Genomic DNA, 71318 nt, shown 5'->3' on the forward strand with positions numbered 1-71318 from the left:
TCCCAATGTCCCCCACCTCTCAGTATTTACCCATTTGTATAACCTCCACCCTTACATATGGGCAGGACCAGGAACTTGCTTCTAATCAATAGAATACAGTAAAGAGGACTCAGCACGGTGACTCATGCCTGTAATCCCAGCACTTTGGGAGGCTGAGGCAGGCAGATCACTTGAGGTCAGGAGTTTGAGACCAGCCTGGCCAGCATGGTGAACCCTGCCTCTACAAAAATACAAAAAAATTAGCCCGGTGTGGTGATATGTGCCTGTAATCCCAGTTACTCAGGAGGCTGAGGCAGGAGAATCTCTCGAACCAGGGAGGTGGAGGTTGCAGCGAGCCATGATTGTACCAGTGCACTCCAGCCTGGGTGGCACAGCGAGACTCCAGCTCAAAAAAAAAAAAAGAGAAAAGAATACAATAAAGGGGACAGGAGGCCACTCTCATGCTCTCATGACTACATCATATAAGACTGTAATTAATGCCCATCTTGCTAGGAGACTCTCCTTGCTGACTTTAATGCAGCAAGCAGCCACACTGGGGTGGGCCATGTGGCAGTAGCCACTGGCCAACAACCAACTAGGCAGTGAGGGCTGCTTCCATCTTACAGCCAGAAAGAAACTGAGGCCCTCAGTCTTACAGCCCATGAGGAACTGAATTCTGCCAACAACCCCATGAGTTTGGAAGTGGATCCTTCCCCAGTTGAGTTTCAAGTGAGACTGCGGCCCCAGCCAACACTTTGACTATAGGTTTCAGATGAGATTCTGAAGCAGAGGACACAGCCTAGGTTCTTGGCCCCCAGACACTATAAGATAATAAATACATGCTGCTTTAAATTTATGGCCATTTGTTATGTGGTGTTGGTGCATGGGTCCCTGTTCAAATGTCACCTCCTTAGAGAAGCCTTTTGTGAGTTCCCTTTCTAAAACAGAATTTGTCTGACACAGAAAGATAAATACTGCATGATCTCACCTATATTTGGAATCTAAAAGAGTCAAAGCATAGAGACATAGACTAAAATATTGTTGCCAGGGGTTGGAGGGACAGGGAAATGAGATGTTGGTCAAAGGGTACAAAGTTTCAATTAAACAAGATGGATGTGTTCTGGAGATCTAATGTATGGCAAAATGACTACAGTTAATAATATTTTATATTTGAAATTTGCTAAGAGGGTAGGTTTCACCACACACACACACAAAAAAGACAATTATGTGAGGCAATGAACGTGTCAAATAGCTTGACTATAAGGATCATTTTACACCATATATGTATATTACATCATCAAGTTGCACCCCTTAAACATTACCCAATTATATTTGGGTATTGGTCAATCTATTTGTCAATTATGTCCAAATAAAATAGAATCTGTTCCACCATTACTTTCTACAGTTACCCTGACTTCTTCTCCATATCCCTTACTGCGACCTGACTCATTATATATTTATTTACAAATATATAATCTTGAGAGCAAGGACCTAGTCTGTCTGGTCATCTCTGCATCTCCAGTGCCTCTCATGGAACTTGGCACATAGCAGACATTCAATAAATAAGGAATGACTGAACAATCAGCCATCTTTATATAGGCTTCACTATGGGCACTTGCCTTAGTTGTCCTCACCATGACCCAACAAACTGGTATTTTTATTCCCATTTTATGAATGTAAAAAGTGAGGCTCAATGGTAAAGAATGACACACCCAAGCTCTTATAGCTGGTAAATGGCAGAACCAACAATTAAATCCAGGTAGCCTCACCCAAAGGTCCATGTTCTTAATTGCCATGCAGGCAACCTCAGATGGTCAGCAGCACCTTTGTTCCCATTTTCTTCCTTCTATGAAGGGGGTACTTTTATCCATCCTGGGTCAGTGGCAGGAGGGACTCTCCCCATCCCTTTCTCCCGGCCCTGCTGTCTGTGGACAGGAGCAGGTAAAGATCTTCAGAAGCCTTAAGCTTAGAAAAGATGAGGGAGCCCCCTCTGCAATCCCCTATGTAAACTGAAATTAAAACAATGCAAAACCGTAAAACACGAAATATGTGTGCATGCTGATATTAAAGGAACTCTTTTCTAGATTTCCTGATACTGGTTGTTGAAATGCAACCGTTTTCATGCCTTTCATGACCTGACTTTCCTGGGGCTCTAAGCCCATCCTTAGCTGGCCTCCTGGATGACCTAGGTCTACATATGGAATTTTGAGTAAAGAAGGGAATGAAGGAAAGATAAAATACTCCCGGCAAAAAGAACAGCATGGATGTGCACAGGCCCTGGGGTAAAATAATTATGGCAGAGACAAGGGACTGGAAGAAGAGTCTTAGACATCTGCAAAGTGTAGACACACTATAGACTAGAAACTGCGCTTTTACTTAGCCGTTCCACCTAATCTTCACCAGACCCCCATAAAGTAACTACAACTATCAACGCACTTCTACAGATGAGCAAACTAACACAGAGAAAGGCAACACGCCTTGCTCTTTTGGTCATCTTAGGCTACATCATGCAGTGCTAACAGATGCCTTCAAAGGTCTCCGTGGCTTAGATAGCAACCATTCGTTCCTCTGGAATGTGACAAACCCTTGTAGCTCTGTTTCTGCTCTGCCCCCTCCTCCCTTCATTCCAGGATGAAGGTTAAAGAAGCAACCCCCTTATGGAAATCTGATGGTCTCGAGGCCAAGGTAAAAAGGGAAGGTGAGGCACAACACTTGGGAAATAGTAAAAATTACCCATAGCCTCACAAAAAGGGAAGGGAAAAGGTGACCACACAAGGGTTCTTACAGTGTCTGCCAAAAAGTGGCACATATATCGTCTCCACTGACTTTCATCCCATTGGCTGAAAGTCACCTGGCCAACATGAAACCAGTTGGGTAGGGATATGAAATCTCCTGTAGAGATGACTATATCGGGAAGGGTCCCCATAAGGTCATATATTTCAGAAATAGCCAGACAAGAATTCAAAGCAAGGTGGATTTTTTCCACACATACATACATCCCCTGCTCCATTCCAGTCCCTGGGCTATGCACCTTAGAGAACTCTGTGTCCTCAATAACAGTAAAACTCTGTCCTTCCAAATCATGCCCTGGAAAGAGGAAGCTCCAGCAAAGGAGAGGCAGCTGGGCTAAAAAGATATGCTGCCTTCCCAAAATGCACCATGCCCTTGGGATCTTATGTATCCTTCAAAACGCAGCTCAAAAGGATGCTGCATTTCCAGGCTCCCCCAACTGAGCAGAAATCTCCCTCCCACATGCCCACCGATGAGCACTGTACGTTCCTCTCTCAAAGCTCCTGTTCCCCTCCACTGCACGATAATTGGTATACAGGTCTGTTTCTCTTATCAGACTGTGAATAACATGAGGACATAAGAATGGCATCTTGGCCAGGCGTGGTGGCTCACACCTGTAATCTCAGCACTTTGGGAGGCTGAGGCGAGCAAACTACCTGATGTCAGGAGTTCAAGGCCAGCTGGCCAACATAATGAAGCCTCATCTCTACTAAAAATATAAAAATTAGCCAGGTATGGTGGTGGGCACCAGTAATCCCAGCTACTCGGGAGGCTAAGGCAGGAGAATAGTTTGAACTCGGGAGGCAGAGATTGCAGTGAGCCGAGATCATGCCACTTCACTCCAGCCAGCCTGGGAAACAGAGGGAGAATCTGGAATCTGTCTCAAAAAAAGAAAAAAAGAAAAGAAAAGAATGGAATCTCATTCTGCTCTGAACACAGTGCCTAGATGAAGACACACAGTAAAAGTCTGATGAATGAATAGATTGGCCAGTGGATATATATGGGTGGATGGAGGTGGAGAGTGTGGAAGTCAAGTTTTGGAATTGAATTAGATCCCAGCTTTGCCACTTGCTAGCTGTGTGAGTCTGGTTTATTTACTTAACCTCTCTGAACCTTTACAAAATAAAAACATAAGTGTGTCTCTCACTGGATTGTTAGATTGTCAGGAAATAGAAGGGTGTATGGTATGATCTGACTTTAAAGAGACTTGAATTTGAATCTGAACTCTGACACTACAAGGTGTGTGACTCTAAGTTACTTGTGCAGCATATCATCTACTTACCCCTCCTGATCCACTCTCCATCCTCCTCCAACCTGCCCACTCCCTAAGAAGTTGGTCTCTATTGACTGCATAAATAGGCTGTGTCCCTTCCTCCAGCCTCTTGTTAAGATCGGCCAATGGAGAGCAACCACAGAAGATGAAAGGGAGGAAGGAAACTGAGGTCAATCTATTTATTCCTCTATCTCCCTCTTTGCCAAGTCACCAGGGACTAGCTGTGTCCTTCAACCAAAGGTCCCAGCTTCTACTAGGCAGCCCTCTCCTTCTGTGTCTCCCAGCTCCTCATCTATTCAGAACCAGGGGTGGTAATCAAGTCCCACCATTGCTATCCCCAGGGAACTGCACTATTCCTGGTGGCTTCCCACATCCTGTCTTTGGAGGGCAGAAAACTCAACTGGTCACCAAGATTCTAGCTCCCTGGTGAACACACCCTGAACAGTCCCCTCCCCTTGAGTGTGGCCTGAACTTGCAAATATGACGGCGTTTCATACTGTCTTAGGTTGACTTCAAGTTAATCAAAGGGAAGATTATCTTGGGTGGGCCTGGTCTAATCAGGTGACCCTGAGAAGTCAGAGAGATTTCAAGTGAGAGACAACCATTTGCTGGCCTTGAAGGAGCAGACATCCATGCTGTGATTTGCCTGTGGACTGAGGGTGGTCTCTAGGAGGTAAAAGCAATCCCTGGACAACAACCAGCAAGGAAACGGGGTCTTCAGTCCTGCAACCGCAAGAAACTGAGTTCTGCCAACAACCTGAGAGAGTTTGAAAGAGAACCTTGAGCCTCAGATGGCAGCCCAGCCCCAGAAACACCTGGATTTCAATCTTGTGAGACTCTGAGCAGAAAACCACGCTGTGCCTGAACTACTGACCCACAGGACTATGACCTAATAGAAGGGTGTTGTTTAAAGCCACTAAGTTGGTGGTTATTTTTTTATGGAGCAATAGAAAACTAATACACTGTCAGCACCTCTTTGAATGCTACCTTTATTAAACTCTTCTTGAACCAGACTGATTTCTGTCTGGTTCTATCTATTTGCTGATTTCTCTCTGTGCCATCTATTCGCTGCTGGGCTCTGATGAGTGCATCATTTAACCTCTGTGCACCTCGGTTTCCTCAGCTGTAATAGGAGATGATGGTAACAAAGCCATTGTGAGGATGCAATGACATGGTGCATTTAAAGTGCCTTGCACTTGCTAAGAGTCCACCACGTGGAGAAAGAGAGGGATGGACTGAAGCAACTTACTCTGACCAGACCCTCTTTCCGCAATACCCAGAAGAATCCTCCGGGTCTTTTGGCCTTGTCATTGCGGCTGGAAAGTCAAAGCCCCGAATGTGGGTGGTCCCACCCCTTCCTAACTCCCAGATGCCCAGTGCCTTTGGGATGAATACACCACCCTTCATGCTCTAATTGTTTTGACTGAAGATTAGTGGGATCTTAGTGCTCCTGGGGTGTAAAGAGCCATTGTGAATGGTTATGCATGCTGAATTTAACCCAATTTCCAACACAAGGGCTCGTTCGTTCTGCGGAGAAGCCCATTTAAATGGCCTCAGCACTGCTCCCTTCAATCCCCTGGTGGCTGAAAGGAGGAGAAGCAGAGAAATAGGAAACTCCTCTTCTTAACCAAATGTCTCAGGAGGGCTTGTACCTGGGGACCAAGTTTGTTAAGAGGCAGATCTCAGAGAAGTGGAGAAACAGCTCAGAGGAGAAGCAGCTGGACTGCTGGCACTCAACATCCACAACTGTCAACCAAAGGTGGCTCTGCAGGTTTTCCTACTATGACCAGCTGCTTTAAATCTCTCTCCTACCCTGTTATCAATGTCCCTATTGGTGGGCAGAGGACCACGTCCCCTGTTCAAAGACGATTTTAAGAGACTCACTCATTTACTCAGACTCTATGTGGGGGATGTTGCAAATAACACAGATACTATTCTTGTCTTCAGGGAGAATAGCCCAATGCTATAAAATGGTCGGAAGGGCATGAAAAAAATTACTAGATTCGTGATACTAGTGTATAATTATCAAGGGAAAAAGTTGGTAAGCTCTCTGGGCAGTAGACCTTGTAAAAACAGGTATTATACCAAAAAATAGAGAAAGAGGGACCTGTGTTTGTTTAACTTTGATAAACTGGTTCAATGAAATGTCATGGGTGTCTTTGTTGCAGGACCTTTTAGTACCTTTAATGTGATAATGTGCCTTGTGAATCTCTAATCTGGCTGGTTGTCAGGATTCTGTCTGAAGTTTCTCAAAAGGACTAACATGCCACAGGAATCAGAATCCCCAGAAGTCAGGCTCAGGAAGCCGCAGTGTTAAAAGACCTCCCGGCCGGGCACAGTGGCTCACGCCTCTAATCCTAGCACTTTGGGAGGCTGAGGCCGGCGGATCACAAGGTCAGGAGATCCAGACCATCCTGGCTAACACGGTGAAACCCCGTCTCTACTAAAAATACAAAAAATTAGCCGGGCGTGGTGGCGGGCGCCTGTAGTCCCAGCTACTTGGGAGGCTGAGGCAGGAGAATGGTGTGAACCCGGGAGGTGGAGCTTGCAGTGAGCTGAGATCGCGCCACTGTACTCCAGCCTGGGCGACAGAGCAAGACTCCCTCTCAAAAAAAAAAAGACCTCCCAGGCTGATTTTTGATGGTCAGCTAACTTGACCTAGAGATTAGAATTTGGGACTAGAGGAATTTCCCAAGGTTTCCTGACTCCTGAATATATCTGTTGGTATCTGCTGAAACTCTTCAGCATGCATATAAATAAGTATATTTATTTCCCTGTTGCAATCCACTCCTCACTGGAAAATCTGCTGGGGGAATCTCAGTTCAATCCAGACATGTACATTAAGGGGAGCCTGGTGCACCTTTCCCCACTACTAGCCCAGTGTGAGAAGACAAATATCCCTGAGCGCTTCAAAGCAGATCATGCACCTTGGTCCACTGGGATTTCTCCATTGCAGAGCCTCTGTTGGAAGACCTGGTTTTGCCCTAGGTTTTCCTAAGGATGGAATGGCTACAGAGAATCCACTAATGAGATGTCTCCAGAAGCTGGAGCTGGGGCTGTCTAGGTGGGTCCTGGGAGTCCTGAAGCAATCCAAAAGCAATGAGTGGGTTCTAGAAGGAGATGGTCTTTAAAGGTGGGGGAGACTTGGTCAAGACTCAACTCTTGGTTCTGTCTGTTCTCTACAGGACTTCAAGAGGCTGACCACCAATCTGATGGTTGTCTTCTTCCCACGGTCCCCACTGGCTACCTCATTATCTTTCAACAGCCTCATGCTGATATCTATAGCAAAGCAGCACACTTCTTTTTAAGAGACAACATGGGGTGCTCACCAATCACGGAATTTGCCAAAATAATTAAACACAATCCCCAATTCTTCTCTGGACAAGTTATCCAACCTATCTGAGCCTCGGTTTCCTCATCTGTAAACTAATAAAATAAAATCTACTTCCCAGCCTGATAAACATTAAATACATGACATTGCAAAGCACCTAACACACAGTAGGCCTTCAATAAATGTGAGTTATTTTTTTTTCCTTGTTTCTTTCTTCCCCCAAAAGGTTTTGCATCTGAGAGTCAGCAGAAAGAGGATAGTTTTTCATTGGCCTGCAGTGTGACATTAGACATCTCTTGGGTTCTAAATTCATTGGTATGTTTTTGGTTGAAAGTAACAGACTCATTCAGATTAACCCAAGCATGGGAGGTGGGGGGAAGAAAAATTATTATAAAAATGCAGAGATAACTCAGAGAGTCAAGGAGCTAGAATGCAGTCAGGTTTCAGGAGGGACCTGGAAACAGGAACTGAGATGCACCAGGAAATCTAAGATGTACTTTCCCTGTCCCTCATCCTTTCTCCTCTCTCAGCACCACTTTCATTCATAACTAGTTCCCTGTTTACAGTACAAACAATGGCCATCAAGTCCCCTAAATACTCAAGCTGGCCAGTAGGATCCTTTCCCTTAAACCTAATTCCATATTCCTAAGGAAGATCTATATTGGCCCAGCATGGGTTGGGCCCTACTCCTAGTCCAATCAACAACATCTGGAGTAGAGCCAAGAGGCTATCATTGGCTTGGCTTAAGATGAGCTCTACCCCTTGTCCAATGAACAGTGTCCACAAGTGGGGCCGTGAGGCTTTCATTGGCCCAGTTTGGGTTGGGCCCTTCTCCGAATCCAATCAACCACATCCAGAGGTGGAGCCATAAGGTTTTCATTGGTGTGGCTTAAGATTGGCTCTACCCCTTGTCCAATCAACAGTGTCCACAAGTGGTGCCATGATGCTTTCATTGCCCCAGCTTGGGCTGGGCCTTACCCCCGTCAAATCAACAACATCCAAGAACGGAGCCGTTGGCTTGGCTTAAGATGGGCTCTACCGCTAGTTTAATCAACCGCAGCCAGGAATGGGGCCATGTTACACAAATATGCTGGCTTCTACTGTAGCCATGTGGATGGAGAAAGTAAAGGACAGTCTTCAGAAACGGGGAGCTGGATGTGCCAAATAATAAGTGACTTGCTGAAAGCAATGAGAAATAATACCTGCCCTCAAGGAACTCGTAGTTCCAAGAGAGTTTCAGACTCAGAGACAGATAAACACCATTCCTACTCAGAAAAGGCCGTTACATGGGTATGACCCAGAGACATCCACATAACCAGGGTTTGATGGGAGAAGTTCGCAGAAGCTGCACCAACTGCCACCCCAAAGCCATCCTAGGACCTGATGAGCTAATTAATCACAATTATTATTGATGGCAGTGCCAATCCACCTGCTCGTGTCACAAGACATTAGTTATTGCCAGGAATGATGAATCCCAGGATGTAGAACATGCTAAAAATATTAATCTACCAGTGAAAATGATTTTAATTGGATTTCGCCCTTGGGGTCGTGTCAGGGGCCCGCTTTCAATCAGACTTCTCCAGTCAGCAAAGCAGACCCCAGCCTTTCAAATTGAAACTGTGATTGGCTGGCAGAGGTTAATAGAAATGTTGGGAAATAAATAGGTTATTGATTGATCATAACAATCAGCTGGCTCCCAGCTTACCTCGCTGACCTCGCCCACCCAATTTTACGGCAAACTCGGTTAGCATCTAATTATAGATCACTTTTACAATACTGTGTATTAATGAGAAGATTATACAGTGGGGCATAGGGGAATTCTTACCAGAGAAGTTTCCCAGTGGCAGAAAAATGTGGTGAGACCTCATCTCCAACATGGGGACCATCAGCGAGTGTGGGGGATTCTAGGAGGAATAAAGCCACTCTCCCCACATCCCTGCCTAAAACCTCATTCATTCAAGCAACACACATTTATTGAGTGTAAGATTTGCACAGGGGACCATGGTATATGGTGCTGTATCCGATGCAATCCCTCTGCTTAGGAACTCACTCTGGAATGCAGTGGTTCTGAAATATCTGTGAGTCCAAGAATCACTTGCCAGATGAAACACAGATTCAGCCAGACATCATGGTCATGCCTGTAATCCCAGCACTTTGCGAGGCCAAGGCAGGAGGATGGCTTGAGAACAGGAGCTTAAGACCAGCCTGGGCAACATAGTAAGATCCCATCTCTACAAAAAATAAAAATAGCCAGAAATGCTGGCCTGTGCTTATAGTACCTGCTATTCAGAGGCTGAGGCAGGAAGATCCCTTGTGCCCAGGAGTTCAAGGTTACAGTGAGCTATGATTGTGCCACTGCACTCCAGTCTGGATGACAGAGTGAGATCCTGTCTCAAAAACAAACAAAGACACAGATTCCTGGACCCACACTGAGATTCTGATTCAGAGGAGTCTGTAGTTTTAACCTGTTCCACCTTGAAAACTGTGATGTGGTTGGAGGGGCCTCATTTCGAGACACATTGGCCTGATCGGGAAGAAAGATCCACACAAAGAAAATTACAAATCAGTGTCTTGGGTGTTTGGATTGAAGCTTATCCAGAGTCCAGCCAGACACAAGGACAGTGAGGTCAGCTGAACCTGGAAGTCTTCATAAAGCAGGTGAGGTTCAAGCTGAGCAGGAATATCCAAGGTGAACTGGAAGAACAGTTTGCCCTCATAAAAGGATACTTTTAATGAGCACTAATGGTGTGCACAGCAGTGTTCTCTGCCCCACCAGGGATAGAAGGGGTGCCTGTCTCTCTCTTTCAAGGTACTAGCAACCTGGCTGCTTTCTCAATTCCAAGTGGCACTTCACCACGCACAAACCCTTTACTGGTTATTTTTTTTTAAAGAGACAGGGTCTCACTCACTCACCCGGGTTGGAATCAGTAGCATGATCATAGCTCACTGCAGCCTCGAACTCCTGGGCTCAAGCGATCTTCCTGCCTCAGCCTCCTGAGTAGCTGGGACCACAGGTGTGCATCACTATGCCTAGCTAATTTTTTTATTTTGTAGAGACAGGGTCTCACTGTGTTGCCCAGGCCGGTCTTGAACTCCTGTCCTCAAGCGATCCTCCCACCTCAACCTCCCAAAGTGCTGAGATTACAGGTGAGAGCCATCATTTGTTGAACCAATATGGAGAGGTGGTGAAGGTGGCAGAGATGGGAAAACCGGGTAAAATGACTTGCCATAGGTCATTCAGCCCTGGTACATCTAGGGAAGAACACAAGTCCAATGTCAACACACTACGGTGTTGCTGCCACCTTATTTGTGGGGACAGCCCTTCTGAAAAGGATGGAGTTGTTGGGGAGCTAGGGCACAGTTAGGATTGGAGGGTCTGAACCAATGGTTCAATCCCAGTTTTTAACACAGTGCTGGGAAGGCCTCACTCAGGCAGTCAGGCTGGGCTTCTGAAAGACTTTCAGGATGCTGAAGTGAGTCTGTGAAGGTAGATCCTCACTTCAGAATTAAGGAAGGACTGCCTTTTAACGAATAACAGAAGTGTCCGGAAGTCATGGGCACAGGGTAGCAGGGCCACAGTGGAGACAGAGGAGCCTCAGCCCCACACCACCTGTGTGGATGGTGTCTTTGATAAATGCATTTCTCACCTGGACTCCTCCACAGCCTCTGCCCCAGGCTTCCTGCTCCCCCGTCCCCCTCCAATCTATTCTGCACCCAGCAGCTGGAAGCCAGTGTTTACAGCATAAATCAGAGGTGTCACTCTGCAGTACAAAACCCTCCGATGGCTTCCAAATATGCTTAGAGTCAAAACAGATTCCTTATTGCGGCTCGGGATTATCCAACCCCGGCTTGCCCCTTCAACATTACATCCCCCCAGCCTCTTGTGCTCTGGCCTCACCTCTGTCCCTTCAGCATGGCAAGCTCATCCCCACCTCAGTGCCTTTGCCCCTGCTGTTCCCCCTGCTGACACTTTCTCCTAATGTCACATGGCTGACTCCATCTTAACAGTTCAAATGCCACCTCCTCTGAGAGGCCCTCCTTGACCACCACCTGATCTTGCCCATCCTCCACTCCACCCGGGCCACCCTGTCCCACTGTCCCGCCGTACTTCTTTTCATAGCAATAAACAGTGGCAGAAAGGATTTAACGTTCTTGTTTCCATGTTGAATGTCTGTCTCCCCCACTGGACTGAGAATTCCATGAGAAGAGATATTTAGTTTCTTCTCACTATTCTAGGTGCCTAGCACAGTGCCTGGCACATGGACAGTGGCCTATGCATATCTGATCTACTACTGAATCCAAATCTAAAGTCTAGATGGGGGAAAATAATTAACAAACAGGACCACTTGCCCAGAGACCAAAGCAGTGAGCAAACTCACTCAGGCTTAGTCAAGGAGGGTGTTATGCATAGACAGGATGTAGTGACCACAGGGGTCTTCTCCTGGCCTCATGTGGGGAAAACAGGGAACAGTCCAGGGAAGGACAAATGAAGGGCTCAGAGACACAGCACTGGAGGTGGATGAAACTGAACCCCGATGATGTATCTTATTCTGTACATCATTCGTATATCAAGATTCCCATTCTCCCTATGAAACTGCGAGGCTAGTGAGAAAGTTGCCACAGCTGTCCAGAAGAGAAGGCTGGTGGTTTGGACTAGGGCAACGTCAGGGGGATAGAATAAAGTGAGAAGAGATATTTAGGGCCAGACGTGGTGGCTCATGCCTGTAATCTCAGCACTTTAGGAGGCTGAGGCAGGCAGATCACTTGAGGTCAGGAGTTCGAGACAAGCCCGGCCAACATGGTGAAACACTGTCTCTACTAAAAACACAAAAATTAGCCAGGCACGGTGGTGGGAGGCAGGAGAATCGGTTGAACCTGGGGGGCGGAGATTGCAGTGAGCCGAGATGGCGCCACCACACTCCAGCGGTGAGTGTCTGGGCGACAGAGTGAAACTCCCGTCTCAAAAGTAAAAAAAGAAAGAAAGAGAGAGAGATTTAGGAGGTAAGATGACAGGACTTGGACAATGGCTGTGACACAGATTGAGGAAGGAAAGAAAGATGACGGTCAGGTTTCTTTTTCAAGCAACCAGAGAGAGTGGGGCTCTTTCCTGAGATGGAAAATGCTGGAAGGGACTAGGATTTGGGGAAAAAAGATCTTGAGTTCAGCTGAGACAGAAGCAAAGTTGTTTCTTCAAAGGAACTGTATCCTGGTTTATTGCTGCATAATGAACCTCTCCAAGACCTAGAGGCTTAAAACTGCCATCATTTTGCTCAGGAACCTGCAAATGGAGCATGGCTTGGTATGGACAGTTTGTCTCTGCTCCATGCAGTATCCACTGCAGTGACTCAACTAGAGCTGGATGACCCACCTTCAAAATGATTCCCCCATAGGATTGCCAGGAGCTCAGCCAAGGCCATGGGTGAGAGTCTTGGTTCCTCTCCATGTGAGCCTCTTCAAGCTGCTTGGGTTTCCTCACACCATGGCGGATGGGTTCCAAGAGTGAGTACTCTCCTCCCTCATTTTATGAGCTAGCTTTGGAAGTCACTTAGTCACTTTGGAAGTCACTTAGCATCGCTTCCACCAAAGTCACAAACCCACCCAGATTCAAGGGGAGAACAGTCAAAGTCACATTATAAGAGGCGTGTGTGGGATGGGAGATATCGTTAGCCATTTTTGTAACAATAATAATTTCTGTTTATGGCACTGGGAACATGGGGATCTTTCACCCTTGTGAAAGGGGTGATACAGAGGCTCAGACAACTGACGTGACTAGTCCAAGGTGACACAGTATGGGAGTCCAGACTTGACACTGGATCTGTACCACCTCCAGTTGGCTCAAACAAGAGCCAGCTTCATTTTTCTCTGTACTTCAGTGCCCGGCACAGGGTCTGGTCCTGGATCCAAGGGTACAGGTGCTGGGCGAGAGGCTGAAATCAAAGACCGTGAGAGTCCACGGGGCCTCCCTCACTCCAGCCTGAGAACCTGGGAATGCGTCAAGGCGGTTGAGGCCTGACCCCAGTGCCAGAAGGTGATGTCTGGTATGAGCTCCCAGGTGGCCTGGCGTCCCTGAGATGGCTGGGAAAATGCCCCCTCAGCCCTGTGCCTCCAAGACGTTCTCTTTCCTGGGGCCTGGGCTGGAGGCTCTGGCACATTCCTTACATTCCAGAGCTTTCCTCTGAGAGCAAGCCTCCTTCACACAGGAGAGGCCTCTTGAGTAAAGATTAGGAAACCGCTAGTGTTTCAGGCAGAACAGCACCAGCTCCCCACAGGGGTCTCCGTCCCCCTGGCTACATGGCTCTGCCCCTGTTGTGGGTGCTTTGCAGGGGAGGATCTGTGTATAGGCCATGGGCCAGGCAAGAGATAACTGTAGGGACTGGGCCACTATGACTGTGGCTTCTTGGGTGCTCACCCCAGGCAGGCTCAGAGTATAAAGAGGCCAGAGCTGCTGGCCAGCTTGTTCCATGACTTGGTCCGGTTGCTCCCCCGTCTAACCCTCAGGCCACTCTGCCTTCCCCCGACCCTGTTGGTGGTCATACCCGCCCAAGGCCAAGAGAAACCTTCAACACATGAAATAGCAATTGAGAGCCCATTACATGTGGACACTTTGCATATGCTCTCTTGTCAAATCCTGGTAGCTTCATTGAAAGGGACACAGTTGGGCCAGGCGTGGTGGCCACACCTGTAATCCCAGCACTTTGGGAGGACGAGGTGGGGGGATCACCTGAGATTGGGAGTTCAAGACCAGCCTGACCAACATGGAGAAACCCTATCTCTACTAAAAATACAAAATTAGCTGGGCGTGGTGGCACACGCCTGTAATCCCAGCTACTCGGGAAGCTGAGGCAGGAGATTTGCTTGAAACCAGGAGACGGAGGTTGTGGTAGGCCAAGATCATGCCATTGCACTCCAGCCTGGACAACAGAGTGAAACTCCACCTCAAAAAAGAAAAAAAGAAAAAGAAGGGGACACAGTTATTCCCATTTTACAGATGGAGAAACTGAGGCTCAAACAGGGGAAGTCATCAGCCCTAAGTCACATAACCAGTGAGGAGTGGATCTGGCTACTCTCTAATTTGCCTGGACACCACCCACTAGAAAAGCCCAACTGGCTCTTGTTTCATTCATTCAATAAAATGTTGTAGACTCCCGACTTCGTGCTAAGTGCAGTACTGGGTACCCAGGGTACAGCTGTGAAGCAGGCTGGCATCGCCCCTGCCCTTGTGGTGCTCACAGTCAGGGGAGCAATAAATGAGCAAATAAATACGAAATCACAAACTGTGCTCCGATCCCCGAGGGCAATGAACACCCTGTAGGGAGAAGGAGTGACAGGAGAGAGAAACCAGCACAGAAAGAGAGTAACTGGGTTTGATCCGACAAGATGGAGTCAGCATTTTGGGGTGATGCAGCCCCATGGGTGTGGGGACCACCTCGAATCCAGGTTTGTCCATCCTCCAACAGTGTGTCTTTGGGTGAGTTTCTTCACCCCTCTTAGCTTCAGTGTCTCCTCCTATAAAGCGAGGGTGGTAATGAAACTCGCAAACTATTTCTGAGCACTTCACGCATCAATGTGTCCAAACCATTCAGCACAGAGCCTGCATGAAGCAAGCACGCAGAAAACAGTACCAGCCACATTAAGTCAATCCCGGTGAATGAAGGTGTGTTTGGAGGTGGAAAAAGAAGGAACGGTTTTGCCTGCAGCAAGAGCTCACAGCATCAGCGAGTTCTTGGAATACTCTAGGCCTCAGGGGGAGATGGCTGGGGGATCCTGCATTGCTGAAAATGCCAATGTTATCAAAATAGTGACCCTTGCCGAGAGTGGCAGGGTGGAATGGAAGCCAAAGTCGTAATTTGCCCATTTTGTGGAGGAGTAAGCTGAGGCTTAGAGAGGGGAAGTCACTTGGTTTGGCCTCTGTTAAGAAAATGAGCCCTCGGTCGGGCATGGTGGCTCACTCCCAGCACTTTGGGAGGCCTAGGTGGGTGGATCACAAGGTCAGGAGTTCAAGACCATCCTGACCAAGATGGTGAAACCCCGTCTCTACTAAAAATATATAGCCAGGTGCGGTGGCAGGTGCCTGTAACCCCTGCTACTCAGGAGGCTGAGGCAAGAGAATCACTTGAACCCAGGAGGCAGAAGCTGCAGTAAGCCAAGATCGCACCACTGCACTCTAGCCTGGCGACAGAGTGAGACTCCGAGAAAAAAAAAAAAAAGGAAAGAAAAGAAAAGCAGGAAAGGAGGAGGGAGAGAGGGAAAGAAAAGAAGAAAAGGAGCCCTCGGCAAAAATGAAGGGTGCTTTTCCAGAGTTTCTGTCCTTAGTTGCATTCTCTCCAGTCCCTATCCTTGTCCCACCCATGCCAAGTCCTACTCAATTCCCTAAAACTCTGTGATTTCCAGAGTATCCCGTAGAGCATCCAGCCCCAAATGCCCTGAGAGGAACTGAGTTTCGAAGAATAAGCAGCGGGGGTTTGGTGCAACACCGCCATCTCCTGGTCACTCTTATGAACTACAGCTTGGGCCACAGAGCACCTATAAAGCCGACTGGACTCCCTTCCTGGAGCTACACGACATTGATATGCAACAGACTGAATGCAGAAGCAGATATCAGAATGCAACACAATCTGTCTTCTATTAAGCCAGACATTAAAGAGATTTACCCAAAGAAAGTAAAATAATGCTGTCTTCTCACTAAATTTATTTTGTTTTGGAAAATACGGTTATTCGTAATAAAGCATGTGTTATTTTTGTTAATATGCAATGGGTTTATTATTGTTATTGTGATTTTTCCATGAATTAATAAACAAGTCTTTTTAAAACGTCTCTGTTTTAATTTACAACATGGCAGAGTCTCCCTACAATAGTTTCCTTCTCCTGTTCCTGTCCCCCATCCAAATCTAGTTTTCACTCACTGCCTCTCCTGGGCTGTGCACTCTGCAGGGGTGATGCCTGTCTGCTGTGCCCTGGGCACCCAGCATTGTATTTGGCACACAGTAGGACTCAACATTTTGAGGCCGGGCGCAGTGGCTCACGCCTGTAATCCCAGCACTTTGGGAGGCCGAGGCGGGTGGATCACGAGGTCAGGAGATCGAGACCATCCTGGCTAACACGGTGAAACCCCGTCTCTACTAAAAATACAAAAAATTAGCCAGTAGTGGTGGCGGGCGCCTGTAGTCCCAGCTACTCAGGAGCCTGAGGCAGGAGAATGGCGTGAACCCGGGAGGCGGAGCTTGCAGTGAGCTGAGATGGCGCCACTGCACTCCAGCCTGGGCGACAGAGTCAGACTCCATCTCAAAAAAACAAACAAACAAAAAATGTGCTGAATGAATGAAACAAGGGCCAGTTGAGGCTTGCGAGTGGTCAGTATCCACAATGCCTTTTTAAAAAACACCTGCAACTGGCCCTGGCTGCCCAGAACACTTCTCTGAGAAAAAGGCTGAAAATGCACCCACGTTCCCAAAGATAGGTAGGCGATCAGCTAGCACTGTGTGTCATATGGCAAGAATGTAAAGGAGCCTGAAGTCAAAATGTTGAGAACTGCAGTGATACAGTGCTGTGGACAGGGTGGTCAGGGGAGGCCTCTATGCACAAATGATGTTCAGCTGAGAGCCACCAAAAAGTCCGCCATGTGAAAAGCAGAGGGACATACATTCCAGGTGACGGGAACAGCCAGTGCAAAGGTAGGTACCCAGGAGAGAACAAATAGGTGCAATGGTAAGAGAAAGGCCAGCAACCAGGCATCCCAGAGGCTAGGGCAGTGCCCACTGTACAAGAAGGACTCAGTAAACAGCTGCTGGGTGAATAGAGGGAGGGAGAGGAGGAAGAGAAAGGAGGACTGGGAGGAAGCTCTCTTCTTGTTAGGGGTCTTGTAGTCTTTTGAGGGCAGGGGGGCTCACAAGTTCTGCCAACCATGGGAGATTCCCAACGCTTCTTACCATGCCTTGAACACTGCTGCACAGACCAGCCTCTACTTCTTAGCTCAGTCTGTAACCTCCTCTGGAGTGTCCACCCTGCCCCGCCCCAATATCCTATCAATATCCTCATCTCCTACCGAACCAGTCCAGTGAACCTTGGAGGAGCCACTCCAAAATGCCCTGCACCACCATCGCTATTTTCTCCTACTTGATTGACTATTCCCTATCCTTCAAGGCTCTCCTCAAGTTTCGATTCTTCCAGAAAGCCATCCCTTACTGCCCCCACCCTCACCTCACCTCCCCCTGACCTCCTTTCCAACAGTGCACCTCTGGCCCCCAATGCCATCATCTGGTGATAACACAGAATGAGGTTTCAGGGAACACTTGCAGGGGATCAAGCCCTGTCTCAGCTCTGCAAGAACCCTTGGGAACCTTCACAATGGCCCTATGAGGTGGAAGTGGTCTCCCCATTCTACAGAGCAGATGGAGGCTCAGGGGAGGAGAATCATCCCCAAGATCTCACAACAGGTGTGTGGCAAAGCTGGGATCCAAACCGATGTTTATCAGTAGTCTCAATCCTAAGACTGACTCCAAAGTTCTTTTAAAACCTGGCTGCCCAGAACACTATTCTGAGAAAGAGCCTGAAAATGCACCCAAGTTCCCAAAGAGAGATAGGCAATCAACTTGCAATGTCTGTCAAGGATACTGAAGGGAAGAGCGGCAATGTGCGTGGCTTATATTTGCCAGTCCTTCTTGACCACACACTAAACTCTATCTTTTTCTCTGTCACCAAGGAACTCTTTGCCTCCCCAGTGAAATATAAGATCCCTAGCAATGAAAACCTGGATTTCTCAGAGCACTGCCCTAGGCACAAAGAAGGGTTATTTTTTAAAAATGCCACCAGGCACGGTGGTGCAAGCCTGCAGTCCCAGCTACTCAAGTGGCTGAAGCAAGAAGATTGCTTGAGACCAGGAGATCAAAGCCAGCCTGAGCAACATAATAAGACCTCATCTCTAAACAAAAGAAAAGAAAAATAAGTACCAATGGTGATAACAGTTGTACAACAATGTGAATGTACTTAATACCACTAAGATGTTCACTTAAAAATTATTATGGTGGTTAAGTTTTATGTTGTGATTATTTCACCAAAATTAAAAAATAAAATACCCCATTATATTGACTTCCAGGGTCACTCTTGAGGAAAGGCTGACTCCCTGAGAGGGCCCACCCCTGCTCCTTGAAAACACGACTGACTGCCCCTCTCCCCTAAACAGCACGTCCCTTCTGCTTCATACGCTACAGTCATGTTTCCAGTGTGAATTGAGTTTTAATAACAAAATGGTATTTTATGGTATTTTACACAGAAGCAGCTACATTCATGGGTGAAAACAAAAATCCAGGTGACACTCCTTTGCTGAATCCAAGTAAAAATCTGATTTTTAATCTACAGAGAAACTTCTGCCCACACATTCAGCATCCCCTGGAAGTAATGACATGGAAAACAAACATCTTTTCTGGTCTGTTAAAGTAAAACAATGGGTCCCTGGATAGACTCTCAAGAGAGCCTTTGTTGGGATGGAAGCAGTCCCCCACCCTGAGAGCATCCCCCAGCTCAATATGTCACCATGTACGCCAGCATAGCCCTCACATTGGGTCCACAGCACAACCTATTAAGAAAGGATTACGACACCTGTTCAGATTTGGAGGCCAATTCCTCAGCTCTAAGATCCTGCTCATAGCAAGCTTGATGTTCAGTAGACTCAAGAGCAGACTGAATGAGGGAGGGGTTGAAGAGAATGTGCCTGCTTGGGCTCAGCCTCCTCTAATATTGTCAAGATGCACACACACATGCACGCACGCGCACACACCCTCCTCGAATCTCACAACCATCGCCAATCTCTATGTTGGCCTAGTCCCAATCTTTCTGCCTCTGGGAACAAAAGGTTCATTACCCACCAAAGCATATTTTTCCCTCTCTGGGACCAGGATCAGCCTCTTGCAAGCTTACTCCACACTTGTATCTCCCCCCTTGCAGTCATGCATGACAAATGGGCTCCCTCCCCAGCGGAATTCTCTTGTGGACTTGCAGCCTATGACTGTGTTTCCCCTGGTCTTTTCTCCAGGGGCTTCCCACCACCATGGGATGACATGTTTTCAAGATTGCTCCCCTTCCGAGCCTTTACTGTCGCCTTGGTCCCCTTTACTTTCCAGTCAGTGCAGAGCTACCTCCAACGGGGTAGGCATGTATGGATTCTGTTCATCAAAAGGTGGACCAAAGGGTCTTCCTAGTTTCAAAAAGTCCTGCTCAGTTGTGGCCAGTTCTGCTAAAATGTGGCCAGACCCCATTGCAAACTCTTCTGAGTTCTACCTGGGCTGGAAAAGCCAAATGGCCAGCCTAAAACTCAAATCCACTATCTCCCTTTCTCAGATCATATCCATGGCTCTCCAAGGCCTAAGGTTAAAATCTAAACTCCTTGGCAACCAGACCCGGAACCATGCACATTTCCCCTATCTCTTGCTACATTCCACATGAACCTTCCAGAACCTCTTTGGATCCTCTCTGATCCCCAGAAACTGGTGTCCACCACTCTCACTGCCTGGAACTCAACCCCACCCACACTCTACCCAGCCAGAGCTCAGCTTAGAGGCCTCTCCAGAAAGCCACCCCAGGGTGGATTAGGTGTCTCTCTGTCCCCATTCCACCCCCCTGTACCCACCCAACACACTAGAATTAAAGCTCCTAAAGACCAAATGGTGTTTGACTACCACTACATCCCTAATGCCTGGCACATGACTGCCATAGAGTAGGTGCACATCAATGTTGTCTGTCTCCTGCGTGTTCCCAAGTTCCCTGACCCATCATAACACCATCTCACTGAATCACTATCTACTTCACCAACTCTCCCACTAGGATCTAAAAGCACAATGATGAAAAAGCCCAGGTGCAGGTCCCAGCGCCCAGAGCACTGCCTGACACATAGTAGGTCCTTAGCAGCATCAAATCTTTGCAGTTAAACAAAGAGGAGTTTCAGGAATAGGAGGTGTTTCTGAGCTTCCTGCTTTGAGTGAAATGGGGTAAGGCAGCCACTAGAGGGTGGCAGGCAGGCACTTCCCGGGTGTAGACTCTACCCCATCCAAGGTCCCTGCCAGCAGCCAAGGCATCTTCTCAGAGCTCTTCCTAAGACATCTTTTCTCTCTTGTGCCCTCTGCAGCTCAAGCCTCTGGATCACCCTTCGGCCCTTACTGCCAACTACAATCGGTTAGCTCTGAGTCCACAGTTACCAGAGAAAAGGGCCCTCAGCACGGGACTAGGATTCAATGACCCAAGCAACCTGCCTGTAAGGCCTCCAAGCCAGCCTTTGACCTATCCCTAAATTGATCCAATCCTCCAGGCCCTGCCTTGTGCTGTCTTCTCCCACAGACTCCGACTTCCAGACTGAGCCAGCAAAACCTTGACCTAGTGCCACCTCTTACCTGCACCTGGAATCCCTGGCTTATGCTCCCTGCCCTTCTACTCCCAAAGGACGTTCCCTCAGTCTAAAGAGATCAAAAGTCCCTTCCAGAAAAACTCCCGTTTCCTCGGTGCAGCTAAATTGCACAGAAGAGTTTATGCTAGAAGAGCTAAAAGTTAGAAGAGGAAGCTCAGACAGTTTATACTACTAACATGTAAATGACTGATGGAATTATAACCCTTCTGAATACTCTGATCTAACGCTTTATGTCCTAGAGCTTCCAAAACACAACGTCCCCAAACAAAGACTCTAGGCCGTGGCCTGGGGACGGGTGACTCTATACAAAATGGCATATGCTCTGTAGACACCAGACAGGTATTTTAAGGTTTATAAGAGCTGCATCTACTTGTGCAAACTATTGGAGCTATAAGGCTATATTGTTTAAAAAACTGAAACCAAATGCAGATCACGAGGAGTAAAGACACGTCCAATGGCCAAAACCTTGCAAGACTGGCTATACTTCTGACCCCAACTTGGTGGGTACCATTTGCTCCATCAGGCCTGGTCCACACTTGAGCCCTGGCACCTCCCTTAGAAAACTACCATCTTTACCGACTTCTGATTGCTCTGACTCAGAGCAACCACCACGTTTAAAATTATCTACACTTTTCCCTGTGCTAGTCAAGTTCAAACCGGTGTTAGCCCCTTTCCAGCCATGCCGACATCCAAGCTGTTAATTAACAGTAACAAGGAATGTTAGACCTGTTGTTAGTCAGAAAGAAATCCACAAGCCATTAGTTTCTGCTGAAAGGAACAGACCAGGAAGGCAGGAGTTAGTAAAGGTGAAGGAAAGGTTAATTAAGAGCCGGTCAGGGCCAGGCCAGGAGCCTGGAGCCCCCAGACACACCAGGTTGGTTGTTAGTGGTCAGCCCCCGGGGCAGTCAGGGTGAGGCAGGGATTAGCTGGGTGACAGCAAGAGTTAGTGCAAGGGAGCCAGAGATTAACCCAAAGAAACCAAGGTGCCTACTGGAGGTGAGGCATGAAATCACCCCCAGGTGTGGCCCTGGCTTAGCGGCTGGCGGGCTCTGGGGGAGGCTGGCTGAGGCAGGGACGTGGGTGGGAACAGAAAGCCAAGGATGCATTCCTGGCAGGCCTGAGCAGCTGCGGGAACCCTGTGAGCCCCAGAAGTTCATTTCTTGCTCCCCACTTCTCTCTCCTGCAAACTCCGAGCCCGGGGTAAAGTTGCTTCCCCTTCCCAACCCTCCTTTTCAACAGAACAACTAACGCCCTCTACCTTCCGTGCGTGGAATGGATCTTTCCCAATGACTTCCGGTCACGGCCCCACGTCTACTTCCGGTGGGGGAAACCCACCTCTCTCAGCTCCAGAGATGGAAGAGGCCTCGCTAGCTGACTTCCTGTGTGGGAAAGAGTCCTCTCACTGACTTCCGGTGTCAGAAACGTCCCTCTTCTCGGCTTTCAAACATGGGAAGTGTTCCTCTGACCTACTTCCTGTGTACTAAATACTCCACTCAGTGGTTTCTAGCGTGGGAAAGACCCGCTTCATTGACTTCAGGTGTAAGAAAGGCTCCGCTTTCTGAATTCCGGTGTGGGACACGCCCCTCTGCTAATTTCCGGTGACGGGCACGCCCCCTCCTGCCTTCCTCGTGGGACACGCCCCCCTCTTCCTGTGCAGGACAGCTTCTATCCCTATCACTTAACAATGGAGAAGATTCTTCCCGAGCTTCCTTCCAGAGAAGGACACAAAAGCTCAAAGCTCCACAGTCTAGTGTCTAGACCCACAGGCCTCCACACTCACGTCCCAGAGGTTTCCCTGGTCCCACCTACTCCCAGTGGCAACCAGACTTCTGCACAGAGGAGAGATGTCATACTCAGAGTGCAGCCTCCCCCATCCACAGGACCACCTCCTCCTCCTCTGAGTCTTGTTAATAGGGCCATCCCCTGCCTTAGACCTGGCCCAGTGGACTCTGATCTTACAAACAGCCAATATGGGGCAGCAAAGTGGGACATCTGTATACAGGGCCAGTAGTCCCAAGTCATCTGCTTGCCAAAAGGAGGGGGACCAGCCCCCGGGGGGAGCCCAGAGCTCGGCAGGGCTGGGGTTAGTAAGAAGAGAAAACAGGGTTAGTAGGGGCTGGGTTAGTAAGTCAGAGCACAGCACCAGCGGACAGGGCACCTCAGCAGACACACACAGGAGTCGCTAGGAGAAAAGGAAGAACGCACGCAGGTCCGTTAGTTTGTTAAGGGATGATCGGGGTGCAGTTGAGGTACCCCGGGGTTAGACGGGTTAGTAATCGAACAAAAGAGTTGCCTACAGAAAAGAAAGCTGAGACGGAGGAAGAATGTGGGGAAGTGACAGTCAGGGATTCAAAGCAAGTCTCTTGCCCCAGGCAGAAGGATCTGTGTGCAGAACACCCAGAGAGGCCAGGGCCTAGGCAGCAGACGTGTTCAACCAGGTTTGGGGGCCTTCCTCCACCCTCATACATTTTTTTAAAAAAGTATCTGCCATGTGCCAAGATCCTTATATTCACGGGAATCCTCACTGCAACCTGTGAGGTATCAGAACTCGCATTCTACCACTGAGGAAACTGAGGTTGAGAGAAGTGAGGTGACTTACTCAAAGTCACCCAACAGGAAGTGGCAAAGTTGGTGAGTCTTATTTGCATTCCCTGTCCTGGAACGTGGGTCTGCACAAAGATCCCAGTCCATAGGCAGAGCCTTCTGGAGCCTTGGCTGCCCCCATATCCCAGCCCCTTGAAAGGCCCATGAGCTGCATGGTTAGTAGGATCTGGCTGCGGGGGGGTGGTTAGTAGGGCATGCTCGGGCCTGGTTAGTGGGTTAGTTGGTTGGCAGAAGGCCAGGCACCTCGCCACACGCCACAGCGTCCCGGCTGAGCCCTGGGTTAGTAGGTTAATCACACCATGCAACATTGCCCCGGCCCCTCCAGCTGCAGCTCCAGAGGCCTCCCGCCCCCACCAGCCAGGGAGTGGGGCCTGACCAGGGCAGGGGGTCTACCTCTAAGCCTCTCAGCCCCATCAAAATCAACCCTAACCACATGGACCCTGCTCAAAAGCATGTCGCTTCCCTATTTATTGGCTGTGGGTCTCAGAGTACCCCTGCAAATATTTCAGCTCCCTTGAAAATGGACCCGACTTGTCCTGGCTAGAAACCCCCTGCCTAGTTCTGGTCAGCCCCTCCCCAGAGGGCTGGATCCTGTTACACTCTGGCATAGACACACGCACACCAGCATCTCTCCGCAAAAGATCTGACACCCGTGCTCAGTAGGCATCTCTTCCATCACCGACTGTCAGGTCTCTAGTTGCTCCAACTATTGGCCTGCCCTCCCCCTCTAAAAAAAAAAAACAATAACAAAAAACAAAAAAAAACTGCATCAAGCTGGCCTGGCTCCTGGAACCAAATTGAGACTCCCCACACCCTCCCAGTCGGCTTCCTTTTCAGCCCATGCCACAAAGCACCTAACTGTACCCTAATTATGCCATCTTCTATCACTGCTGTACTTTTCCCATAGAAACCCCGGCCTAGCATCTCCCACAGTTCTAAACGATGTTCCATGAGAAATGGATTCTACGGCCATAAAAGTCAAGGAACACTTCATCCTATGCCCTGTCCCTGAGTGTTTGAAATTTTGCAGCAGAATTTGAATTTGAACCTGCCTTTTTTTTTTTTTTTTTTTTTTTTAAAGGAGCAATGATGACATTTCCTAGAACTTACTTTGGGAATTTAGAGGGTCGGGTCTCATCTCAGGCAGATCTTTCTCATCCTTCAAGGCTCTGGTTGGTACAGCTTGCTAGGAAGCTGTTCCAGACTGCAGCAGCCCTCTGTGGGGTCTGTCTCGCACTTCCCAAGCACTCAGAACTTGTGCCTTAATAGACAGTTTCATGGCACTGTCCCAGTCTCTGATTCTCCATGTGAGCTGGTTTTATCCCATCCAGCATGGCTGTGAAATCCTAAAGGTTCAAACCCTGGCACTCTTCACCTATGTTTCCCCCAAATGGCTAGCACGGGAAAGGGCCCAAAGTAGGTGCTCAGTGCTGATGAGAGAGGAGAATTCAGATACTCCAGGAAGCATTCTGAGTTACTATGGAGGCCATGAAATGCTGCCACCTCCCCAAGCTGATTAAAGAGTGATATTAGGAAAATAGGTAGGGAAAGGCTAATCAGAAATGCCTCTGGATCAGAAGATGCTGAGTTTTGAAGTCCAGAGGGCCAAAAAAAAAAATAGATAAACCCTAAGTCTATACTCCCAGATGGATAGGAGCATTTACTGAATATCTGCTGGGAGTCAGGCACAGTGCTAGGCACACGACCTCACTGAATCCTCCCTGCACCTGACAGGCAGGCACATGCCTTCCATTTCACAGAGCAGGGGAGGCTCAGAGGTGAAGTAACTTGCCCAGGGTTGTAGCCCAAGCCCTTCTCAGGACAGGGCTCTCCCAGGGGCTCTGCCTCCCCACACTGAGCCCAGCCAGTTCCATATGTCCTCCGAAGCACTCCGAGCCACCCCAGCATGGTACCTGCCACTCTCAGTGTCTGCTTCCCATACCTCTGTTCCTCTTCCCCATCTCTGGGGTGAGGGGCAGGAATTCTGAAGGGGAGATGGCTCTGGCTTTCCATGTTTGCAGTGACCACCCTGCTAAGGACTGAATGGAGTCCCCTCCCCCAAATGCATATGTTGAAGCATTAGCCTACAATGTGACTGTTTTTGGAGATGGGACTTTTAAGGGGTTAAGGTTAAATGAGTCCCTAGGGTTGAGCCCTAATTTGATGGTATTAATGTCTTTATAAGAAGAGGAGGAGACACTGGAGCTTGCTCGTGCTCTCTGTCCCTCTCCACAGAGAAAAGGCCATGTGAGGACATAGCAAGAAGGTGCCACCTGCAAGACAAGGAGAGAGGCCTCACCAGAAACCAACTCTAACACCTTGATATGGACTTTCCAGCCTCCAGAACTGGGAGAAAAATTCCTGATGTTTAAGCCATCCAGTCTGTGGCACGGTGCTGTGGCAGCCCAAGCCGATGAATAGTACACACCACTCCCCTTTCTGGGAAAAAGGACATCTGGCTTTTAAACTTGCCTAAGGGAGGCCACAAGCCGCTCTCTTGCAGACACTGGGACTGTCCCCTCTGGAGGGAGCTGGAATTGTGGACTGTGGGGCCTGTCCTGCCACCTTCTGCTCCCCAAGAACACAATCCAGGAGCAGTGCAGCTGGAAGCAGGGATCTGATTGGAGGACAGTGTCCTGAGATTGGGCTAAGGTGACCCCTCAATCCTTTGGGTAAGACTGGTTCCCTTTGGATGGCAGGAAAAAAAACCCAGGGCTGCCTGTCTCTTTCTAGTGAATTTCCCTGGCCTAGATCTTATCTCTTAAAGACCTTCTCTTTTCAGGATGGTGCACACTCAGTCCCTCTAGCTGCCCCTCCCAGAGTTCAACAGCATAGGGGGAAGGCTCCAGCTCCTCCCAGATCCTGACTGTCTCCTCTTTGTAACCATCAGGGAGAGGAAAAGCATGGAAAAGCCCCACCAAGGAAGCCCCACAAAATGACAAATACGCACAGAGCAAACGGAGACAAAGGACTCCAGCCAGCGGCACCCAAGGAACTGTGTCTGCCCTCTCCCTGACAGCCCCTCCCTGACTTCCATCATGTTCCTGTCCCCATCCTGTAGGGTCCTTTGAGACCCAGCCTTGGGGAGAGTGTGGTCAGTGGGGCCTTGGCCCAGGCCAGGCTCTGTCTGGTCACCGGCAGAAACACAAGGAGGAATCAAGTTCACATGGGGTCAGGAAAGGGCCCCCAGACCCAGACAATAGGGCCCAGCAGGCAGGGCCCGAGCAGGTGAGGAGGGAGTAGTGGGCTGCCAGGCCTCCCTCATACCCCTGGAGTCATCCTCCAGAGCCAGATCCAGTCGTCCACTGAGCATCAGCCAGGAAGAGCTCCTATCCATGGGAGGCTCCATCCCAACAGGTGAGGAGGATGAGATCTTCAGGGAGTCACCCAGGGGGCTAGAAAACCACCAGAGTCTGCCCGCTAAGTTACTGCGGCCAGAGTCCAAGGTCACCCGAGGTCCAAAGAGAAGGCCAGGCCAGGAGTCCTGGAGGTGCGGCCCAGATGGAGCCACCTGGGGGGAAACACAGCAAGTGAGGATGAAGCCACAGCCTCCACCCCCAACTTCCCACATCCCCCCCAGCCTGATTCTGCATCTCAGGGGACGCATGTTCAGAGATCCCCCCAGTCTCTCTCTCATGCCCCCAGCACACACACAGGGTGGAAGTGAGAACTCTGGACATGAAAAATTTTCAGAAGAAACTTAGGCCAGGCACGGTGACTCCCACCGTGACTCCCAGCACTTTGGGAGGCTGAGGAAGGAGGATCACTTGAGCCCGGGAGTTTGAGACTAGCCTGGGCAACATAATGAGACTCTGTCTCTACAAAAAATAAGCCAGGCACGGTAGCGTGAACTTGTAGTCCCAGCTACCCAGGAGGCTGAGGTGGGAGGATGTATTGAGCCCCGGAGGTCAAGGCTGCAGTGAGCCATGATCATAACACTGTACTCTAGCCTGGGCAACAGAGTGAGACCCTGTCTCTGAGAAAAAGGAAAAAAAAAAATGTTGTCTAAAAAGAGGAAGCAATGAAAGCGGAGAATACCCCACCAGGCAGGGTTAGCTCAGGGGACCAGAGGAAAAGCAGTAAAGGGAGCCCATAGCAAGCTCCAGGAGCCTCATGGGCAGAGACAGGGCAAGGATTTGAGTGGGTGGGAAGGACCTTCAGAGGCCTTTGATGGCTTCAATTCATTTTACAACATTCCCACTGAGAGGATCTCTGCACACCACCACCCCCAACACACATGCACACACACACGCACACATGCACACACACACGCACACACGCATACACACATGCACGCACACACACACTGCTCCCAGGATGAGGAGCTCACCCCCTCGCCGAGACTGTAATAAAGCGTGTTCTGACATGAAGATCTGAGCAGATGGGATCATGTCTCTGGGTTCACTTCTGCATCCCCAGCATCTGGCTCGGAGAAGTTGCTTGGTCCATTCCGGTGCTGAATGAATGAACATGCTAAATTCTCTGCTCAAGCTCACCCACAGTGGTCTTGATTCCATCCCACCCACCCCCACCAGGACCACACAGAGCAAGCCTTCCAGCCACCTGCTTCCCTGGCCATCTTCTCATGAGCAGGAATGTTCTGGGCCTGAGGAGGGGGCACAGGTAGGAGGAAAACCTACCCCCATGAAACCAAGCTCCATGTGACCTCCCTCCCTCCCTCCCTCCCTCCCCACATCTCTCTCAGGTTTACCTGGCAGCATCCAGCAGACACACAGGCAGTCCAGGCTCCCAGCTCCTTCCTTCCCCACACAGACCCCACAGGCCCATCCTGGAAGACAAAAGAGCCAACCACACCGCAGGAGAAAACTGCACCCAGGCCCCCTCCCCAGGCCCAGGCCTTGCCAAAACTCCCTGCCGAAGAAAGAAGGACCAGGAGCCAGTGAGGCTGGATCCAGGCACCCCACCCTCCACCTCCCTTTATTCCACCCCAGAACATCCTTAAAAGGTGAGGGGAGAGGGGTTCCCGGGTTCCCTTCACTCACTCCCTGTTTCCCGACAACAGCAGAATGCGACCCAGGAGAAAGTAGGACAAACTCAGCAGCTTGGTGACAGCTGAATTGCAGCTGAACGGAGAGTCAGGAATCCAGAATTCTGATCCCAGCTCTGCTCCTGCCACACTGGGTGGCCCTGGGACTCTTCCTGCCTTGACATTCACTCAAGGTGCACAATAATCACCCATTGTTTGAAGCAGTGGATGGGGAAATGGAAGGGACCCTGCTGCCCAGCAGTAATTTTTCTGCTCCCCCTCCTTCTCCCCTGCCCTTTCCTGATGCCCCATGCACCAGAGGAAATTCGGGGAGCCAGAGGCTGGAGTAGGACTCTTTTAAGACCACCCTGTGTCACCAGTCTGGAGAAGACCAGAGAATGACCACTAATCCTGACCTAGGACCATCTGCCAGGTTTTGCCTTTGGTGACAACTACGCTGTCTTCATCAACCGACAGACCTGAATCAGGATTGTCAGGGAGCCATCTCAGCGTATCTTCAAAGCTTTCTGTCAGCACCTGGGAGTGGGGGCATGCGTTCAGAACTGGAGGTGAACTCAGACACTTGCACTGAGAAAAATGCATCTAAAGTCACACTGCTAACTCTTCACTTAACTGCAAGGCCAAGGAGCTCTAGCCAAGGTTTATAAATATGATCACAAAACACCAAAATTGAAAAGGGCCAGTTCACGTTACCAAGGAGTCCCCAGCTTCCTCCTAATAGCAGTTCTACAAGTACACAAGGTGAAGTCATTTAACTCAGCCTTCAAAAGTTCCAGACAGTGACGTTTATAAAATACTAGCCCTAATGCCGAATGTGGAGTGTGAAAATCACCCTTTCTGGGACCCCACAAAATGGGGACAAGCTCTTTCTTTCTTCCATAGACGCAGAAAAGAGAATGAGCGACATCACCCATTTCCCCTCCCACTTTGGGATTCTAGGATACTACACTTCCCTGCACAGACCAGAGGAGGGCAGGCTGGTAGGCTATGGCCTGGTAAGTTTAAATACTTATCTGCAAGGATGCTTCTCAGTGTGGTTGTGAACGTCCTGAAGAACCGGGAAATTCCCTTCTGTCTCCTCTGTCCCAGGAACTTGCTGCTCTCTGTAAATAGACCCTGGGCTGCTCAAGCCTGGCTTGATCCACAGTGACCCTTTCCCCTGGCTCTGCGGACCTCGAGTCATGATATTAGTAAGGTGATGGAGGTTTCAAGGGACCTATAGCTAGCTCCTGGGTGAAGCTTACACTCCTTTGTCTTAGAGTGTACAAAGGAAGGCATGGGCTTTGGGGCCAGAGAAACCTGGAGGAAACTGTGGCTCTCTAACCCCCACGTACTTAATGTGTGACTCAAAGTTAATGATTTTCTTTTTTTTTTTTTTTCCTGGAGACAAGATCTCACTCTGTCACCCAGGCTGGAGTGCAGTGGCGTGATCTCAGCGCGTTGCAACCTCCGCCTTCCGGGTTCAAGCAATTCCCCTGCCTCAGCCTCCCAAGTAGCTGAGATTACAGGTGTGTGCCACCACGTCTGGCTAACTTTTTTTTTTGTAGTAGAGACAGGGTTTCACCATGTTGGCCAGACTGGTCTTGATCTCCTGACCTCATGCAATCCGCTAGCCTCAGCCTTTCAACGTGCTGGGATTACAGGCATGAGCCACCACGCCTGTCCAAAGTTAATGATTTTCAAAGCTTAGCCAGTGCCTGGCACACAGTACATGTTCCAAAAATTATTTTCACCACTCAATGATTTAAACTTTAAGTAAATCTGTGTGTGATATTTATGTTCCAGAAAGATGAGCCATATTTATCCTGTAGCATTATATGTATATAGTGCAGTTAGGAAGCACTGACCGAATTAAAATCCCCTATCTTGATGAATGGAAAAGCAAAGTCTGCCTTATCCACACAACGGAATCTACTCATCAATAAAAAGGAACATACTATTAATACACATTACAACGAGGATGAACCTTAAAGACATCATACTGAGGGAAAGAAGCTAGGCTCAACAGAACACATATTATATGATCTCATTTATACAAAATATCCAGAAAAGGAAAATCTACGGAGATGAGAAATAGATTCGTGGTTCCTGGGGTTAGGGATGTGGATGAACAATAAATGGGTATGAGAGATCTTATCGGGGTAACGGAACTGTTCCAAAACTGATTTATGGCGAAGGTTGCACAACTTGGTACATTTATTTAAAATAATTGAATGGGTGAATTATATGACATTTAAACTATGCCTCAATAAAACTGGACAGAACAGGAATTGAACTACTGAGACATGCAACAAGAAGCATGAGCCTCAGCTAGGCTCGGTGGCTCACGCCTATAGCCACAGCACTTTGGGAGGCTGAGGCAATCACTTGAGGTCAGGAGTTCAAGACCAGTCTGGCCAACATGGCAAAGCCCCATCTCTACTAAAAATACAAAAATCAGCCGGGTGTGGTGGCACACACCTGTAATCCCAGCTACTGGGGAGACTGAGGCAGAAGAATCACTTGAACCCGGCAGGCGGAGGTTGCAGTGAGTTAAGATGGCACCACTGCACTGCAGCCCAAATAGCACAGTGAGATCTTGTCTCAAAAAAAAAAAAAAAAAAAACTGAACACAGAAGCTTCCATATATATGGAACATAAAAAAAAAAAAAAGTAGAATCCAATCTACTGCTGAGAAAGCAGGTCAGTGGTTTCCTGGGGCTGGGGCTGAGAGGGGATTGACTGGGAAGGAATACAGGGGAACATTTCAGAGGGTGAAAATGTTCTATATCCTGATTGTGGCAATGGTTACACAGGTGTACACATTTGTCAAAACACATTGAAATGTGTGCTTTAAATGGGGGCATTTCCTTGTATGTAAATTATACCTCAATAGGTTATTTTTGCAAAACTCATTTATATGTGATAGAAGGGGACTGGAACTAAAAAGTGTCAGATCAAAGGTTGCACAAAGAACTGGTTGTGGACACCGGGGCCTCATCATCTCAGCTCTCACTAGACCCCATAGACCACCCACTTCAAGCCAAGGTCAGTCGGGAAAGCCAGGATTGAGGAACTGGAACCCAGAGGGTCATCAGAGGTCTCTCCCACCTCTAAGATTCAGGAGGTCTCGGGACATACGGATTTCCTGATGGATCTGACCTCAAAGCATGAAGCTGGTCTCTACCAACCAACCCCAGTGGACACAGGAAGAGAGGGAAGATCACCTTGGTTACTCCTGTGATGCAAACAGGGTCATGGTGGCCACATGAACGTGTCTGGAACCACATGGGTGGACAGATGCCTCCAACTGTCATCAAGAGAAAAAGAGACAGGAGTAAGAGAATAAATACATACCCGTGGGTACAGTGGAGAATAGATGCTAAGGTCCCATTTCAAATCACAGCGTTTCCCAAAACTGATCTCCTCGGATGCAGATCAAAAGCAAAACAGGAAACAAGGAGGTATTTTGTTCAGGGCAGTGTCAACCAGTACATCCTAACGTGGGTTTTATGGCATGGATTCCTGTGCTGCTCTGCCATGGGCAAACTGTGTGACCTTGACCAAGTCCTTCAAAGCAGTGAGCCTCGGTCTTCTAATCCACAAATTAAGGATAATAACAGTGCCCACCTCACAGGTTTGTCATGAGGATCAAATGAGAAGATGAATGAGGCTTAGCTTGAATTCTACCATTTTCTTACATCATTATTATTGTCATCACTGACCACACAGTTCATTACCACCACCCATGAAGTATTCATTTTTCCCCCTAAACAGCATGCACTGTTCTTAGTAATGGATGGGCAGCTGCCAGGGAAACATACATTTGTTGCATTTTAGATTCCCTCTGGGTTTTTGGTCTTTTTCCCTGACTCTGGAATAAAATCGCTACTCAGAGATCTGAGACATGCAAGAGATGTTGGCCCAAATTGCCTTGGATGAGCCAGCGCCCAGCGATAACGGAAGCTCCAGGGAATAATGAGAATGTGCCACGTGCCTCGCAGGAGACATGCTGGGGGAAGCAGATGCTTCTGCAGAGGAGGATAAAGCACTGTTTCTTTATGAATTCAAACACAATGTCCACAAAAGAGGAGATTCGGAATTCAAATCTCCTTCAAACAAGGGAACCCCTGAGGTGGAGAGAGAGGAAAGAAAACCAAGAAGAAGGGAAAGGAAGCTGAACTAACATTTATTAAGAACAGATCCTAACTGCAAATGTCTTTATCTACACGGCAAAACAAGCTGGGTTTTATTATCCCCACTTTACAGATGAGGAAACTGAGGTTTCTAAACAGGCCTGTTGGACCCCAAAGGGGCAGAAGGCGTGTTCAAATGGGGGCGGGGACTGGGAACAGTGGCTCACACCATAATCCCAGCAGTTTGGGAAGCAGAGGCAGGAGAATTGCTTGAGGCCAGGAGTTCATGATTAGCCTGGGTAACACATGGAGGCTCTGCCTCTACAAAAAATTCAAAAATTAGCCGGGCGTGGTTGTGTGTATTGGGCGTGCCTGTGGCTATTTGGGAGGCTGCAGCAGGAGGACCACTTTAACCCAGGAGGTGGAGGCTGCAGTGAACCTTGATTGCTCCACTGCATTCCAGCCTGGATGACAGAGCGGATTCATGTCATATATATATGGATCTATATAGATCCATATATATACGGATTGAATGAGAAAAGATCCAAGGAAGGTATATGTAAACTGCAAACTTGATGGCCATCTACATTACTATTACGGTGAGAAAACTGGCCAGTGATTGATTGATCATCTCTGTTCAGTTTATTCCAGCTGCTTTCACAGTCTGTAGGCAAAAGAGTTCGCTCTTAGGAGAGTGGCATAGTGTAGTAGTTACAAACACAGGTTTCAGAGTCAAACTAGATACAATTTGAAATCCTGTCTCCACAGCTAATTTGCTGTGTGGCCCTGGGTTCATCACTTCACCTCTCTGAGCCTGTTTCTCACCTGCAATGCCTAATTCCCTGCCTTATGGAGTAACCGTGAGGCAGCACCAGCAAGAACCTTGGTAAACGGTAACAAAGTGGTAGTTAGGGTTAATTACTACTCATCATCTCCTCCACACCTTTGAGTACACACACCATAGTTCAGCACCCCCGTCCCTTCCATGACTCATCCGGTAGCTTCCAGAGGGGCCCACCTGGCACCACAAGGGATAAGGGGACACCTGCCTCATCTGATCTGATCAGAGTGGAATGGGATAGGGAGACAGATGTCACTCTCAGCCAGACTTCGCCTCTGCCCCTGAGAATCTCTGGCTATTGTTCCTCCTCAGAGCTCGAGCTGACAGATGAGTCGGGCCTCAGAGACAAGGGAAGGGATCCTCTTGAAACAAAGGACTGGCCTACAAGTTATTCACCAGCCCATTGAATCTGCACAATGGACCCAATGCCCCAGAAACACGCTGCTCAAACAGGCTAATAATCACCCAGGAGATGAACCAGCAGCCTCAACAGAAATAAAAGCAAATCACTAAGTATCCATACAAGACTCAGGTGCTACGTAACTGAACTCAGCTGGCACCCGGGGGGGGGGGGGGGCACGATAGCATTCGCTAGCTTTGTTAAGCACCTACAGGGCACCGAACACGCACTGGTTCATAGCCTCGTGGCCGCTTTTTAAAACCGGGATTGTGATTTCCACTTTACAGATGAGGAAACTGAGGCTCAGAGAAGGGAGATTACTCCCGGACTGAAGTGGACACAGGTGGGAGAAGGATTTGTACACGGACTTGCGTAACTCTCAGCTGCTTCTCTTTCCACCACTCTGCCCTGCCTTGATGAATAAGTAAGTTCAAAGAGTGTAATCCCGCCCTGGGAAGAAGCATGGACCACAGCCAGAGAAAGGACCTTAAAATGAAGACACAGAAGAAAAGAAAAATTGGAAACAACTAGCAGGACCAACAATAGGGAACTGACAAAGTAGACCGTGTTTATCTCCTGCGTGAAACACTGAAATCTCTAATGATTTCGGCAAAGGTCATAATAACATGGACAAACACATCTGATGTAACTTTTCTTTTTCTTTTTTTTTTTTTTTTTTTTTTTTTGAGACGGAGTCTCGCTCTGCCGCCCAGGCTGGAGTGCAATGGCCGGATCTCAGCTCACTGCAAGCTCCGCCTCCCGGGTTCCCGCCATTCTCCTGCCTCAGCCTCCCGAGTAGCTGGGACTACAGGCGCCCGCCACCATGCCCGGCTAGTTTTTTGTATTTTTTAGTAGAGACGGGGTTTCACCGTGTTAGCCAGGATGGTCTCCATCTCCTGACCTCGTGATCCGCCCGTCTCGGCCTCCCAAAGTGCTGGGATTACAGGCTTGAGCCACCGCGCCCGGCCTGATATAACTTTTCAAAAGCAGTATACATATAATGCAATTACCTTTCTTCTTTTTTTTTTTTTTTTTTTTTTTTTTTGAGGGTCTCCCTCTGTCACCCAGGCTAGAGGGCGGTGGTGGTGTAATCTCTGCTCACTGCAACCTCCGCATCCTGGGTTCAAGCGATCCTCCTGCCTCAGCCTCCAGAGCAGCTGGGCTATAGGCACATGCCACCACGCCCGGTTAATTTTTGTATTTTTAGTAAGATAGGGTTTCGCCATGTTGACCAGGCTGGTCTCGAACTCCTGACCTCAGGTGATCCACCCACTTCAGCTTCCCAAAGTGCCGGGATTACAGGTGTGAGCCACCGCGCCCAGCCAATTTCAAAAATAGAAAATATACCAGAGAGAGGCCGGGTGCGGTGGCTCAAGCCTGTAATCCCAGCACTTTGGGAGGCCGAGATGGGCAGATCACGAGGTCAGGAGATCGAGACCATCCTGGCTAACCCGGTGAAACTCTGTCTCTACTAAAAAATACAAAAAACTAGCCGGGCGAGGTGGCGGGCGCCTGTCAGTCCCAGCTGCTGGGGAGGCTGAAGCAGGAGAATGGCATAAACCCGGGAGGCGGAGCTTGCAGTGAGCTGAGATCCGGCCACTGCACTCCAGCCTGGGCGACAGAGCAAGACTCACTCTCAAAAAAAAAAAAAAAAAAAAATATATATATATATATACACACACACACACACACACACACACACACACACACCCCAGAGAGAAATATATGAAAATGAAGTTTTCAGGCCAGTCATGGTGGCTCATGCCTGCAATCCCAGCATTTTGGGAGGCTGAGGTGGGCAGATCACTTGAGACCAGGAGTTCGAGACCAGCCTGGCCAACATGCCAAAACCCCGGCTCTACAAAAAATCCAAAAATTAGCTAGACATGGTGGCACATGCCTGTGATTCCAGCTACTTGGGAGGCCCTCTGAGGCACGAGAATCACTTGAACCCAGGAGGTGGAGGTTATAGTGAGCCAAGATCACACCACTGCACTGCAGCCTGGGCAAAAAGAAAGGCTCTGTTTCAAAAAAAAAAAGAAAGAAAAAGAAAATTGAGTTTTCTTCTTTTTTTATCGTTTATAAATCTTCTACAATTATCATGCATTTTATTAAACTTATTGAATTTGTTTTTTAAAATCGGCAAAAATTATAAAAATTCTCATTTATTTTTATTCATTTATTTTAGAGACCGGGGTGTCACCATGTTGTCCAGGCTTGGCTTGAATTCCTGGGCTCAAGCCATTCTCTTGCCCCAGCCTCCCAAAGTGCTGGAATTGCAGGTGTGAGCCATCGTGCCCAGCCCAAAATTCTCATTTTTAATGCAAGCGTAGAGAATGATTCTCCTAAAGCTGGCGGTAAGGGATTATGGTTGTTTTGGGGGACTCTGAAGACTTCATCACTCTCTTCTGTTAAGGAGTGGGGTTAAGGCTTAAAATAAGTAAATTTCAGAACAGTTCTCAATGGCAAGGGTCACCAAATAGTAAAATAGGCGGGCATGGGGGACATGGAAGGTGTTTACATAAAATGCTTTCAACATGAAATTAACCAAACTTAGAGTAGGGTCAATTCAATGCCACCCAAAGCTAGGAGCTGGCAAAGTGTCCAGAAATGGTTTGCCCAGGCTGCTGGATGATTCTGCCTAGAAGGGTGAGGGGCGAGGTGGGAGCACTGTTCCCTCAAGCAAGGATCTGCCCACCTGCAGGATGAGGATGAGGAGGTCTGAGTAAACATCAGATACCCAGCCCCACCCCAAAACCTGCTGACTCATCCTCCTTGCCACGTGGCTCAGACATCTGCGTATTGGAAGCAACGCCCCTAAAGTCTGAGAACCACTGTCCTCAGGTTTCCCTGTCTGTCAAGTGGAATTACTCATCCCTGCCCTGCGTCTACCCCCGCCCCCCTCCCTGGGCCATCGCGGCGCTCCCAGATGCTCCCAAAAGGGAATGCGCTTTGCAAAGCACTGAGTCCAGAGCGAGCGTTCTGCTTTGAGCCGTGCTCAGTCCCAGCCTGGCCCCGAGAAAAAAACAAAGTCGTTCCCTCAAGTTCTCTCGCAGTCCTCCCTCTCATACTTCCTCCCCTCCCGCCGCAGCAGGTGGGGGCGTTTTCCCCGCGGCGGCACTGCAGTGGGGTGTGCGCGCCAGCAATCCCAGGCGCCGGGCAGCCTCGGATCCGGAGCCTGGGATGAGGGTGGGAAATCCAGGGTGCGCCCCCGGGGCCTCCCCCTGCACAATCCCAGAAACAATTTCTCTACCCCAGGGCCCTCCGCTGGGCGGAGGGAAGTCTGGCCCCTTTCCTCCCAAATTCCCAGCCTCTCCAGGGAGTGTCCTGGAACCGAGGAAACGTGGAGAATCGAGCTGGTGGGTTCCGGGATCTCCTTAGACCCTTTAGGAGATGCAACGTGGGCTTTAGAGTCCTGCATATCTGGATTCACAATCACTGGCTGTGTGACCTTGGGCATGTCGATAACCCTCTCTGAATCTCCGTTTCTTCATCTTTAAAATGGGGTTGTTTCTTACCACTTTCGTGGGACTGTTGTGATAACGCTTGCAAAGCACCAAGCAGGTCCCTGCCTAGAGTAACCTCTCCATAAACTGATGTCACTGTTGTTTTCAATGAGGGTGAGTTACCAGCCCTCTCCATCCTTTTGGAGCCAAATTTGACGCCGGACATCTGGGATTTGAGTCCCAGAAGTAAAGGAATGGTAGACTCTGGTGGGGAGGGGGGCTGGGTATGAGGGAAGGGGACCTCAAGAACCCTGCCCCGCCACCTCACCCCCACCTCCAGTTCCGAGACCCTCTGGGCTCTGCCTATGGCTTGGCCAGTTAATTGCTAACCTGGTGGGCCGAGAAGGTTCGCAGGTCCACCTCCCAAATCCTGTCTCGTGTCGTCGGAAGGGAAGGGTCTTTGTTCCCCCTCATAATCATGATTGCAAGACCCCCATTAGCACTGGACTCCCAAAGCATCCTCCCCTTGCCTGACCTCACCCCCGATCCCAGCCAGAGTCTTGACTGTGTTTGACAATTACAGGCTGCAAAGCCTCTTCATCCATCCAATGCGGGACACTTCAGGCGGCGTTTGCATCCCTGAACCCAGCCCTGGGACTCTGGGACCTGCCCTCGACCCCAGCCTCGGGGAATTAGGCTGTTCCGCGTTCGGGGACAAGGACGCTTGGGAAGGAAGGCTGCTAGGATGGGGCGACGTCTTACCTCGGGTCCGCGGTCCTGCGGCGCGAGTGCGGAGGGCTCTTTGTGCCCCGGCTCACAGCGCAGAACTGGGGGAGCCCCTGCAAGCGCCTCCCATCTCAAACTCCTCCCCGCACTCGTCCGCAGCCTCCCTCCCTCTGGTCCCCCGAGCGCAGCCGGCGTCGTCTTTGTAGCTGCTGCAGCGCCCATGAAATTTTAATGCGGGAGCGGCTGGCGGGCGGAGGCGCCCCACCCCTGGCCCTCGCCTCCACCCTCCCGCCTCCTTGAGCCCCTACAACCCCACACCCAACCCCTCCTTACCCAGCCCAGAGTCCTGGCCAGGAAAGCGGGGTGCAGCCGGTCTTGGAGGGAGCACACCGCCGCCCCCGCCGCACAAAGGGGCTAGCAGGCCGGCGCTCTCAGCCTCCCGCATCCCCACCCGCGGCGCTGTCATGGCAACGCTTGCCCGGCCACTTTCGGCCGCAGAGAGCTCAGGGCTGGAGAGGCGCGGGGGCGGCGCGCGACCGCGGACCAGGGGCGCAGAAGCCTGAACCCCAGAGTAAGAGGACAGAAGACGCTTGTCCTGGAATAGTGCCAAGGGCTTAACTAGCAAGACCTCGGGTGTATGCCTCTTTATGCACATGGTTATGGTGAAGTTCAGATTTGAACCCATAACTGTAAATTCATGCGTGTACAGCATTTGGCCTAACAACATGTATAGGTTTAGTCTTTAATTTTTTTATTATTTATTCTTATTATTTTAGAGATGGGACTTCACTCTGTCACCCTGGCTGAAGTGCAGGGGCACAATCATAGCTCACCGCATCCTCCAACTCCTGGGTTCAGGAAATCCTCCTGCCTCCCCCTCAGCCTTCGGAGTAGCTGGGACTACAGGCCCGAGCCCCCGCGCCCGGCTTAGTCTTTTATTTAACTGCCCTCTTCTTAGTACCTACTATTTTCTAGAGTAGGGATGCTAGAAAGTGGTCCTGAAGTAGTGGGTCTAGAGCCGAAGCATCTACGTTGCTTGAGAACGTGTTAGAAATCCAATTCAGGGCCAGGCTCGGTGGCTTACCCCTGTAATCCCAGCACTTTGGGAGGCAGAGGCGGGCAGATCACCTGAGGTCAGGAGTTCAAGACCAGCCTGACCAACATGGTGAAACCCCGTCTCTACTAAAAAATTAGCCGGGCGCGGTGGTGAGTGCCTATAATCCCAGCTACTCCTGACGCTGAGGCACAAGAACCACTTGAACCCGGGAGGCGGAGGTTGCAGTTGAGCCAAGGTCATGCCACTGCACTCTAGTATGGGTGACAACAGCCAGACTCCCTCTGAAGAAAAGAAAAGAAAAGAGGCCGGGCGCGGTGGCTGGCTCATGCCTGTAATCCCAGCACTTCGGGAGGCCAAGGCAGACAGATCACCTGAGGTTAGGAGTTCGAGAGCAGCCTGACCAACATGGAGACTCCCCGTCTCTATTAAAACTACAAAATTAGCCAGGCATGGTGGCACACGCCTGTAATCCCAGGTACTCAGGAGGCTGAGGCAAGAGAATGGCTTGAACCGGGGAGGCGGAGGTTGCAGTGAGCCGAGATCATGCCATTGCACTCCAGCCTGGGCAACAAGAGTGAAACTCCATCTCAAAAAAAAAAAAAAAAAAGAAAAAGAAAAAAATGCGATTCAGGCTGAGTGCGGTGGCTTGCTCCTACCTGTAACTCCAGCACTTTGGGAAACCTAGGAGACAGGCTGGCTTGAGCCCAGGAGTTCGAGACCAGCCTGGGCAACAAAGTGAGACCTTATCTCCACACACACACAAAAAATACAGAAAGATTAGCCAGGCCTGGTGGTGTGTGCCTGTAGTCCCAGCTGCAGTGAGCCCTGGGGGAAGAAAGGAAGGCCCAGATATGTATGTTTCAGCAAATGCACCAAGGAATTCTGATGCACACTCAAGCTGGAGAACCACTGTGCTAGAACATTCCAGTGACCTTCAGAACCAGACTGTTCTGGGTTTACATTTCAGTTCTGCCCATGCCCCTGACAACATGTGACCTTAGGCAAGCTCCATACCCTTCCTCAGTTACTTGTCCATAAAGTAGAGATAATAATGGAATCCACATCATCAGGCTAAATGAAGGAAGTGTGCTTAGCACAGTTCCTGGCACCTAGTAACAGCTCAAGACATAGTTATATCATTAGACTACAACATCTCTTTTGTCACATTTCTGTGAATATTGTTTATCATCTTCATTGGTCACATAAAGAGGCTTAGAGAGGCAGTGAGAGCTGCCTACAGACACTGTAAGGAACCTGGGTAGATTTAAGCCTGTCCTTTTAGACTCCAACTTCCCCAGCTTTCTCTAGACTACACATCTGTTACTGGGACCAGCCCTGATCTTCAGAAAATACAAACCCCATTCAACAAACTTATAAAACAGGCCCAGCCCAGGACCACTGCAGGAAGCTCAAGAGTCCCAAGGAGGCTTTAGACACAGCCTCCTACCCTGGCAGAGTTAGCAGTCCTGCCAGGATGGTAAGACCCATGTGAAAGAGTTAGAGAAAAGGCAAGGCAGTGTGTGGTCACAGCATTGCCCAGAGTACGCAGCCCACTATCAGGGTGGGACCAACGTAATCACAAAAGTCCTTTTTTAAAAATGTTTTGGCCAGGCGCAGTGCCTCATGCCTGTAATCCCAGCACTTTGGGAAGCCAAGGCGGGCGGATCACGAGGTCAGGAGATTGAGACCATTCTAGCTAACACGGTGAAACCCCGTCTCTACTAAAAAATACAAAAAAATTAGCCGGGCGTGGTGGTGGGTGCCTGTAGTCCCAGCTACTTGGGAGGCTGAGGCAGGAGAATGGTGTGAACCCGGGAGGCGGAGCTGGCAGTAAGCCAAGATCGCGCCACTGCCCTCCAGCCTGGGCAACAGAGTGAGACTCTGTCTCAAAAAAATAAAATAAAAAATATAAAAAATAAATAAAAATAATAAATATATAAATAAATATAAATAAAAGTGTTTTGAGACAAGGTCTTGCTCTGTTGCCCAGGCTGGAGTGCAATGACAAGGATCATAGCTCACTGCAGCCTTGAACTCTTGGGCTCAAGTGATCCTCCTGCCTGAGTTGCCATCACCCAGGTCTACGACTTCCCCCTAATTCAACAGTCTAGTCTAGTCTCCCTAGACACAAACAAAAAGGGAAATACAATTTGGCATGACACATTCTAACTGAGTACAGGGGATACATAGAGGTCACCACTTCCTTTCTTAAGCATTCCCAAGCCACCTGTTTTATAATCCATTCCCGAATTCTCCTGAGTGTCAGTCTATCATTTCCAATATCTACTTGGAAAAAAATCAAACCACCTGTTCATCCCAAACTTTCACACTTCATCCTATTCCCTGGGGCTTCTGAAGGATGAGCAATAGTGAATTTATGATTCTATTTCCAAGCATCTTTGGTTCTAGAGATATTGTAATCAAACCTAGGTTTGGCTGCTCACTGCTTGAAAGCCAGACGCCAGAGATAAGGGTTGATGGGAAGAAAATTAGGTTTACTTAAAGAGCTAGCAAAACCAAGAAGATAATGGACTATTTATTGCTCTAAAGTACCATACTATCATATTAAGTCAGTACAGATTTTATGCTGTTTTTATGTTAAAGTCAAGTAGAAGAGGCTGAGCGTGGTGGCTTACGCCTGTAATCCCAGCACTTTGGGAGGCCAAGGTGGGCGGATCACGTGAGGTCAAGAGTTTGAGACCAGCCTGGCCAACATGGTGAAACCCTGTCTCCACTAAAAATATAACAATTAGCTGGGCATGGTGGGGTGTGCCTGTAATCTCAGCTACTCAGGAGGGTGAGGCAGGAGGATCACTTGAACCTGGGAGGCGGAGGCTGCAGTGACCTGAGATCACACCACTACACTCCAGCCTGGGCAACAGAGCAAAGGGGAAGAGAAGGGGGGTTGAATTGGGATCAACAGATGACCAATTGCCACTGGCACCTGGGCACCAGCGAGGGTCCAAGAAGGTTGAGAACTTCTTTGTCCTTGGTCAGGTCACAATGCTTTTATAAATCTTTAACAAAACATTGATTATTTACATACTTCTCCTTTAATCCCAGAGTTAGTTTTTAAAAACTACATGATTGCTTTTTTCTGCATATTATCTCAGTGCTCTAAAATTATCTTAGCCTACGTGCAGGAATGGGAAAAGGCCTCTTAAACAAAAATTGAGTTAGTTATGTTAGTACTTTTGCTGTTTCGCTGTTGCAAAGTCTTTTAAAGGCAAGCAGTGGGGAGGTGGCGGAGGGGAGCAAAAGGGGTGACAGTTAGAGGATACTGTGGCTCACTGCAAATAGACCGTCTAACTCAGGCAGACTCAGGACAAGCCATGAACCGAGTACTGCAAGGAGGGAGTGGACCCTCATGTTCAGCAGATGCCATTACCAGTGTGGGCCTCCTCTGCTCCCAGTTCTCTAACATGGTACATTTCTGTATCGGGGCAGACCAGACTAGCTCTCCTGGGGGATTCAGCTGGTCCTTTGCCCTCCTTTTGCCCATCTGTTGAGTGCCTTTGTGGTGAGCAAAGTCTTCCCTTGCATCCTCCATTTCCCTAGGGAGGGTTGGACATCCTTTGGGGTTCATGCCTGGTTTGAGAAGTAGAGCTGGCATCCTTCTCTCCTCCCCATCAATGTAACTGTGACCCTCACCTCATCCTACGGGTAGACTTAGGACATACCCTGGGAAGAGCATGCCTCGAGATGGTAAACATCATCCTCACCACAACTGGCCAAGAGTCCTCACCTTCCAGGAAACATGTATAGGGCCAATTTGGACCCTAGGAGCCCATGAGCAGATAAGAGTACCCCAAAAAGACACGTCAGTATTCCTGCTCTGCATGATACCCAGATTTCCTGCTCTGAAACCCCAGATTTCCAGGAGAATTCTGACACTGGCAACATATAAAGGAGAGGGGAGCCTGAGCCTCTCTTCTCTTTAGTCCTAGAACAGCCCTTGGAGAAACAAGAGTGGCTCCAGAGGCCAGGGTTCCCGTTGCAATTCTGTTATCAGCCCACTGGGTTCCTCTTTAAAAAGAGAGAGAGCGGGCCAGGCGCAATGAGTGGTTCATGCTTGTAATCCCAGCACTTTGAAAGGCAGATCACGAGGTCAGGAGTTTGAGATCAGCCTGACCAACATGGTGAAACCCCTGTCTCTACTAAAAATACAAAAATTAGCCAGGCGTGGTGGTGGGCGCCTGTAATCCCAGCTACTCAGGAGGCTGAGGCAGGAGAATTGCTTGAACCCGGGAGTTGGAGGTTGCAGTGAGCCAAGATCATGCCACCGTACTCCAGCCTGGGCGATGAAGCGAGACTCCATCTCAAAAAAAATAAAAATAAAAATAAAATAAATAAATAAATAAAAAGAGAGAGAGATAAGAAATTCACATACTCTAAGGTCGGACACAGTGCCTCACGCCTGTAATTCCAGCGCTTTGGCAGGTTGAAGTGGGAAGATCACTTGAGTCCAGGAACTCAAGACCAGCCTGGGCAGCATAATGAGACCAACCCCCCGCTCCACCAAATCTCTACAGAAACCGTTTAAATATTAGCCAGGCATGGTAGTGTGTGCCTGTGGAACCAGCTACATGGAAGGCTGAGCAGAGAGGATCACTTGAGCCTAGGCGTCAGAGGCTGCAGTGAGCTCTGATTGCACCAAGGCACTCCAGCGTGGGCAACAGAGCAAAACTGCGTCTCAAAAAGAGAAAGAAATAAACAGAAAAGAAAGGGAAGTCGCATCCTCTAAAACTAACCATTTAAAGTGTATGATTCAGTGGCAATGAGTACATTCACAATGTTATGCTGCCACCAGGTCTAGTTAGTTCCAAGATGTTGTCGTCACCCCCAAAATAATACTCCACACCCTTAAGCGGTTACTTCCCAGTTTCCCCTCCAGCCCATTGTCATAGGTGACCTTTTGTGCTGGCTTCTTTCATTCGGCATAATGTTTCTGAGATTCATCCACAATTGTAGCATGGCTCAGCACTTTATTCCTTTTATGACTGAATAATATTCCATTGTATGAACAGAACACAATTTATTCATCCATTCTTTCGTTGATGGACACGTGGGTTGTGTCCACCCTTTGGCTAACGTGAATAGTGCTGCTATGAACATGCATATGCAAGTGTCTGTTTGAATCCTTCTTTTCGGTTCTTTTGGGTACATACCTCTCTATTCCACGTTTCCTTTTCTATTCCCCCACCTTGCCTTAGTGAGAGGGATTATGGAGTCAGTAGCTAGTGGGGGCTTCCTTATATACACCCTACCATGTTCCCAGCTCCACTTCTCTGCCGGGCCACACTTGTAGCCCTTGGAGGAAGGATTCTGGGAAAGGCCAAATTTTGTCTTCCCTCCAGCCATGTTACTGATGGAGACGGGTCTATCAGGGGATCAGGGGATCTCTTTTCTGACAGCTGTCCCCTGAGCAAACAGCTCCTGGTTTTACCCAGATAGAATGTCTCATTTGACTCATCAAAGCGGCCATCTTGACCTGGGGTGAGCGTGGGGCTCCCTGAGTTCAGCAGTGAGTGTTTGTAGAGCAGAGGAGAGGAGAGCTGCATTTGGTATGGCCCAGAAAGAATGTGCCTTTCAACAATTCCCTGAAACTACAAAATTATTTCCCTGCCACTCCCCGGCCCCATAATCACCGTCAGATGCAATGAACTTGACCCCTTGCCCGCTTACTTACCAGAAGCCTTTCCAAGTGCTTTATCCACACTCTCTCTTAGCACCCTCTAAGAAAGTATCGGTGTCATCTCCATCTGGTAAGGAAAGTGAGGCTTAGACAGGGAAAGTGACTTATCCAGGGTCACCCAGCTAGAATGTAGTAAACCTGAGATTGAAATCCAGTGCTGTCTGATTCCAGAAGCTGCCCTCAGCCTCTCTGAAAACTCGTCTGCATCATCCTGAATCCTTTATTCCCCTAAGAAGGGATGCGCCACCCCTCAGCCAGCTGAACAATGACCCCACTGCCATGCTCGGGTCACTCCAGGGTCTGTCCATCTGGGCATGGGCTCAGGATCAATGCCATGGTCAACTAGAGCTCAGTGGTCTCCAAAATCTTATCTCTGTCCTGCCCCCAGTGGCATCTAAATGTGTGAAGGCCAGCAGTCTCTCTAGATAAAGGATAAATGGTGAATATAAGCCTGGATCACCCCAGATACAGATCCTGAGACATGGCTTCAAATGCAAGTTGTTTATTTAGGACGTATTGGTACCAGGAAGCCTTGGTAAGGGAGCAGGTTAGGGAGACAGGGAAGAGGAGAAAGCTGGAATAGGTACACTAAAGAGTATACTTGTCACCAAGGACAGTCATAACAAAGTACCAAGACTGGGAGGTCTTAACAAACACCTTAAGGAGGCTGGAAGTCCAAGACCAAAGTAGCAGCAGGGTCAACTTCTCCTGCAGCCTCTCTCCTCAGTTCACAGATGGCAGCTTCTCAGTGTGTCATCATGTGGCCTTTTCTCTGTGCACACACAACCCTGGTGTCTCTCCCTCTTCTCACAAGGACATCGGTCCTGTCAGATTAAGGTCTCACCCTTTCTACCTCATTCTACCTTAATTACCTCTTTAGAGGCCCTATCTTCCAGTGTAGTCACATTGGGGGTTAAGGCTTCAACATAAGAATTTGAGTGGGGAGAGCACAGCTTACTCTATAACTATGAGCAAGTTGTCAGCGACTAGAACTCGGTCCTGCTGAGGTCTTCTGGGAGACTGCCGGACACACCTGACATGTCCTACCCCAGGTCGAGGTAGTCGTGGAACTCTGCATTCACTTTTTTTTTTTCCTTTTTTTTTTTTTTTTTTGAGATGGAGTCTCCCTCCGCCGCAAGGCTGGAGTGCAGCGGCATGATCTCGGCTCACTGCAATCTCCGCCTCCCAGGTTCGAACGACCCTGCTGCCTCAGCCTCCCAAGTAGCTGGGACTACAGGCACATGCCACCATGCCCAGCTAATTTTTGTATTTTCAGTAGAGACGGGGTTTCACCATGTTGGCCAGATGGTCTCAATCTCTTGACCTCGTGATCCACCCACCTCAGCGTCCCAAGGTGCTGGGATTACAGGCGTGAGCCACCGTGCCCCGCCCTCCACCCGCTTTTATCTCTTATGGTTGAAGGGTGATCCCTGGACATCAACTTCTTGCCACCTCCAGGCTGCCCCTTGCACAGACCAAGCACGTGTCCTCATCCAATTGACACCACAGCACCCACGAGTTGGGCACTGGTGTCTGTGTTGGGCACACAAGGAAACAGGCTTTGAGGGGTGATGGGCAGCACCCGGGGCCTGGTCTCCTTCTGTCATCTGGAATAGTGGGGAGCAGCCCACCAGGGACTGCCAGGCTCTCTGCCACCCTCTCTGCCACCCGACTCTCTGTCTTATTTCCTTTCTCTGCCTTCCTCCCAGCCATAGCGGTCAGCCAAGACATGGACTCAGGAGTCAGACAGAACTAAGTTTGAATTCCACCGTTGCCCCTTACCCACCAGGTGACTTTGGGCAGGGAACTTCAACCCTCTGGGCTTCAGTTTCCTCTTCTGTAAAATGGAGATTACATAACCTCACTTGCAGGGCTTTTGAAAGAATTAAATGGTCTGAGTGCAGAAAACACATGGCCCGTCACAGGGCCCAGTAAATGCTCTCTCGCGCGCGCGCGCGCGCGTGCACGCGCTCACTCGCTCTCATAGTATTGGGAAATATGATGTTGATCTATTATTTTTCTGAATTTTTTCCTCCTTCCTGTGAATATTCTGTGGTTCCTGCTCTCAGTTTTTGGGCCTTATGCAAGTGATTTGACTTCAGCCTGGTAGTTTCTCTCTCTCTCTCTCTCTCTCTCTCTCTCTCGCTCTCTCCCTCTTCCCCCCACTCTCTCTTTCTCTCTCAAGGCCATTAGAGACCCCTCACGAGACCTAGAGTTCTTATACCTGGGTAGTTATTATAAAGGATCTTAGAAGCTAAGCAGACACCAGCACTATCTGCAGTGCACACACGTATCAAGTCCAGTCCATAGACACAGTTGCTGTTCTTTCTGTGCGAGCAGATGCTGTTGCTTTAACTATAATACAGGGTTGTGGAGACACTATACTACATTAGTGGCACTTTAAAAAAAAAATCATCTGGTCTTTTCTCCATTGGCAGGACCTGAAAATGTATCCTCTACTTTATGGAGTCTATGATCCATTTTCCATTAAGACAAAAAGAAAAAAAAAAGTCAAACTATCAAAGTCCAGGGACCACCGGTTTCCCCCAGCACATTTATTTTATGGTGCACACAGCAAGGCTCAGGAAGGCCAGGAGACCTTGCCTGAGGTCGCAGGGAACCTCCCCCTGCCCCCAGGCTCCCTGCTCCAGGCACCTCGCCCCTGCCTCTCTTTTGTCTCCAGCGAGTGTGCTTGCCTACGTGCGTGCGTGCAGGGCCGTGTCCCCAGCCCTGCTGCTTCTTTGTCTGGGCTTTTGTGTCCAGACAACAGAGAAGCGGGGCAGAGTGTGTTGCTCTCATCCATCTGCAAACAGACCCCCTCCAGACGCCCTGCACCTGCTCCCCGGCCCTCCCAGTCGCCCCAGCAGGTGCTGCAGCATGGCCATCCTCTCCCTGCTGCAGTGGCTTCTGCTGCTGCTTCTGCTGAGGCTGAAAGGTGCAGACCGCAGCCGCCAGCACAGCGGCTGCCTTCCCTCCTCCCCACCCCCCTGCCGCCACCTCTCAGTCACAGGAGATGAGTCTCATCTTTTTTCCTGTATGGGCAGATGCTGACAGAGCCAGAGATGGGGCTAGAAGGAATTGGGATGGGAAAGACAAGCTCTGCAGCAGACTTTACAAAGGCACCCTTCCTCCAGTTTTGTAGTCACCCTTCCTTCTCCCACACCTCCGCACCCAATGCACTCCCAGCCCCGTCGATGCTCTGGAACGTTTCGCCAAGTCATTCCCCCTCCCACCAAGTCGCCACTGTTGTCCTGGCCTCCAACATCCCCTACTGGGCTTCCTTCCAATCTGTTCTCCTTGCTGCAGCAGCCTGAAGATTCTGGAAATGCAAAGCTGACCTCATCACTCCCCTACTCGTAGCCCCTCTGGTCTCAGGATGGACAGCAGCCTTTACCTTCCCTGGCAACCTTACCCTGCCCTGGCTGGCCCCCAGCCCATGGCTCCACCCTCATCCTTCAGCACGCTCCCACCCCAGGCACACACCTCCAGGAGCAGCCCAGCCTCATGGTCTCCAGGGAACCTTCCCTGACTTTTAGGTCTTTGGATTGACTGGGGCCCCTCTCCTTCTGGGCTGATTTCAGTTTAGAATTACATATCCATTTGCTTTTCTGTTGTACACAATCTCTCTCTCTCTCTCTCTCTCTCTCTCTCTCTCTCTCCTCTGTCTCTCTCTCTCCCCCCCCCCCCCCGCCCCCGCCATCCCCACAACTAACCCATGAGGTTCGTCATGGGAGAAGCCTACTCTATTGTCGCACCCCGGCGTCTCCAAGGCACGGTGAAGGGTCTGACACACAGGAGGCCCTCCACGTATGTTTGCCAGAATGACTAAATCTTGAAGCTTCAAATGCTGTGGTTCTGCAGGGCTTCTCAGAAACCATTTTATAGATGGAACAGAGACCCAGAGAAGAAAAGTGGCTTGCCTGAGGTCCCTGTGTTCCAATACAGCCACGCTGACGCTATCATCCCAGGGTCTCCAGGGACCCCAGTGTCTTATGCCTTCCAAAGGTCAATCTCTCCTTGAAAAGCCAATCAAACACCTCAAGTGCCCACCCTGAAGTGGCTGCAGGAATGCAATCCCCTTTCAGGGACTTGCCTGGGTTGATGATGGCGTATTCATCTCTTGCTCCAAACATCTGTTCCTGTCACCTTGATCCCATCTACCTGTCTCCATTCCTGTGGCCTGTGGTCCTCTCTGCAGACACAGAGGCCGGCTCCCACACCACCCTCATTATTCCTCATAGTACTAACAACACAAAGCTCTTAGGGAAAGTGCTAAGACAGTGTGGGGCAAATAATAACACTTACTGAGCATTTACTGTGTTTCAGGTTCTGGGATAAATGCTATAAATGCAGTAGCTACTAACAGTCCAGTGGTTCCGGGGATACACAATTTCTCCCCATTTTATAGACAAGGAAACTGAAGATAAACAGACACAACTAGAAGGTATCTGAGCCAAAATTTGGTCCCAACGATCTGCATCCAGATCCTGGCCGCATGGAGCCCTCTCCCCAACCCTGTCCCATGACACCTTCCAAGGCTCCCATCATCTTCCATCTGGTCAGCAGACCCTGTACAGTCCTCCCTGCCTCTCATGGTTCCTGTCTACTCCAGCCTGCCCACCCCCACACAGCCACGCCACAGCCGTCCTGCAGAACAGTACATTCCTTATTTATGAGATGCATCTGGGCTCTCTGCAAATCAGCTGTGAATGCCACAATGCCTGCAGGAGGGAGGCAGAGAATTCTGGAGCCAACATCTTCCAGGAGGCAGGTAGGGACTGGGTTCAGGGTACCAGGCTCTAGTAGGGACTGAAGAGCACAGATGGGGCTGGGGAAAAAGTGATCTGTGCTTTTGATCTCTTTTGCATCTGAGTCTGCATCACATAAGTGGCAGGGAGCCTGGAGGATGGGGAGGTGGGAAATAGGGTGGACACTAATATTAATCAAGTATCGGCCGGGCGCGGTGGCTCAAGCCTGTAATCCCAGCACTTTGGGAGGCCGAGACGGGCGGATCACGAGGTCAGGAGATCGAAACCATCCCAACATGGGCTAACATGGTGAAACCCCGTCTCCACTAAAAAATACAAAAAACTAGCCGGGTGAGGTGGCGGGCGCCTGTAGTCCCAGCTACTCGGGAGGCTGAGGCAGGAGAATGGCGTGAACCCGGGAGGCGGAGCTTGCAGTGAGCTGAGATCCGGCCACTGCACTCCAGCCTGGGCGACAGAGCGAGACTCCGTCTCAAAAAAAAAAAAAAAAAAATCAAGGATCTCCTGAAACACACACAAAACCCTCCAAGGCGGGGATTCTTGTGCCCGCTTTACAGAGGAGAAAACGGAGACTTGCAGAAGGTAGGCAAGCTCTTTCTGAATGTATAACCTTGCTTTGTCCTTTCTGTCCCTTAAAAAGAGGAGAGTTAAGGTGGCTGGAAAGATGTCCTGAACATCATCAGAAAGCTAAACATAAAATAAGGTAGGAAAATGAGGCCCAGGGGAAGGAATGTGGACTCAGAGATTAAACTCCTCTTTTAAATTCCTGCCATACGATTCTATCCAGTTGCTAATAGTGAACCGCAGGTTGGTTCCAGGCATCCTGGAAGACAATGCAAAGAGGGAATACAATTAGTTTCACAAGTGGGCAGTGTCTGCAGAGAAGAAACAAACCAGATGCACAGTGACAGAGCTATGGCTGGTACTGAAAACAGAGAAGGACGTGTAGCCCCACCCCAATCTCAATCCCAGATACCTAAACTTCTAGGAACTAGCTTTTGGTTCCCTTTCCACCATCCCTCTACCCCAGCACCTGGGAGAGGGCCGGGGGCGGGGCAGGCGCACAATCTGACCCCACCATGGAGGGTGTGTTTTTATATCTTACCACCAGGTGTCAGTGCGGGGCAGGTCTCAGCAGGCGGTTTCTAGGATGGACTGAGGTTTCTTAGGAACCTCAGTGAGTGAGGGCTAGAGCCTGAGGTTGAACCTCAACAAAGAAATTGATCTCCCGGTTGGAGGAAGATGGCTGCCGCCCGGGGATTCTCCCTAACAGCCGCGACACAAAGAGCGCTCACTCCCTGGCCGAGGGGCAGGCTCCTCGCGGCCTCCCTGGGACTCCGGGCGCGTCCTCCAGCCCCGAGGCTGGGGAAGGGCAGATCAGCCTCAGGACAGCTGCGTCCAGAGGCTTCTGGAAATCACCAAAGGGTCAGAATTCCTCAGGCTGCAGGTGGAGGGAGGTGGATGCGCCAGATTCCAATGCAGATGTTCACTGGATACAGTTATCAACCCCGATGACAGGGTATTTGAACAGGGTGGGGCAAGAGTGGTGGTTGACTCTGATAGCTTAGCCGTCGTGAAAGGGGTCCAGGTGGACTTCAGTCAAGAACTGATCCGAAGCTCATTTCAAGTGTTGAACAATTCTCAAGCACAGCAAGGCTGCTCCTGTGGGTCATCCTTCTCTGTCTAACTTTGATGCGATGACAGGTGACTCTGACTCTGAGATTGTCACCAGTTGTACCAATTTGAGGAACCTGGAGTTAGTAGAATTCTAGAAGTTTCCTTCTAATCATGTCCCTCTCAATTTTATTTCCCACCATCCAAGAGTATTGTGTTATGCCACTATTATTTTCAGAACGTGAAGATTTTACTCTTGGCTTAATTTTTCCCTCCAACTCCCCTCAGTGCTAAGGCTGAGCCTCCAGATGCTCTTACCTCAGATTTAATCACTGGTTGAAACTCCATATACTCTGTAGAGCCTCCGTGGCTCTAAAATTTGGAATTAACTTCTCTGGCCTTAAGAGCTGCTTGTACATATGTGGATAGCTATGTATAAAAGCTTCATTTAAAAAAAGAAAGAAAAGAAATTGATCTCCTGCTCTGCCAGAATGAAGAGCCCTGGACAGAGAATCAGGAGCCCAGAATTCAAATCCCAGCTCCACTTCCAGGGCTCTGTGCAAACCAGAGCACATCAACTTGCCTTTTTCAGTGTTGGTCTTTTCATCTGAGGAAGGGGGAAATTTATGGAGGGAGTGGGACACTGAGACACAGCGATGGAGGACGATCATGGCCAATGAAGCCTGGGACAGGTAGAAGTGGAGACAGAAAGAATTTCCAAACTAGAGGGGAGAAAAAAAAAAAAGTAGGGGTAAAGGGCCCACTTCCAAGAAATAAAATCCCACCAAGGTCCCTGTTTAGGGACGGGGAGAGAAAGCGGTAAGTTCTGTTTTGTGTCTACTGGTTGCTTTGAGGGAGTAAACTAGTCAGGACTTGATTGCAAGTGGAAATGACGGAAACTCATCTTAAAATGTCTTAGTAGGGGCCGGGCGCCGTGGCTCACACCTGTAATCCCAGCACTTTGGGAGGCCGAGGCAGGCGGATCACGAGGTCAGGAGATCGAGACCAGCCTGGCTAACACAGTGAAACTCCATCTCTACTAAAAAATACAAAAAAATTAGCTGGGCGCAGTGGCAGGCGCCTGTAGTCCCAACTACTCAGGGGGCTGAGGCAGGAGCATGGCGTGAACCCGGGAGGCAGAGTTTACAGTGAGCCGAGATCACACCACCGCACTCCAGCCTAGGCGACAGAGCGAGACTCAATCTCAAAAAAAAAAAAAAAAAAAAATAGAGTAGAACAAAAAAAAAAAAAAAAAAAAAAAAAAAAAAACAGGAGAGGGTGTTCTTTGGTTCCTGTGATAAAAAGCAAATGGGAGCAGGGTATGGTGGCTCATGCCTATAATCCCAACACTTTGGGAGGGTGAGGCGGGCAGATCACCTGAGGTCACGAGTTCAAGACCAGCCTGGGCAACATGGTGAAACCCCATCTCTACTAAAAGTACAAAAATTAGCCAGACGTGATGGTGCACACTTGTAATCCTGGCTACTCGGGAGGCTGAAGCAGGAGAATTGCTTGAACCCAGCAGGCAGAGGTTGCAGTGAGCCGAGATGACACCATTGCACTCCAGCCTGGGTGATAGAGTGAGACTCTGTGGGAAAAAAAAAAAAAAAAAATAGCGACTAGGGTGTCTGCATAACAAGATGCTTGAGCTCATTCTCACCATCTCCAGCCTCGGCTTTCTCCTGCACCAGTTTTGTTTCCAGGGTGGCTTTGATGGCAAGGTCCAAGATTACATACATCCTATGAGCTTCTTAAGCTCTGCTCAAAGACAGCTGTTCTTTCTGAATTGATCCAACCAGAGTTTTAGAGTTGATTCTCACTGGCTCAAATTGGATCACGTGCTCGTCCATCCCGAACCCAATCACAGTGACTATTATTGGTCAAACCTGGGTTATGTCCTCCCTTTTGGAATCAAGATGGGTCAACTCCATTCAGTGCCTTGAGTCAGAGAAGAGGAAGGGTGATTGTTTAATCTAAAACTGAGGGTCCCCCCAGAAGCTGCCAAAGGTCCAGGAAGGATAAAATAGCAGAAAGCCACCTCCCTGCAGTGGGCAGGAACCTGTCATGACCCACAGGCCTGCCTCCCTGATGTTTTGTGTCAAGAGATGATTCCAGGAACTCACAGCAGAAAAAGGAAGGGCCTCCCCACCCCTCCCCTATTTCCCCTCTATTAATCTTCTAATTACAGCAACCGGTAAACAGAGGCCCCAGGAAGTAGGAGCGGTGGGTGGGGATTCACCACCCGCAGGCCAGGTGGGGGCCTCACTTGCTCAGTTTCCTCCCGGGTGAGGTGAGAGGCCAGCCCCCTGGTGGCTGCTGACTCAGAGATTATGGATATGTGAGGGCCTGGCCAGGTGCCCAGCACAGAGCGGGGCACTCAGTCGATGCTGTCTCTCCTTTCCGCAAATGGCTGTGGTGAGGGTGGTTGTTACTGGAATCATCGCTGCTTTTGTCCTTGTTAATAATGAATAGGCGTTCCATACAGCCCTCTCTCAGGGGAGCATAAACAAAAGCTTGCCGGCGTTCCTTTTCTCTCTCCCTCTCTCTTTCCCCTTGGTCTCTCCACTCTCCTCTCTCTCTTTCTCCTCTCTCTTTCTCTTCCCTCTGCCATCACCTCCTCTCTTTTTTCTCTGTCCCTCTGTCTCTCCCCTCTGTCTCCGTCTCTCTTTCTCTGTATGTCTCCCCATCTTTCTCTCCCCTCTCTCCCCTGACTCCCTCTCTCTCTCCCCTCTCTCCGCTCTCTCCCTCTCTCTCTTTCTTCCCTCTCTCCTCGGTCTCTCCCCTCTCTCTCCCTCCCTTTTTCTCTTCTCTCTTTTCTCAGTCTCTCCCCCGACCTCCTCTCTCTCCCTCTTTCTCTTTTTCTCTGGCCTCTGTCTCTCTCTCCCCTGACTCTGTTCCTCTTGTTCTCTCCCCTCTCTCCCTCTCTCTCTCCCTACCTTCCTCTCCTAAACACACCCTAGATGTGTAGGAGCTTCAGCTTCCACCCTGTTTCGTGTTAGGTGGTTGTGTTCCTTTTTGTCTGATGACTCCCACTGAGGTCTTTGTCACAGCTTTGCTCTTGGGGATCTCAGTGGGTCAGTAGTGAGAACACAGGTGGAGAAGGGGCAGAAGGAGGAACCAGGTCCTTATGTCACTTAGCATAATGTCCTGCAGGTTCATCCGTGTTGTCACCAATAGCAGGATTAATCTTCTTCTTTTTTTTTTTTTGAGACAGAATCTCTGCCGCCCAGGCTGGAGTGCAGTGGCTCGGCTTACTGCAACCTCCTCCTCCCAAGTTCACTGGGGTAGAGGGGGCAGGAGAGGGAGCAAGGGAAGAAGAAGAAAGGCGTGCGCGTGTGTGTGTGTGTGTGTGTGTGTGTGTGTGTGTGTGTCATCTGATTGATCTGGCTAGAACTTCCAGTGCAATGTTGATTAGAGTGGTCTTCCTGATCTTAAAGGAAAAGCTTTCAGCTTTGTACCATTGAGTATGACATTAGCTATGGTCTTGTCATATATGGCCTTTATCGTGTGGTGGTACGTTCCTTCTGTGCCTAATTTGTTGAGAGTTTTTATCAGGAAAATATACTGAATTTTATCAAGTGCTTTTTCTCTGTCTATTGAGATGATCATATGGTTTTTGTCCTTCATTCATTAATGCAGTGTTCACATCTTTGTTTTGGTTTGGTTTTTGATTTTGGGTTTTTTGAGACACAATCTTGCTCTGTTGCCTGGGCTGGAGTGCAGTGGTGCAATCTTGGCTCACTGCAGCCTCCGCCTCCAGGGTTCAAGTGATTCTCCCGCCTCAGCCTCCTGAGTATCTGCGACTACAGGCATGTGCCACCACACCCGATTAATTTTTGTATTTTGGTAGTAGAAACGTTTTTGCCATGTTGGCCAGGCTGATCTGGAACTCCTGACCTCAGGCAGTCTACCCACTTCGGCCTCCCAAAGTGCTGGGATTATACTGCGCCAGGTCCACGTTTATTAATTTGTCTATATTGATCCAGCCTTGCGTCCCAGGGATAAATCCCACTTGACCATGAATGATCCTTTCAATGTGCTGTTGAATTTGGTTTGCTAGTATTTTGTACCTATTCTCATCAGAGATATTGTCCTGTAATTATCTTTCCTTGTGTCCTGGTCTGGCTTTGCATTCAGGATAATGCTGTAAAATAAGCTTGGAAGTGTTCCTTCTTTATTTTGGAAGCGTTTGGGAAGGATAAGTATTGGTTTTTCTTTAAATGTTTGATGGAATTTCACTGTGAAGCCATGTGGTCCTGGTTTTGTTTTGTTTTTTGTTTGTTTGTTTGTTTTTTTGAGACAGAGTCTCGCTCTGTCGCCCAGGCTGGAGTGCAATGGCGCGATTTCGGCTCACTGCAAGCTCCGCCTCCCGGGTTCACGTCATTCTCCTGCCTCAGCCTCTTGGTCCTGGTCTTTTCTTTAGTGGGAGATTTTTTTTTTCGGGCAAAGACTTAAATAGACTCTTTTTTTTTTTTTTTTGAGACGGAGTCTCGCTCTGTCGCCCAGGCTGGAGAGCAGTGGCGCAATCTCGGCTCACTACAAGCTCCGCCTCCCAGGTTCACGCCATTCGCCTGCCTCAGCCTCCCGAGTAGCTGGGACTACAGGCGCCCGCTGCCACGCCCGGCTAATTTTTTGTATATTTAGTACAGACGAGGTTTCACCATGGTCTCGATCTCCTGACCTTGTGATCCGCCCACCTCGGCCTCCCAAAGTGCTGGGATTACAGGCGTGAGCCACCGCGCCCGGCCTTTTGACACTTCTCAAAAGAAGCCATACAAATGGTCAACATATATATGAAAACATGCTCCGCATTACGAATCATCAGGAAAATGCAAACTAAAGCCACCATCGGATATCTCCTCCCACCTGTTAGAATGGCCAGTATCAAAAAGACAAAAGAGAAGTGTGGGCCAGGATGTGAGAAAAGAAACCCTTATGCGCTGTTGGTGGGAATGTAAATTAGCGCAGCCATTATGGAGAACAGAATGGAGGTTCCTCAGGAAACCAAAAATAGAATTGCCATATGATCCAGCAATCCCACTGCTGGATGTCTATCCAAAGGAATTGAAGTCAGTATGCTGGCGAGATGCCTGCAGCCCCGTGTTCATCGCAGCACTATTCACGATAGCCAAGATATGGAATCAATCTACAGTCCATTCACCTGTCCACCAACAGATGAATGGATTTTTAAAATGTAGTGTATATATACACAATGGCTAAAAAAGGAGGTTGTTGGGAAGCCGAGGTGGGCAGGTCACCTGAGGTCAGGAGTTCAAGACCAGCCTGCCCAGTGTAACAAAGCCCTGTCTCTACTAAAAATGCAAAAATCAGTCAGGCGTGGTGGCAAGTCCCTGTAATCCCAGCTACACAGGAGGCTGAGGCAGGAGAATCGCTTGAACCCGGGTGGTGGAGGTTGCAGTGAGCCGGGATCAATCACTCCACTCTGTAATACAGCAAGACCCACTCTCAAAAAAGAAAACAAGAGAAGGCTCACACTGTGTATTATCTTATTTTCACACCATTTTTCCAGGTATCAACTCCTCAAACCCTCATAACAGCCTTCCTCTTTTAAAGGCAAGGAAACTGAGGCTCACTGGGGCAAAGCAGCTCACTGAAGAACACCTTACCTGGTAAACACAGGATCCAGGATTCACACCCAGGTGTGTGCAACCCCCAAAGTCGTGTCTTCTTCTGTCCTGTATCACCTACTCACAGGTGTGAGCACCTAGGGAATAGGCTGCAAGGAACAACATGGACAGTGCCTACTGTGCGGTCTTGGACAAGTCCCCTTCCCTCTCTGGGCAAAGAGGTTGCTGGTTTGGGATCCGCAGCCCTGGATCCTGTGTTCAGTCCTGTTGGCTGTGCACAGTGTTCTGGGTGATGGGTGCTCCATGCCTACTGCTCGCTTCTGACCAAATAGCATCAATAATTTAAGCTCTCTTTCTTTTATAACCTGGGAAAATTGGTCCCCTGGCAAGACATGAAAAATAATTTCATGCTCTGTTATCTCCCCTCTCAAGATCGCCCCTGACAAATTGTCTCTTTATTGTCTATTGCTCTAGCATCAGCTCACATTTGGGCTCCCATTTTTTATGGTTGCCAGCCTTAGTCCTGGCTCTGACTGAGGTGGCTTCTAAAAGGATTACCACCAAATTTCAATTTCCTTCCTTCCTTCCTTCCTTCCTTCCTTCCTTCCTTCCTTCCTTCTTTCCTTCCTTCCTTCAGCAAGTATTGCCTGCTTTGCCCCAGGGACCTAAGGCTTTCCTATGAGAAGCTCCATAGTCATTCATACTACAGTGTGAAGGGCTCCTTATTTATTTATCAAATTTTTTCTCCTGAGACAGAGTCTTGCTCTGTCACCCAGGCTGGAGTGCAGTGGTGCGATCTCGGCTCACTGCAACCTCTGGCTGCCCGGCTCAAGCGATTCTCCTGCCTCAGCCTCCTGAGGAGCTGGGATTACAGGCACACACCTCCACACCCGGCTAATTTTTGTATTTTTAGTAGAGATGGGGTTTCACCATGTTGGCCAGGCTGGTCTCAAACTCCTGACCTCGTGTTCCGCCTGACTCGGCCTCCCAAAGTGCTGGGATTACAGGCATGAGCCAACATACCCGGCCCCTTATTTAACTCTTTTAAGGGAGCACATGAACCCAGCAGCTTATTGTTTATACCTTTTATTTGTGCCCATTATATCTTTCATCCACCCCTGAAAACCTTGCACAACCTGCAGTGGGCTCAATGGTCCTGCAGACTGGGTGGTCGCAGGCAAGTTGCTTGAACTCTCAGAGCCTCTGAGCCTCATGTCTCTGCTTTAAAGAGACAACAATTGCATCAATAAGTTACTGTGAGGTTTAAATTATATCACATGTGAAAGGGATAAACACAATATGTATCATCGATATTACTGTTATCATCACTATTCTGAGAAAGGTATGCTTGGGTAAAGGGTTTTGGGTGGAGATGAGGGAAGATGTCAAAGCAAAGGGACCGAGAAAGGTGCAATGATACTAATAACAATATTAAGAATGATACTAACAATTTCCATCAACCTTTACTGAGAGCTTACCAAGATTTTTGGGTGTACCCTGGGCACAGACGTGTATATAATACATCATTTAAGTTTTTGCAAGCAAAGAGATGAGAATTTCTCCATTAAAAGATGAGGAAACTGAGGTTGCATGCTGGTAAGCCCAGGAGGCAAACTCAAACCCATGATGGCCTCTTCCTGGAGGCTGGTACCAACTCAGCCTTCCTGTCAAAGTCAAACAGTGGCCTCTCGGTGATAGGCACAGTAGAGCCCTCTACATCCAGTGCCTTCTAGGGCCTCAGGGGCTCAGAGTGAGGACACTTCTAGCTGGAAGATGGTGGCCAACCCCAGCCCTCATTCTAGGCCTCAGAGTCCACAGAGATTGACTTCACAGGCCTCTCTAAATTGTCCTCAGCCCTATGTCTGCCTAATCCCCTTTCCCTGCGACTGACTATGGGACCACTTCTTGGACAGTACCCCTACCCCTACAGCAACACTTACAACTTCCAAAGTCCATTTCCTAAAGCCCGTTAGGAAACTAATTCATACTAGGCTCTGAGTGGCTATCGCAGCTAACTCTAGCATTTCCTACCTTACGTTCCACAGACCACTCATAATGCAAGGTGCTCCACAAAAGAGAAATAAAAAGGTCATAATTCTTCCATGGTCAAATAAATTGGAAAACTCTGAATATTCTATCCTCCTTTCCAGAGATTCACAATACATGTTAAACTATTGTAGGTGCTGAGAAGTCCTGCAGTGTGGACACCAACAATACCCAAAACTAATGCACATGATTTTTTTTTTCCAAAGAACAATGTTACAACATCTGTGTAACAGTCTGAAAAATCCTGACTGAGTAGCCATGGAGGTATAGGGGAAATATCTGTACCCCCAGATGATTATATAAATTCCCCAAGGCAAGGGATTTTATCTTTGTTCCCTATTAGATCCTGCAACCTGTAACAGTGTTTTGTACACAGCAGACATTTGATACATGTTTAATGAATGAATGAACGAATGAACAAGGCTGTGTCTGAATCCTGGCTTTGCATTTAACTTCCTGTATGGCCTTGATCAAGTCCTCACACTTCCCTGGGTTTCCATTTCCCTATATGTTAAAAAGGGATGAAGTCCGGGTATGGTGGCTCATCCCTGTAATCCCAATACTTTGGGAGGGTGAAGCAGGCGGATTGCTTGAGCTCAGGTGTGCAAGACCAGCCTGGACAACATGGCAAACCCCAGTCTCTACAAAAAACAAAAACACCTGGGTGTGGTGGCATGTGCCTGTAGTTTAGTCCCAACTGCTTGGGAGGCTGAGGTGGGAGGATTGCTGGAGCCCAGGAGGCAGAGGTTGCAGTGAGCCAAGATTGTGCCACTGCACTCCAGCCTGGGTGACAGAGTGAGACCCTGTTTCAATCTGTCTCTCTCTCTCTCTCTCTCTCTCTCTCTCTCTCACACACACACACACACACACGATGAGATAAAATTATGCATTCTCAATATTGTTAAGAATGTTGTTGAAGCCCCAACCCCCAGTACTTCAGTAGGACCCCCAAGAGGTGAAAATTCATCTTGGGAAGCAAAAAAACCATCTTACTCTTTATGTATAAAACACAGATATATATATATATGTTGTGTGTGTGTATATATATATGTTGTATATATTATACACACAGAATTTGTACAGACATATATTACATACTTTATATTTGTGATACTAAAACTTCATGGGGTGGGGTCAGGTATGGTGGCTCACACCTGTAATCCCAGCACTTTGGGAAACCGGGGTGGGAAGATCACTTGAGCCCAGGAGTTCAAGACCAGCCTGGGCAACATGATGAGACCCCATCTCTAAAAACAAAACTTCATAGGGGGAGGTGATTAGGAAAATAACGTCTAAAAAGACTCTCTAGGGGGATGACAAGGAAAGACAAAAGGTTGGGAAACGCTAGACTTGGTGATCTAGAAGGGTCCTTGTTCTAGATCCAAATCTAGAAGGTCTGACGGTCTATGAATGTAACTCTGCGGGAGAGTGTTGGTGGGAATAGCGGAGGGAAGAGTGTTCTAGGAACAGGGAACAGCACAAGCTGAAAACCTCAGATGGGAATGAGCCTGGGTTATGGGCTGGACTGTGTGCCCATCTAGCAGCTGAAATAGCTCAGATGGGAGAGTGTTTGACCGAACTATGTCCCCCTAAAATTCATGTGTTGAAGTCCCAACCCCCAGTACCTCAGAATGTGACTGTATTTGAAGGTAAGGTGTTGAAAGAGGTGATGAAGTTTAAATGAGACCATTAGGGTGGGGCCCTAATCCGACAGGACTGGTGTCCTTATAAAAAGAGGAAGAGGCAGCTGGGATGCATGTGCATAGCGACAAGACCACATGAAGGTACAGGAAGAGGCTGGGTATGGTGGCTCACACCTGTAATCCCAGCACTTTGGGGGACTGAGGCAGGCAGATCACCTGAGGTCAGGAGTTCGAGATCAACCTGGCCAACCTGGCAAAACCCTGTCTCTACTAAATATACAAAAATTAGCCAGGCGTGGTGGCACATGCCTGTAATTCCAGCTACTCGGGAGGTTGAAGCAGGAGAATCTCTTGAATTTGGGAGGTGGAGACTGTAATGAGCCATGATCTCACCACTGCACTCCAGCCTGGGCAACAGAGTGAGACTCTATCTCAAAAATAATAAAAATAAAAATAAAAGAAGATGCAGGGAGAAAGGGGTCATCTAAGAGCCAAGGAGAGAGGCCTCAGGAGAAACCAGCCTTGCCAACACCTCGATCTTGGTCTCCAGCCTCAAGAACTATGAGAAACATTTCTGTGGATTAAGTCACCCAGGCTGTGGTATTGTGTTATAGCAACTGGCGCAGACTCATACACTTGCCGTCTTCTTCTTCTTCTTTGTTTTTTTAAATACAGAGACAGGGTCTTGCTATTTTGCCCAGGTAGTCTCAAACTCCTGGGCTCAAGTGATTCTCCCACTTCAGCTTCCCAAAGTGCTGGGATTATAAGCATGAGCCACTGCACCCGGCTTTTTGTTGTTGCTGTTGTTCTTTCGGGGTGCTTTTTTTTTTTTGATACAGTGTCTCTCATTGCCCAGGCTGGAATGCAGTGGCACCATCATGGCTCACTGCAGCCTCAACCTCCCAGGCTTAAGTGATCCTCCCACCTCAGCCTCCCAAGTAGCTAGGGCCACGGGTGCATGCCACCACACCTATCTAATTTTTTTTAATTTTTTGTGTAGAGATGGGATATTACTCTGTTGCCCAGGCTGGTCTTGAACTCCTGGGCTCAAAGGATCCTACCACCTTGGCCTCCCAAAATGTTGGGATTACAGATGTGAGCCACCTGGCATATTTAAAGAATAATCAATACAGGGACATGAGATCAAAATAGGTTGTGGGGAGAGCGGGGAGATGCAGATGGTAACAAGCTTCATAGGACTGGGAATAATATTGGGTTTTTTTGTTGTTGTTTTCTTGGCATGGGATGGGGAGCACGGGAGGACTTGAAGCAGGAGTGTGACAAGATCTGCCTTACATTTCTAGCAAGACCTCTCTGGATGCTGGGCAGAGAGCAGATCACTCATGGGCAAAGACGAAAGCAGAGGGACCGTGAGAAGGAGAGAGAAGAGGGTGGCTGGGACCAGGATGGCAGCATGTGGGCATGGTGATGAGTGGGTTGGATTCTAGTACATATTAAGAGTAGAGCTAGTGGCTAGGCGCTGTGGCTCACGTCTGTAATCCCAGCACTTTGGGAAGCCGACGCAGGCAGATCACCTGAAGTCAGGAGTTCGAGACCAGCCTGGCCAACATGGTGAAACCCTGTCTCTACAAAAAAACCCCACAAAAATTAGCTGGGTGTGGTGCACACACCTGTAATCCCAGCTACTTGGGAGGCTGAGGCAGGAGAATAACTTGAACCCGGGAGGCAGAGGTTGCAGTGAGCCGAGATCGCACCACTGCACTCCAGCCGGGGGACAAAGCAAGACTCCGTCTTAAAAAAAAAGAGTAGAGCTAGTAGGAATTGCCAATGGATTAGAATGTGGGAGGTTGAGAGAAAGAGAAGGGTTATGGATCGTTCCAGATGTTTAGCCTGAACAACTTGAAAAGTGTAACTTCAGTTATGTTTGGTCCGGTTTTGTTTGAGATGTGTATTAGACATTCACATCAAGGTGTCAAGCAAGTGGTCAGATGTTCAGGGACATCTGAGTAGAGGTAGGCACAAGAAGGGTCTGCCCCACAACCCCATGCTTCCCACCCACAGCCCCTGCCATAGAATATTTGCAAACAGCTCTGTACTTGTCTGCATTCATTCCCCATTAAACTGAGTGAGAGAAAAAACTTTATGTGTCATGTTTACCATTGTACGTCCCAGGCAAATGATCTGTTGAATAAATGCAATGATACAACAAGGAGTTAAAATGTACTGAGGCACAAATGTTCCTAAACATTCCCCTCCCCTTCCTGAGCCAAATAATGTTATCTTTTCCAGCAGACTATTCAGGTCCCCACCCTTTCCTGTCCCTATCAGACTGATCAGGGACATTTGTGGGCAGAGGAAGATGGGCCAAGAGAGCCTGGAACAAGAGCTAGAGGGCTCATGAGAGAGGTTTAGACAATCTATAAAATGCAGAGCCAGGAGAAAGTAAGGAGGGGAGGAGAAAAAGAGAGATAGAGAGAAGAGACCAATCCTGCCACTCAGTCTGCACGTGGAACAGGGGTTTCTTTGTTTTATAGGCTTTCTTTGGAGCATGGAGGGTGTTACATGAGAGACTCCAGGGTACTGTGTGTGTGAGAGAGAATTGGGAAGAGACAAAAAAAGGTATGAGAAGTTTTGCTAAGGGAGAAGACTGACTCTCTCCACGCGTGGCTTTGAAAACCACAAGCTAGGAACAATTTATCAAGAAGACATAACAATCATAAATGTATGTACACCTAACAACAGAGCATCACAATTCCTGAAGGAAAAAAAAAAAAAAAACAGAAATCAAAAATAGACAAAACTAAGGGAAGAAACAGATAAATCCAAATAACCAATAGCTCTTTCTATGTAATTCACTAAAATTGATTTTTTAAAAACAGCTGCAGCGAACTATGATTGTGTCATTATACTCCTGCCTGGGCGACAGAATGAGATCCTGTCTCAAAAAAAAAAAAAAAAAATCAGCAAGGATATAGAAAAATCGAATCAACACTGTTAACAAATTTGATCTGACATTTACAGAACATTGTACCCAACAACTGCAGAATATAAATAGTTTTCAAGTGTACTACCAAGCCTATCAAAGATAGACCATGTGGCCAGGAGCAGTGGCTCAGGCCTGTAATCCTAGCACTTTGGGAGGCTGAGGCAGGCAGATGTCCTGAGCTCAGGAGTTCAAGACAAGCTTGGGCAACATGGCAAACCCTGTCTCTACCAGAAATACAAAAATTACAGGGCGTGGTGGCACGCACCTGTAATCTCAGCTGCTTGTGGGGCTGAGGCAGCAGAATTGCTTGAACCTGGGAGGTCGAGGCTGCGGTGAGACAAGATTGCACCACTGTACTCCAGCCTAAGTGACAGAGTGAAACCTTGTCTCATTAAAAAATAATAATAATAATAAAATAAAATAAAATAAAAATAAAAAGACCATGTGCTGGGCCAAAAAATAAGTCTTAATTCATTTCAGAAGACTTAAATCTTATGGAGTATGTTCTCCAACCACACTGGTCTTTAAAAGCACACCAATAACAATAAAACACCTAGAAAATCCTAAAGTATTTGGAATTTAAATAACATCCCTTTAAATAACCCATAGGTCAAAAGAAAAAAAATCACAAGTGAAACTAGAAAATATCAAACTGAACAATAATGAAAACACATCAAATTAATATTTATGGGAAGCAGCTAAAGCCATACTTGGAGGGAAATTTATAGCTAAATGACTGTACTGGGTGGGGGAAAGAGAGGCCTAAAATTAATGACCCAAAAGTCTGCCTTAAAAAAAAGCTAGAAAAACTAAGAACAAAGTAGGCCTGAAATAAATAAAAGAAAGGAAATACTGAAACCGAAGAGTAAAACTCAGTGCAATAATGATAGAGAAAACAAGGCTAAAAAACCGGTTCTTCGAAAAGATTAATAAAATTGAAAAGCACAGCTAATACCGGACTTTCTATTTTTTATTCGTTTGAGTTTTTTGTGCTGACTGTGCATGGACAGGTTCACGTGGGTGCTGGGTTCACACGGGTTACAGGGGGAGGCAGAAGGAGAGAGCAGGCCACAGCCTCCAGAGCGCCTCCATTGCAGACAAGCACGCATGCGCTCCTCCGTGCCGCGCCCCTGCTCACTGCTGGATCCTGCGGATGCTCTGCACCTGGAAGGTCTGGGCGTGAGAGCCCCACTCCCGGAAATGCTTGTAGTCACCGGAATGGTGATCGCTTTCCAGCACATACTGAAATCCACGGTAGCCCGGAAACTGGGAGCAAACCCAACTGAAAAAGAGAAAAGGCAGAGGGTTACTCTACAGAGACACCAGCATGATGATCAACACAGGGGCAAAGGGATCTATGCACACGCACACAATTCTAGCCATCCTGGCCTTTCTTCAGTGCTCACAATGTGCCATGCTCTCTCCCCTACCACAGGGCCTTTGATCGTGCCATTCCCTTTGCCAGAAGCACCATGCCAGCCCGTCTTTTCCTAGACAAGTTGTATTTGTCCTTCATGGCTCAGCTTAATTATGAGGGCAATCTGACTCGTTCCCCAAATCAGGCCACAGTCCCTTATTATACCTTTGTAGCACTCATGTAATTCGACAGTTTTCAAATTATTTGTAAAATATCAGCCTCCCCTGCCAGCAGGTAAGCTCATGAGTGTAGGAACGTGTATGCTTTGTTCATCGTTATCTCCACCTGCCTAAATTTATAAAAGTCTAGCACAGAAGAAGGGGGTCCCTAAATATTTGCTGAATAAAAGAACAGTGAAAGAATGGGAAGTCTTGTTCTTTCTCCGTTCCCCCTCCTTCCTTATCCAGAGGCACTTCCAAGAAAAAAGCTATCACTTCAGTCCATTGATTTCTTTTTTCTTTCTTTCTTTCTTTCTTTTTTTGAGGCAGAGTCTCACTCTGTTACCCACACCCGAGTGCAGTGGGGCGACCTCGGCTCACTGCAACCTTTCCCTCCTGGGTTCAAGTAATTCTGCCTCATCCTAGTGACTGGGACTACAGGCATAGCCACCGGGCTAATTTTTTGTATTTTTAGTAGAGACGGGGTTTCACCATGTTGGCCAGGCTGGTCTCGAACTCCTGACCTCAGGTGATCCGCCCACCTCAGCTTCCCAAAGTGCTGGGATTACAGGCGTGAGTCACTGCGTCTGGCCCAATTCATTGATTTCTACTCTGTTCAGGACAAGGATTGGTGTCTGGTTTTCCAAGCCTCCATTTCCCTTTCTGTAAAAGAGGAAGTGAACTCAAGAATCACAAGGGGTCCCTCTTACTCTAAAATAACATGATTCTTTGGTGGTTCCTGAGAAAACCAAAGCAAAAAAAAGGGGGGGGGGGAGGGGAAGATGAAAAACCCTACCTCCCATCTTTGCCCCCTGCCTACCAGGAGCCAAGGGGCACCTCAGAAAGTGGCTCTGATGTCCTCCCTAAATAAGAATCTCACACCTTAGCCTTCACCTGCCACCTCCTGGGTGGAAAGGAAAGGACCAGTCAATGCTGAGTTTGAAGCTGGATTGTTACCTACCTGCTGATGGACTTTGAGCAGGTTGCTTGAGCCACACCTGTTTCTTTATGGCGGGGGCATTCATTCTCCCTTCTCCTGGCCATAGACCCTGTTGGCTCTGCTCTCAGCCAGTTTGAGAAAATGAGGCTGAATCTAGCAATGACCACATGACCAAACCTAGCCAATCAGAACACCCCATTCCTGTGCGCATGGTGATTGGTTCAGAGTTGAGCACAGGACCCAGCTGGACCAATGAGCACCTTTCTTGGAACCTTTAATAGAGTCACTGAGACCGGACACTGTCTTTCCCTCTGGCCGGATGCAAAGATGAAGCTCTTTACATTCTCGTCTAAGAATATAGCCACACACAGGCAGGCAGGGCAACAGGTGGGGGGTTGTGGAGGGGAGACAGATACCTGCTGTAGCACCTGGATCCAGTTGCGCTTGAAGCTAATTACAGGGGCCGATAAATATCTTTTGGGCTTAAACCCAGTTTGATCTGCGTTTCAATCCCTCAAATTCTGCCCGATACCTCTCTGTGCCTCAGTGTTCTCCTCTGGAATGTGGGCATCAGAGCACAAAAGTCCCCAGCACACAGTTTTCACAGGAGGTATCCCTACCCTTCCCAATATTCCCTCCCCTGCCAGGCAGAGACTTGGATACACTTACGCCCCAGAGTGGACGTGGAAGGACCCTACTTCATTGCCTTCCCACCCCATGGCCTGGAGGGAAGGATAGTCATCGCTCAGCTCTCCTTTCTTGCCCAGGAAGTTCTCTTGCTCGAAGATTGTCAGCCTCGAGTCACGGTGGTTCTACAGGAACAGGAAACACAGTCAGGCCACCAGGCTCCCAGTTGGAAACCCAGGAGCCTCTCCTGGCCTCCACACTCCCTGCCCTTGTCTCCCAAATCAACCTTCCTTGCAAACCTTTTGGAAGGGCAATAAGGCAACAGGTACCAGAAACCTTACCATTTGCCCTTCCAGAAATTTCCACAAAGAAAATAATCATGGAATAAATAGGCTGCAAGAATGTTCGTCATTAACAGTTTTTTCAAAAACAAACAAACAGAAAGGAATCAACCTTTACGTCCGAAATTGGGGATCCAGTGGTAAGCTGAGGTATTACACTGTGGTTAAGAAAAAGGGTGTAGAGGCCAGGCACCGTGGCTCACGCCTATATTCCCAGCATTTTGGGAGGCCGAGGTGGGCGGATCACCTGAGGTCAGGAGTTCAAGACCAGCCCGACGAATATGGTGAAACCCTGTCTCTACTAAATACAGAAAATTAGTTAAGTGTGGTGGCGCATGCCTGTAATCTCAGCTACTTGGGAGACTGAGGCAGGAGAATCGCTTGAACCTGGGAGGCAGAGGTTGCAGTGAGCCAAGATTGTGCCATTGCACTCCAGCCTGGACAACAAAAGCGAAAACTCCATCAAAAAGAGAGAGAGAGAGACAGAGAGAGAGAGAGAGAGGAAGGAAGGGTAGAGATATCATCTCAAATCCTTCCTACCAGGAAGCAGCTGCCACTTACCAACTGATTGAGGTTAGACAGGATTTCTGAGCCTCTGTTCCTGCATCTATAAAATGAAACTAACCATACCCATTTTTCAGGGTTCTTTTGAGAACTAAATGAATTCAGAAGTTGGAAACTGCTGGGAATGAGGGATTGTGTCTGTTGCAGCCCACCACGGGTCCCCATATTAGCACAATATCTAGACTGGTTGCAGAGTAAATGAACAAATGGACTCATGCACAAAACGGAATACTAGGGAGCTATGAAAAATGATGGAAGTGAGATTTAATCACCTAGACTGATGATTGTGATATATTTGCTCAGTGAGAAAAGCTAGTTTCCAAGCCTTAGACTCATTATGATTCCATTTTTGTGGCAAAATTATGTGTGCAATATAGACAAGATACATAGATTATATAGATATAGATGTAGATGTTTATCTGGATGTGTATATACATAGAGACATAAATGTATAGGTTGAACATTCCTAACCTAAACATCCGAAATCCAAAATGCTCTAAAATCTAAAACTTTTTGAGTGACAACATGACACTCAAAGAATGCTCACTGGAGTATTTCAGATTTTGGATTTTTGGATTCAGGCTGCTCAACCGTAGATATTATAAATATTACAAAATCTGGGGAAAATATTCACAATCCAAAACACTTCTGGTCCCAAGCATTTCAGATAAGGGATAATCCATCCTGACCATACCAGGATTTTCCTTCAGAATTTTGGATGGTAAATATGATGCCTTATGTCATTTTAAATTAATAAGAGTTGAAAAATAAAATACACTTTTTTTTTTTTTTTTTTTTTTTTTTTTGAGACAGAGTCTCACTCTGGTGCCCAGGCTGGAGTGCAGTGGTGCGATCTCAGCTCACTGCAACCTCCATCTCCTGGGTTCAAGTCATTCTCTTGCCTCAGCCTCCTGAGTAGCTGGGACTATGGGCATGTACCACCACGCCCAGCTAATTTTTTTGTATTTTTAGTAGAGACGGGGTTTCACCATGTAGGCCAGGCTGATCTTGAACTCCTGGCCTCAAGTGATCCACCCGCCTGGGCCTCCCAAAGTGCTGGGATTGTAGGTGTGAGCCACTGTGCCCGGCCTAAAATATACCTTTCTGAGCCTCAATTTTTTCATCGGTGAGATGGCAATAATAATGCTCACCTCCACCCACACTCCAAAAACAGCAATAAAATGTAAAATCAGGACCATTGATATCGAATTAGGAGCAAGAAATGAAACCCTTCATCCTCACTGGGCCCTACCATCCCTGGTACCCAACTTCTCTCAGGGTCCCTGAATCACAAAAAAAAAAAAAAAAAAAAGGCACAAAGCTGGCAGGGGCTCCTGTCAAAACCAGGGCTGCTGTGAGCAGAGAGTTTAAGGTGGGCTCTGGCCAGATGCTATATGTTCTTCTTCCCAACAACATTGGTACTATTGCCCCATTTCAAGATGAAGAAACTGAGGCCAAGAGAGGAAAGAGACTAACAGCCCTTGTCACACAGCTTGAAGTGGTGACATGAGAATTTCAGCTCTGGGACATTTGATTCCCAAGTGCCCACGTGAGGGGCTCGGACCTCCCCGGGACGCAGAAGTGGTAGAACTCACAGCACAGGCCACAGGCCGGAAGGAGGTGAGCCTCTCAGAGGGGTAGGCCGTGTTGCCACCCCAGGCATCCCAGCTCGGGTATTCGCCCCGTTCCAGAACGTACTGCTGCCCTTGGAAGCCAGCATGCTCGAAGCCTACCCACCTGCAGACAGAGGGTAGAGCATGCAGGAGGTAAGCGTCCCCTTCACCCTGCATTCTAGACCAGCAGATGGGTCTAGAATGGTCACAATCACAACCATTCAGGGGTGATTGTGCCCCCAGGAAACACTTGACAATGCCTGGAGACATTTTTGGTTGTCACATTAGGGGAGGGGCTGGGAAGGCCATCTATCAGGCAGAGGCCAGGGATGCTGCTAAACATCCCATAATACACAGGCCAGCCTCCACTGCAAAGGATGATCCAGCCAGAAACATCAGTAGTGCGGAAGTTGAGGGACCCGGCTCTAGACCTGACTTGCTGTGTGTCCCATAGGTAGGGAAACTGCTTCACACAGGTGCCCTGACAACATTGCTCCTCTGTTGGTTTCCACAGAGGCCGCAGAGTCAAAGCTCATCACAGACTGACCTCACCTTGGTGGAATTCCCTGTGATCCTGCCAGGGTGTAGGAGACGGGCCGTTTTGTGAGGAGCTACTGCAAGGCCATCTCTTATATTCCTCCCTCTCTTGTGGGAGGCTTTCAGGAGGCAGTTCCTCATCTGCCACCTCGCCGCCCCACAGGTGACAATAGCAAGCTATCGTTGAAGCATGGAAGCAGTTCTTCAGCCACAGGGTTCCCACCATTCCTGCTGCCTGTCATTCGGCCCCCTTTGTTTTGGTGTCATCCCGTAGGACAAGGGACATAGGAAGCTGACACCGTGCGCACCTTGCCTTTGCTGTCTGTGTAAGTAATAAACTGTCTGAATCTATCCGAACTCATTATCTGCTTACTGGCTGAGTCTGTCAGCCTGCTGGATATACCCCTAGAAAGTCTCTGTTCCCATCTGACCCCCATTCCCCACCTGCACAAATCAGAAGCTAAAAGAGTATTTACTAAAGCATGAGATGTGTAAAAATCACCCAAGATGACCTCAGGTGGCACTCACAGGCATAGGATTAAGTGACTCCAAATCTCCTATCTACTTTCCAACCTTCTAGAACCTTCTATCCAATATGGTTGCTACTGGCCACATCTCCTTTCTGTCTACTTTCCAACCTTCCAGAAATTTTTTCCAATATGGCAGCTACTGGTCACATCTCCTTTCTATTTACTTTCCAGTCTTCTAGAACCTTCTATCCAATATGGTAGCTACTGGCCACATCTTTCTAACTACTTTCCAACTTTCTAGAGCCTGCTATCCAATATGGTAGCTGCTGGCCATATCTCCTTTCTACTTGCTTTCCAACCTTCTACAACCTTCTATCTAATATGGTAGCTACTGGCCACATGTAGTTAATTAAATTTAAACTTAAATAAATTAAGATTAAATAAAACATTCCGTTTTCTAGTCATGCTGGCTACCTTTCAAAATCCTTAATGGTCACATCTGGCCAGTGGCCCTGAAATGGACGGTGCAGATGTAGAACATCTCCTTCATTGCAGACAGGTCCACTGAACGGCACTGGTCTAGAAAGTCTTGGTGTGTTATTATTGTGTCCTTAACACCTCTCTACATCTCACAATCTCTCTCTCTCTCTCTCACTCTCTCTTTTGTTTTTTAATTTTGGTTTTTTGGGTTTTTTTGTTTGTTTGTTTGTTTTTTTACAAAAAATGATCGGGCCACATGCTTAGCAACAAGACTGTTTAGCTAAAAATTAATAGCATTAAAACATTATATTCATTTTTATAGTTACCTTCTACTTTTGGTGAGTGATGTTGGCTTTCAATTTATGGCTAGGAGGGACATTTTTAGATCCAACCCTGGATTCTAAGGATCTTCTCCCGCAGAGCTGCCTCATCCAGTGGGCAGGGTCTGGGTAAATGACACCCTCCCACTGTTGGGCCGTGCACAACCTGCATAACCTTACATGGCAGTCCTGCACACTCCTCAGCGCTTCAGGAGGGCACACTAGGAAAAGAGGACCTATAATAGCTAAAAGTCCTAGCACCCGTCTCTAGGTCCCTTCCTGTCCACCCTCTACCCCAACTCAGTATCCCCCTAGACTCACGCTCCACTCAGCACTTTCAAAGATCGCACAGTCTCGAAGCCAAGCTCCAGCACACTGGGGCACTCGGCCGTGAATTCGTGCCGCCGGCCCTGGAAGCCGTCCTCATCCCACACCACCATCTGTGCCAGGAAAAAAAAAAAAAAAAAGAAGGTGGAGATCCGCATCAGAGTCCCATGGAGGGTGAGGGGTTGGGGGCTCACCCCAGGATCTGGCAGGTAAAGCAGGGATTGCAAACTCAGATGCCCCCAGGAGCCAGGCAGGCAAGGAC

At 48.6% G+C, this 71318-nt stretch overlaps 1 protein-coding gene, 2 long non-coding RNA genes and 1 pseudogene across 3 annotated transcripts in view; 2 read left to right on the top strand and 2 right to left on the bottom strand.

Annotated features, from left to right (window-relative positions):
- Nucleotides 1-22413: 22413 nt before the first annotated feature.
- LOC112633254 lies at nt 22414-27351 on the top strand. The gene is made up of 3 exons (XR_003121504.1): nt 22414-23397; nt 25606-26042; nt 26153-27351. It is a non-coding gene; the product is annotated as an uncharacterized LOC112633254 (long non-coding RNA).
- On the bottom strand, nt 26191-38222 carry LOC112633253. The gene is made up of 5 exons (XR_003121503.1): nt 37943-38222; nt 31585-31667; nt 28082-29481; nt 27701-27826; nt 26191-26881 (listed from the first exon to the last, which is right to left on the bottom strand). It is a non-coding gene; the product is annotated as an uncharacterized LOC112633253 (long non-coding RNA).
- A 12444-nt stretch (nt 38223-50666) lies between these two features.
- LOC112633255 lies at nt 50667-51111 on the top strand (annotated as a pseudogene).
- Nucleotides 51112-64211: 13100 nt separating this feature from the next.
- CRYBA4 (crystallin beta A4) overlaps nt 64212-71318 on the bottom strand; it is an 8228-nt gene continuing 1121 nt past the window's right edge. Inside the window, exons 3-6 of the mRNA XM_025399075.1 lie at nt 71051-71169; nt 68905-69046; nt 66447-66589; nt 64212-64544 (exon numbers count right to left, since the gene is read on the bottom strand). Of these exons, the coding sequence (XP_025254860.1) occupies nt 64397-64544; nt 66447-66589; nt 68905-69046; nt 71051-71169 (552 nt within the window). The 3' untranslated portion in view covers nt 64212-64396. The remainder of the gene's footprint in view (nt 64545-66446; nt 66590-68904; nt 69047-71050; nt 71170-71318) is intronic.

This window comes from Theropithecus gelada, chromosome 10 (genome assembly GCF_003255815.1).
Source record: "Theropithecus gelada isolate Dixy chromosome 10, Tgel_1.0, whole genome shotgun sequence".
Lineage (NCBI taxonomy): Eukaryota > Metazoa > Chordata > Mammalia > Primates > Cercopithecidae > Theropithecus > Theropithecus gelada.